The 60,948-nt window shown below is 50.9% G+C and overlaps 1 protein-coding gene and 4 long non-coding RNA genes across 17 annotated transcripts; all 5 read left to right on the plus strand.

Annotated features, from left to right (window-relative positions):
- Window positions 1-6,814: 6,814 nt before the first annotated feature.
- Window positions 6,815-8,281, plus strand: LOC126037012 (uncharacterized). Its single transcript, XR_007505442.1, has 3 exons — window positions 6,815-7,182; window positions 7,839-7,937; window positions 8,236-8,281. It is a non-coding gene; the product is annotated as an uncharacterized LOC126037012 (long non-coding RNA).
- Window positions 8,282-11,355: 3,074 nt separating this feature from the next.
- LOC126037007 (uncharacterized) lies at window positions 11,356-31,859 on the plus strand. Of its 12 annotated transcripts, none has more exons than XR_007505433.1 (8): window positions 11,356-11,538; window positions 11,868-11,980; window positions 12,310-12,422; window positions 14,960-15,072; window positions 15,844-15,956; window positions 16,286-16,398; window positions 19,380-19,492; window positions 31,606-31,859. It is a non-coding gene; the product is annotated as an uncharacterized LOC126037007 (long non-coding RNA). The 12 variants fall into 12 exon arrangements; XR_007505428.1 differs by lacking the exon at window positions 31,606-31,859 and adding an exon at window positions 24,243-24,350; XR_007505435.1 differs by lacking the exon at window positions 31,606-31,859 and adding an exon at window positions 22,031-22,074.
- LOC126037013 (uncharacterized) lies at window positions 26,765-30,932 on the plus strand. Of its 2 annotated transcripts, none has more exons than XR_007505444.1 (3): window positions 26,765-27,005; window positions 29,542-29,654; window positions 30,868-30,932. It is a non-coding gene; the product is annotated as an uncharacterized LOC126037013 (long non-coding RNA). The 2 variants fall into 2 exon arrangements; XR_007505443.1 differs by lacking the exon at window positions 30,868-30,932 and adding an exon at window positions 29,984-30,048.
- Window positions 31,860-39,707: 7,848 nt separating the features above from the next.
- Window positions 39,708-45,556, plus strand: LOC126037009 (uncharacterized). Its single transcript, XR_007505439.1, has 4 exons — window positions 39,708-39,817; window positions 44,565-44,677; window positions 45,008-45,120; window positions 45,449-45,556. It is a non-coding gene; the product is annotated as an uncharacterized LOC126037009 (long non-coding RNA).
- A 5,018-nt stretch (window positions 45,557-50,574) lies between these two features.
- On the plus strand, window positions 50,575-60,492 carry LOC126037005 (electroneutral sodium bicarbonate exchanger 1-like). Its single transcript, XM_049797219.1, has 10 exons — window positions 50,575-50,783; window positions 55,076-55,189; window positions 55,528-55,689; window positions 56,303-56,554; window positions 57,362-57,430; window positions 57,974-58,147; window positions 58,247-58,384; window positions 58,860-58,960; window positions 59,481-59,585; window positions 59,856-60,492. Exons 2-6 carry the CDS (start codon window positions 55,124-55,126, stop codon window positions 58,031-58,033), a joined length of 609 nt encoding a protein of 202 aa, XP_049653176.1. The 5' UTR covers window positions 50,575-50,783; window positions 55,076-55,123; the 3' UTR covers window positions 58,034-58,147; window positions 58,247-58,384; window positions 58,860-58,960; window positions 59,481-59,585; window positions 59,856-60,492.
- The last annotated feature ends 456 nt before the right edge of the window (window positions 60,493-60,948 follow it).

Here is a 60,948-nt window from a genome sequence, read left to right on the forward strand (position 1 = left end):
AAATACTCTTATCTAATATGTTATAGACAAAAGTGACCAAGGTCACAGGAGAATCTGTACTTTCCCACTGATTACAAGGAACGGGCCAGCTGCTTTGTGCCTCCTATGCAGCTGGAGCATGCAGTTGCCTGGTAACTTGTTCCGACCTATTGCATCTTAATCACATATACATGGAGGAATACCAAGCTGACCGCTTAGGTTTATCAGCCAAAACAGTTTACAGCAACGCAATAGTTTAGAGCAATTCAGGAAGTTTAACACTGAATTTAGGTATGCGCTTATATGGTTTGACGAACAGAACTTTTATAAATGAAAGGGAAACAACAGGTGACTTTAGAGCATACAAAAGGTATAGTCTACAAACCAAATATCAATTATTAGCAATGTTTCCCTGTTCAAAGGGCATCACTTAATGTCTCAGACTCAACAAGCATGAACTGACAGACTGTTATGATTTGAAAATTTTAAAAAAGTTCTAATAGTGGGCCCAAAACAGAGCTGTTTCAGTGTTCAGGCTAGACTCGTCGTCTCCAGTAAATACATATCTTAATTCTAACACAGGATAAAAACCGATTTATAAATTTCCTCTTGTAAAAATGAAACTGTTCCAATCACCCTGTTCACTCCTATTTAAGATATTAAATAGGGCAAATCAGAAGTAACTTGAACCAATCCCTCCCACCCAGCTATAAACCAGGACCATATACAGCCCTTGCAGACTACACAAGACCCTGTCTCATTCCAGCCATATCATTAGCACAAGCTGTGCAAACCCATGCAGATCAACAGGTTTTCCAGGCATAAAAGCAGACTCCAACAGCAGTTAAGCCACTTCTTACAACTGACAATGTCATACTTCCATCACTGATTATAGCACAAGAACAAGAGAGAATGGGTCTTTATTGTCCTTCATGAACTTGAGGGGCTGCAAGAAACCAGTGAAGTTACAAGCCTGGATTCTGTAATGTCGCTATCAGCATAATTTTCAGATCAAAGATCCGGCCTCCTGTTACGATCATCAAACATAATTTTGAGTTCAGGGGACAGGTCATCACAACACTATGTTAGGTAGAGTATAAAACCTTATCATCAGATTCTCAGCTAGTTTAAGTCAATGTATTCTGTGTGTTCCGCTGAAGTCAACGAAACTAAACACACTATCATAGGAAAAAGATATTTCAGCACGCCTCAGACCTGGAAAACTATCTTGAAAAATGCCTGTAACTTTTAACACAAATTCTCTGCACTTCCCACGATCTCTCAACAGCGAGCAGTAGTAAGACCCTAACAGTTACTTGCAACCTATTTCTTGCATAGCATTCATTTTTATTTTAATTTTAAAAGGGGCAACTAATAAATAAGATTTTTGCAGCTACTCACAAAAATCAATAAGCAAAGACATTTGTTCCAAGACTTAAATTTCTTGTATAATTTAAAAAACTAGCAAAGCTCTGTAAAGTAAAATAGATACATTTACCTACTAATGTAGGAAACTACAGACAAACTTCAGGAAATGACCAAAGGTGCAGAGGATAGGCTAATGCCTATTAGCATTAGGTAGAAAAACAAGGTAGAAAAGGTAGAAATGCCTATTAGCATTAGGGTAGAAGAAGAAGAACAACAACAACAACAAAAACCCCCCAGAAGTTCTACAGAAAAATGAGTGAGCAGCCCACAGCACTGGCAGACAACAGATTTTTTTATCGCCGCTTCCTCCACCCCTTCTTCTTACCCCCCCACCCCCGTTTTTTTTTAAAGGAAATAATTATTCTATTCTGAAACATATTGCCAGTGATGCAGTTGAAGCCAAAAGTTTAAATGAGTTCAGGAGAGAATTAACCGAATTCTAACACATGTGCCAACACAACTGCTATAAAAAGCATCTGCATCATGGTGAAATGCAAACAGCTACTCTGAGAACGACACATTATTATTCACTAAATTTGCCTTTTACCCTGTTGTATAGTTACTAATGTTGAAAAGAGTCACTGCTGTGCAAGAAACTAAAACTTACAGCGCTTTATGCTCGGAGAGAACTGTGGCCCATCAGCTCGTGGCTGTGAAGTCTTACAACTTAACACGTTGCAGTTGCACACCAGCAAGTTCTGAGGTGGACTGCCGACTGTATTCAATAGTCACAGCTTATGTAGGAGGATATGATAAACTTTACTTATTTGCCTTTAACCGATGCTCCAAATATTTTAAAGTCGTTCTTAAAGCAGGTTACTGGTTTGATTACCCTTCATACAAAATCCTCCTTCAAATGGAGGTTTCTCTTCTCTTCTTTTCAGATTTAAGGCATGAACAGAAACCACACCTGCATCATCACTGAAATCAGTGCCTATTTTTCAATCAACTTTAGCAGCAGCATCAGAATTCGTCCTCAAGTACCGTTCATAAAGCAAATGCTTCATTCTTCAAAACTTTTTTTAGCAAAGGTTAGTAATGCTGTACCACAGACTCTCACGCCCAGCCACACATGTTCTTCCCGAGACTGTTACGCAGCTTAGTATTTTAAAAATCGCCATCCTAACTGCGTACCTGATACTACTGGTTCTCCCCTTTTTAAAGTCTGATGTTAAGGAAAAGCTGCAAGTCCTACAAAACCAGGCAGACTTGCTTGTTCATGCCAAAGAGAAAAAGGTTAAGCATTATTAAAAAATAAGACTATTGCCTACCTTTAAGTATCCATAAAGCTATCAACATGAACCGTATGGTGGCCTGTTAGCATCGCTATTTGAACACGGGCATGCAAAATGTCCTTCAGTTAAATTCCAAACTCTATGAAGTAATTGGTGGGCAATTCCCCAAGGATAAAACGTCTATCAAAAGCCAACAGTAAGCCAGAAATCTCTTTCCGTTTCATAGGGTAAAAAAAAATAAATACAGTGAATCCTGAAAAAAGAAATAGATATTAGACAGGGAACGCCTATATACTTATAGGGCAAGTAATAAAACATTTAGTGTTTTGATTTTATTTTTTTTTATGTCATCACAATAGTTAGACAAACATGGAAACATTTGCAACAGCAATACTTGGGTCACTTTAAAATCTTGGTAACACTGAAATACAGGGCAGCGAAAGCTAATGATGTGGGGAGGGGACTTTAGGTCTTCTTATTTTCATACACATTCACACACACATATATCTATATACACACACGCACTCCACAACTCCAAAGAGCTATCTTAACTATGTCTGCCAGTAAACGGAAATAGTAGGCAGAAAGGAACCATATCCATACTAAGACAGTTAGCTGTGTCGTAAAACTGAAGATCACTGCAACCAGTGCCATCTTAAAGAAGAAAAAACAACCACCACCAACAACAACCAAAAAACCTGAAAGGAACCATCACTGTGCATGTCATAAGCATGAAGTTATTTTAACCTGATGACTACTCTGCTCTATACTTTAAGCATCATGAAGTTTTTATGTATTTTTAAAGTCTAAGGTTATTATTTTAAATGGCCTACTTGTAGTGGCAGCCCAAGTAGCATTCTGGAGAACACCACAGTGCCCACAACTTCTACAGGTCAGTGCAGTCTGATCAAGCACTACATTTCTAGGGGAGGAAAACAAAAAACCACTACCGCTCATTTATTCAATTGAAAAGCTTATTACCTGCACCTTCCAAAGCAACAGGCTACAGGAACACTGAATGCAAAGTAAACCAGACCCATCTGGAATACTCTGACTCAGTCTCAGCTCCAAGTTACACATCTTTCATTTCGTATTTTAAGGGATTAACAGCATTTGGATGCACAGAAACTGTCTTTACAGTGAAGTCTGCAGACCTCCGAGTCAAAAGTTAAAAATGTCTTCCTAAATTATAACAGTATTAGCACTTCCTCTGAAAGGAGTGAAAAAAACACAACCAGGGAAGGAGGAAAGTGACACACCACCAAGGTTTTTTTTCCCAGAGATAACAAAATCCTGAGAGAACAAGATGCTTGTGCTATCAGAATAAAAATCCCCAAAGAAACAAAAGAGTTTACCTTTCCCTTGGAAAAGTTACTTCTGAGTCAAGATCTGCTCTTTTTCTCTCCCAAGCATGAAATCTCTCTTCAGCTTAAGACTCTCTTCTACTGCAGTAGAAATTTAGTGCACATGCTGGAACCTGGACAGAATCTTATTTAAAAAAACAAACAATACAATAGTACTACAGTGGCTAGAAATCTTTTACATATTCTGATGAAAAGACTCAACTTATTTCTAGGAAATAAAGTGTTTGGGGCCAAAGCCAACAGATGATGTTCATGTAAGGTTAAATTTTTATTAATTTTTTTTTTTTTTTAAATTGATATATTGAAAAAAGCTGGAGAAGGAAGCGGGGACAGAAATGAAAAACCACTCAGGGAGTCAGTGGTATAGACTGTCACCATGCAATCTCAATATTGTAATTGCAGATCACATAGTCAGAACAAGCCAGTCAAAAGTAGCACACTCCCTGGGAGAGGGGCGGGAGTCTCTTCCCCCTTGTCTTTCAAGCCAAGACCCAACTAGCAGAAGGCAGCTTTTCTGTCAGATAAAGCAAGGCAAAAGGATCATGTACAGCAACTTCCTTGCAGCCTCTTGCTCCTGAGCACCCTTCTTCACCTCTTTCTTTCTTTCTCTCTTTCTTCTGGTGATGGGAAGGCAAAGCATGTTCTGTTCCTGTGAGCCCATACTGCTTGTCCCTATAGTCACGGCAGGCACCTGTGATTCCTCTCCGAAGACATTTACGCACAGAAATCAGTTGAGTGGTGTGTTACGGAAGCATAAGCTGCAGTGGACGTGATTTTGAATCAGTTATTGTTTTGCTCATCATGACAAAATAAAACCGGCAATTTCTTACTTTATAGAAATCCTCCTAAAGTAGTAGTTGCCCCCAACAGCTGTCAAGTTTTTGTATCACAGGAGAACAAATGCAGCCAAAAGAACATCTTCTCTAAAATGACCACTCCGAACTGCACAAGCAGGCAGGCGCAGGCAGCTCCCGATTTAATAAAGCGTATGTACACAGCACCACTTAGTGGTGCAAGCGGAGTCACCGCTGACAGGAATGAGAAGCTTGAACACCAACCTTCCCTCCCCGGCCCCCTGGACACTGCAGCCTGATCTTGACAAATTGACCGCCTGGATAAAGAAAGCTATCGGGCAACTAAAAAGATCCATTGTACTTTTCTGCTCAGTACACCTAAAGATACAGATTCACCCTCGAAATCTCGGCAATTTCTTGAATACCACCAACACTCAGAACAGGTTTCAAATGGCAACGTGGCAGGACAAAGTAATAAATGCTTATCCTTAAGTCTGCTAACTTTCTAAACCTTTGCCTAGACCTTAAGGAAATGTAAAAACAAACAAACTACTGCAAAGTTCAATACGCAAGCCACGCAAAGTTAAGGCTATCAAGTAGGAACCGGATTACAAGTATAAATCATGCAACAGCTACTCTATGACATGGATGTCCTGAACAGATCATCCTCTACAGTGTAAGTCCAAGGTACAAACCCATCAGCACCTTCTTCCCTCTCTGTATCGCTGTGGTTACCTGCTCTGTGCCCAGAGCCAAAAAGAGTCCCGACATTCGAGTTACTGTTCCTTTTATGCCCACCCCCATACTTCTTTCCCGACAGAGAGGTGACGCACCTGATTTGAGGTGGAGTGCAGACAACCTTCTCATCTAGTGCTGGGCAGTTTATTTGTCCCATAAACAAACCCCAGGAAAGAGAATGCACGGTTGGACGGGTGCACTTGAGGTTTTGAACACGCGGTAGCACCGTTAACTGCTGAAAGAGCAGGACTCTCTGCCGCTCCGTGTCCATGTCACGACTGCCCTCACGTCCCCAGTCTGCACCCAGCTCCTCCAGGGTGTGCAGAGGGGCTTCCAGCCCTGGCTCAGCAGGCGTCCACATAAGATCCCCCAGCCAAGAGGGGGGTGTATGCTCACCTGCCACATCGATACCGTGGGTACATTAAAAGCCACCCCCCAACTCTTTCCCCAGAAGTGACTGGGGGAGGCTTTTCAGTCATCTGGCTGTAAACCCCCTCCCCCTCAGGGAGACCAACATCCAGGCATGCCTTGCTCTAACTCCCCAAATCCACTGCCCTCCGAGGAATAAAAGGCGTCTGGGCCACTCCCCCGGCTCTAATCTGCAGATATGCCTGGCTTCCCAGAAGTAGGCTGAGAAAGCCAGCATTAAGGCACTCCTTCCCACGCCCAGATCCACAAAATCCTCAGAGAAAAGAAGAAAAATAGCCACTTCACTGCAGCAGGAAGTAAATAAACTTGGGGGACACAGGAGGCCAGTTCTCCCGGGGTCAATGGAAAGGAGGGCTAGATGCAACGTATCTGAGGATTTTCCATGTGCACAGCTGAAACAGCCATGCCTCAAGCAGGGATGCGTCCCATTTATGGCAGTTCCTCCCCACTTCTCATCCCCAAAAGACAAACTCGGGCCTCTGCCTTCTCCGTGTGTAGCTCCCCACTCCCTTCAGCATGGAGCTGCGAGGCTCTGGGTTTGTGGAGAACCACAGGTGGGAAACCGAGGCTACTAATGGTGACCACAGAGAACAGACCAGCTCGGAGGGGGCGAGGAGGGCCGATGCACAATTTCTACGTTTGAATTTGTTGGGAACTTGGTGGGAGTCACAAGCTTGCAAGCCACAACCCCAGCTATCCAGGACATGGGCTTCCCAAGATCACAAACCTCCGGGGACGGGGACAGGGACGGCGCCTGCGCCGGCGAGCGAACGCCGGGCTGCCCCAACGCGAAGCACGGCGCATGCGCCCAGGAGGCGCATCCGCACGGCTGGTCGGGGAGCGGGCGCAGCGGGAAGCCCGCGGAAAACCACGCGAAACCGGCAACGCTCCTGAGTCTGACCTGGTCGGACTACGCCGCGCCCGAGAGCCGCGCTGCTGCCCGGCCGCCGAGTCCGCGAAAACTACAGCTCCCGGCATGCCCCGGGAGGCATCCTGCCCTGCTGCCTGACCCCGAGGGGACGCCGCTTCCGTTCCCCCCCACCTCCCCACGCCGGCGCAGCGGCAGTTCCCGCGGAGCCCCCAGCGCCGCTCCGGGTAGCTCCGGCACGGCGCGGCCCCGCTGCCGCTCCGTGCGTGCAACATGGACCCCGCCGTCCTCCTCGGGGCTTTCCCCGGGACCCGCCGGCCGACTGCGCAGCCCCGCCACGGGGCCCGGTGAGCCCCCCCCGCGCGCCCGTTCTCTCAGCCGCCCTGTCAGCGCCCCCCCCACCCCCACCCCCGCGCGCACGTTCTCTCAGCCGCCCTGTCAGCGCCCCCACCCCCACCCCCGCGCGCACGTTCTCTCAGCCGCCCTGTCAGCGCCCCCACCCCCACCCCCCGCGCGCACGTTCTCTCAGCCGCCCTGTGAGCCCCCAGGGCTCCCCCTCGGCCTCGGCACCCCCACCGCCCCCGGGCCACCCCCGCCTCCGACGTTCGCGCTCCGAGGGGCGCCCGGCCCCGCTCACCTTCTCCCTCGGGGCAGCCGCAGCCCGGTCACTGCTCAGCTCCGCTCCTGCCTGGGCTCCCGGCGGCCCCTCCCCCGGCAGCCCCTCCCCTTGCCAGGGAGGGGGCGTCGCCATCAGCCTCTCACTGCCCGCACCTGCGGCTCCTCCAGCCCCGGCCCGCAGCTGTGGTACCGAAACCCGGAACCAAACCCCTCACCACCAAGGTGAAGTGAAGCAGCAGGCACTGCCTTGACTGAGTGACAGATGTCAAGAGTCGTCTGATGTGGAAGAGGTGTTAACTGGGGTCAAAATACAGATTTTAATACCCATCTTATTTTAGTTCTAAGACTTGGCAATTGCCAGGTATCATCTTTTCGATTTCCCCAGGTCCACCCGCGAGCGAGGCCACAAGGGAGATTTCTTCCAGAGAGAGGATAGAGTTATTAAGTCTCAAGACCACGATTTGCTTTTCTCCTTCATGAAGAGGTGAGTGGATCATATAGCATCACTAGTCACCCAAGCAGTTAAGCCTGAACTTTTCACCTGTCCTTTAATGCCGTCAACTCCAAGCTAAATTTTTCCCGTTATTAAGAGGGGACCAAAGATCATGTGAAGTATTATTATCCTTTCTACAAATACACCCCCATCTTAGAGCTTTAGCTACTAGAGAAGGTCTTGGGAGTTTGGGGTCAGAGGAGCTAGCTGCAAGTACAAACTTTCATACAGCTCTGTTTAGGATGTGTGATGTTTCTCTGGTTGTCTAAACCGGTCTAAATTTCCACAGATGGTCCCGACTCTGGGTGGCTCTAACAAGGATCCTGGAACTCCAGTAAGTTCTAAACATCGTTTTATATTTTAAACATGATCCCAAGTTCCTTTTTGCACTTGTCTCTACGGTTTTGGCAGCTGACAGCCCCGAGGGGTGCTTGTACAAGTTTCTCCCGAAGGGCGAGTAAATTAATTCTTTTGTCCGTGAGGTGGATGGTTTGGTAACGTTATAATTCACAACGCTATAATTCCTTCTTTCAAATTTTAAAAAAAATAATTGCCTTTTAAATCCATCCAATTTAATCTGCTAAAATGATTCTCGTTGTTCTACCTCTTTTCTCAAGTTTTGGTTAAATTCAATGTCAGTATTCTCCACGGAACTAGATTTTCATCTGACTTTGGAATCGGAAAGGCAGGCTGTTACCGAGGTTAAATTCTGTGTCTTTACAAAACTTTGAATCAGTTACAAAACTAGATTATTTTTTTTAATTCAAATTACAAAACCGGTTAATATCAAGATGAATAGCTCAAACAATAATTGTTTCATTTTGTTTATCTCATGTTTAGAACCCCTCAAAAAAACCCACATACACCCTCTAAACACACAAAAAGATTATTGCCCTCGACAATATTCCTAATAGCAACCCCAACATTATAAACTTTACACAACTGTTTTCCCAAATAGATAACGTGAAACTTACTTATAGATTTTCCGTTTTAAAGGGACAGTTTCTTTAGACTTCCAGTTTCTTGTTGGGTGCTTTCTTTATTCTCGAATAATGAAGCCAAGGTTCTTCTCCCAGACCTTTACTGCTACAAGTGTTGTTAAAATGACTCGATACGGTCCTTTCCACTTCTCGGTGATTTTATATATATTCAGTCTCCTGGTCGGAAGGGATGCGCTGCTACGTCCAGTTCTAAGGGTCCAGCTGTGGAGACATACTGACAAAGTTCTTGAAAAGAATTGCTTAAAGAAATCATAACACCTTTTAAAAACATATCTCCAAAGGCACTCAAGATACTCAGAACACAGGACTCTTGATATGGTCTTTCATACATTTCCTAAAGACTTGGCTTTTCTTTCTCTTCTGGCTATACTCCGATTCTTAATAGAGCCACGGGTAACGCTTTAACCCATGTGAGGAGTGAGGTTTCCTGACAAATTTTACTCGACTGTTGCTTAAGGATATAGTTCATTCTCTCTCTCTCTCTCTCTCCCCCCACACACTTGCCTGTGGTCTATGTGGGGTGTGATAGTCTCAATCCATAGATAATACTTGGCTCAACTTGTCTCATAATCTTTGCTATAAAATGAGGGCCATTGTCAGATGACATTCTTACAGGCACCCCATATTTTGGTATTATCTCTTTGAGCAACACTTTGACTACTTCCCTTGCTTTGTTGGTGCGACAAGGGAAAGCCTTGGGCCACCCAGTAAAGATATCAACTAAAACTAGGACATATCCTTATTTTCAAGGCAATTCTATAAAATCAATTTGCTAATATTCTTCTAAAAAATTTCCTTATTTAATAATCCCAAAGATGATCTTATTACTGGTTCGGGGATAAATTTACATATACATTTCACGTCCGCTTATAATTGTTTAAACAATCTTTGTCATATTTCGCTTTCTGTTTCCCAGTATACTCTGTGATGTTCAATGGGGCAATTTCTCTTATTATTGTGGGTGGGACTATTATTCGACCTGTCGGTGTTACAGCCTATCCTGTTTCATTTTGTTAGCCTGCAATCTAATAATTAATTCTTCATCTTTTTCATTATAATTTGGAGTTTCTTTAGGCAATTTTATACCTTTCTCTGGAACTAGTGCTAGGATGCCTTTTTCTGCAGCCTCTTCAGCAGCTTTATCAGCCAGTCGGTTACCTGCGTTAGGACCGGTCTTACCTAACGGATGTGCTTTACAGTGCATCATCGTGACTGCTGTTGGTTTTTGAATGCTTTCTAACAATTTCAGTATTTGTTCTGCGTGCTGAACGGCGGTTCCTGGTGCAGATAACAGTCCTCTTTCTCCCCGTATCGCTCCATGCGCACGTACCACTCCAAAAGCATACTTTGAGTCTGTCCAAGTGTTGACTCGCTTTCCTTGACTTAGTTCCAGAGCTCGAGTAAGAGTTATCAATTCAGCCTTTTGGGCAGAGATCATCGAAGGCAAAGTTGGCAACGCAAGTACCTCCTCAGTAATTATTGTCTATCTCGATAAAACGTTTTCCTTCACAGATGGAACCGCTTCCGTCGGCATATAGTTCCCAATCTGTTTCTTCTAGTGGCACATCTCAGAGATCCAGTCAGCTGGAGTAAACTCTTTCGATTGCCTGCAAGCAGTCACGTTCTAGTTCTCCTTTAACTCGGTCAGTTGTTGAAAACCCAACAGGGTTAACGGCGGTAGTAGTTTTTAGGTAAACATCATCTTGTTCCAGGAACAACACCACTTGGTATTTCAGCATTCTGCTAGAGGATAACCAGTGCCCCCCTTTCCGTTTTAGCACAACAGTTATCATGTGGGAAACGTACAGTAATCCTTTCTCCTCAGGCGAACTTACGAGCTTCCTGGATCAGTAGCACAGTTGCACCGTTGACGTTTTTTCTTTTTTGGAGGAACCTCTGTCCTCCGGGATCCCCTGTGACTCCTTCCGGACGTCTCCTAGCGTCTTTTGGGCTTTTCTTATAAGGGCCGGAGATCCCAGGTAGCAGCCCCAGACTTGTCTAATGAGGCTACCCTAGATGATTCTTTTCTTTTGCAGGAAGTTCTCTTCTCTAGGATCGACCCAAGAGTCCTCCCAGGCGTCATCCCAGAATGTTTTGACCTCTGCGTTCAGGACCGGAGATCCCATCTACCTGCCCCAGACTCCTCCAAGTAAGTAGCTCGAGACATTTTTGTTCTCCTGTAGAGAAATCTCTCAACTCCGACAGGCACCTGAGACTCCTCCCAGGCACCTCCCACAGTCTTCTGTCCTCTGCTTTACCTACCTAAGGGGTCAGGTAGAAGCCCCAGACTCCTCCAAGGAAGCTACCGTTGAGGCTTTGTTCTTTCTTGGAGGACCCTGTGCCCTCCGGGATCCCCTGTGATTCCTTCCAGACGTCTCCTAGAGTCTTTTGGCCTTTTCTTATAAGGACCGGAGATCGCAGGTAGCAGCCCCAGACTTGTCTAATGAGGCTACCCTAGATGATTCTTCTCTTTTGCAGGAAGCTCTCTTCTCCGGGATCGACCCAAGACTCCTCCCAGGTGTCATCCCAGAACATTTTTACCTCTGCGTTCGGGACCGGATATCTCAGCTACCTGCCCCAGACTCCTCCAGGTAAGTAGCTCGAGACATTTTTGTTCTCCTGTAGAGAAATCTCTCAACTCCGACAGGCACCTGAGACTCCTCCCAGGCATCTCCCACAGTCTTCTGTCCTCTACTTTACCTACCTAAGGGGTCAGGTAGAAGCCCCAGACTCTTCCAAGGAAGCTACCGTTGAGGTTTTTTTCTTTTTTGGAGGAACCTCTGCCTTCCGGGATTCCCTGTGATTCCTTCCAGACATCTCCTAGAGTCTTTTGGCCTTTTCTTATAAGGACCGGAGATCCCAGGTAGCAGCCCCAGACTTGTCTAATGAGGCTACCCTAGATGATTCTTTTCTTTTGCAGGAAGTTCTCTTCTCTAGGATCGACCCAAGAGTCCTCCCAGGCGTCATCCCAGAATGTTTTGACCTCTGCGTTCAGGACCGGAGATCCCATCTACCTGCCCCAGACTCCTCCAAGTAAGTAGCTCGAGACATTTTTGTTCTCCTGTAGAGAAATCTCTCAACTCCGACAGGCACCTGAGACTCCTCCCAGGCACCTCCCACAGTCTTCTGTCCTCTGCTTTACCTACCTAAGGGGTCAGGTAGAAGCCCCAGACTCCTCCAAGGAAGCTACCGTTGAGGCTTTTTTCTTTTTTGGAGGAAACACTGCCCTCCGGGATCCCCTTTGATTCCTTCCAGACGTCTCCTAGAGTCTTTTGGGCTTTTCTTATAAGGACCGGAGATCCCAGGTAGCAGCCCCAGAGTTGTTTAATGAGGCTACCCTAGATGATTCTTCTCTTTTGCAGGAAGCTCTCTTCTCCGGAATCGACCCAAGACTCCTCCCAGGCGTCATCCCAGAACATTTTGACCTCTGCGTTCGGGACCGGAGATCCCAGCTACCTGCCCCAGACTCCTCCAAGTAAGTAGCTCGAGACATTTTTGTTCTCCTGTAGAGAAATCTCTCAACTCCGACAGGCACCTGAGACTCCTCCCAGGCATCTCCCACAGTCTTCTGTCCTCTGCTTTACCTACCTAAGGGGTCAGGTAGAAGCCCCAGACTCCTCTTAGGAAGCTACCATTGAGGTTTTTTCTGTTTTGGAGGAGCCTGTGCCCTCTGGGATCCCCTGTGATTCCTTCCAGACGTCTCCTAGAGTCTTTTGGCCTTTTCTTATAAGGACCGGAGATCCCAGGTAGCAGCCCCAGAATTGTTTAATGAGGCTACCCTAGATGATTCTTCTCTTTTGCAGGAAGCTCTCTTCTCTGGGATCGACCCAAGAGTCCTCCCAGGCGTCATCCCAGAATGTTTTAACCTCTGCGTTCGGGACCGGTGATCCCAGCTACCTGGCCCAGACTCCTCCAAGTGAGTAGCTCGAGACATTTTTTTTCTCCTGTAGAGAAATCTCTCAACTCCGACAGCCACCTGAGACTCCTCCCAGGCATTTCCCACAGTCTTCTGTCTTCTTCTTTACCTACCTAAGGGGTCAGGTAGAAGCCCCAGACTCCTCCAAGGAATCTACTGTTGAGGTTTTTTTCTTTTTTGGAGGAACCTCTGCCCTCCGGGATCCCCTGTGATTCCTTGCAGACGTCTCCTAGAGTCTTTTGGCCTTTTCTTATAAGGACCGGAGATCCCAGGTAGCAGCCCCAGACTTGTTTAATGAGGCTACCCTAGATGATTCTTCTGTTTTGCAGGAAGCTCTCTTCTCCGGGATCGACCCAAGAGTCCTCCCAGGCGTCATCCCAGAATGTTTTGACCTCTGCGTTCGGGACCGGCGATCCCAGCTACCTGCCCCAGACTTCTCCAAGTAAGTAGCTCGAGACATTTTTGTTCTCCTGTAGAGAAATCTCTCAACTCCGACAGCCACCTGAGACTCCTCCCAGGCATCTCCCACAGTCTTCTGTCTTCTGCTTTACCTACCTAAGGGGTCAGGTAGAAGCCCCAGACTCCTCCAAGGAAGCTACCGTTGAGGTTTTTTCTTTTTTGAAGGAGCTTGTGCCCTCCGTGATCCCCTGTGATTCCTTCCAGACGTCTCCTAGAGTCTTTTGGCCTTTTCTTATAAGGACCGGAGATCCCAGGTAGCAGCCCCAGACTTGTCTAATGAGGCTACCCTAGATGATTCTTCTCTTTTGCAGGAAGCTCTCTTCTCCGGGATCGACCCAAGACTCCTCCCAGGCGTCATCCCAGAAAGTTTTGACCTCTGCGTTCGAGACCGGAGATCCCAGCTACCTGCCCCAGACTCCTCCAAGTAAGCAGCTCGAGACATTTTTGTTCTCCTGTAGAGAAATCTCTCAACTCCGACAGCCACCTGAGACTCCTCCCAGGCATCTCCCACAGTCTTCTGTCCTCTGCTTTACCTACCTAAGGGGTCAGGTAGAAGCCCCAGACTCCTCCTAGAAAGCTACCGTTGAGGTTTTTTTCTTTTTTTCGAGGAGCCTCTGACCTCCGGGATTCCCTGTGATTCCTTCCAGACGTCTCCTAGCGTCTTTTGGCCTTTTCTTATAAGGACCGGAGATCCCAGGTAGCAGCCCCAGACTTGTCTAATGAGGCTACCCTAGATGATTCTTCTCTTTTGCAGGAAGCTCTCTTCTCCGGGATGGACCCAAGACTCCTCCCAGGCGTCATCCCAGAACGTTTTGACATCTGTGTTCGGTACCGGAGATCCCATCTACCTGCCCCAGACTCCTCCAAGTAAGTAGCTCGAGACATTTTTGTTCTCCTGTAGAGAAATCTCTCAACTCCGACAGCCACCTGAGACTCCTCAAAGGCATCTCCCACAGTCTTCTGTCCTCTGCTTTACCTACCTAAGGGGTCAGGTAGAAGCCCCAGACTCCTCCAAGGAAGCTACCGTTGAGGTTTTTTCTTTTTTGGAGGAGCCTGTGCCCTCTGGGATCCCCTGTGATTCCTTCCAGACGTCTCCTAGAGTCTTTTGGCCTTTTCTTATAAGGACCGGAGATCCCAGGTAGCAGCCCCAGACTTGTCTAATGAGGCTACCCTAGATGATTCTTTTCTTTTGCAGGAAGTTCTCTTCTCTGGGATCGACCCAAGAGTCCTCCCAGGCGTCATCCCAGAATGTTTTGACCTCTGCGTTCAGGATCGGAGATCCCAGCTACCTGCCCCAGACTCCTCCAAGTAAGTAGATCGAGACATTTTTGTTCTCCTGTAGAGAAATCTCTCAACTCCGACAGGCACCTGAGACTCCTCCCAGGCACCTCCCACAGTCTTCTGTCCTCTGCTTTACCTACCTAAGGGGTCAGGTAGAAGCCCCAGACTCCTCCAAGGAAGCTACCGTTGAGGTTTTTTTCTTTTTTGGAGGAACCTCTGCCCTCCGGGATTCCCTGTGATTCCTTCCAGACGTCTCCTAGCGTCTTTTGGCCTTCTCTTATAAGGACCGGAGATCCCAGGTAGCAGCCCCAGACTTGTCTAATGAGGCTACCCTACATGATTCTTCTCTTTTGCAGGAAGCTCTCTTCTCTGGGATCGACCCAAGACTCCTCCCAGGCGTCATCCCAGAATGTTTTGACCTCTGCGTTCGGGACCGGAGATCCCATCTACCTGCCCCAGACTCCTCCAAGTAAGTAGCTCGAGACATTTTTGTTCTCCTGTAGAGAAATCTCTCAACTCCGACAGCCACCTGAGACTCCTCCCAGGCATCTCCCACAGTCTTCTGTCCTCTGCTTTACCTACCTAAGGGGTCAGGTAGAAGCCCCAGACTCCTCCAAGGAAGCTACCGTTGAGGTTTTTTTCTTTTTTGGAGGAGCCTGTGCCCTCTGGGATCCCCTGTGATTCCTTCCAGACGTCTCCTAGAGTCTTTTGGCCTTTTCTTATAAGGACCGGAGATCCCAGGTAGCAGCCCCAGACTTGTCTAATGAGGCTACCCTAGATAATTCTTCTCTTTTGCAGGAAGTTCTCTTCTCTGGGATCGACCCAAGAGTCCTCCCAGGCGTCATCCCAGAATGTTTTGACCTCTGCGTTCAGGACCGGAGATCCCAGCTACCTGCCCCAGACTCCTCCAAGTAAGTAGCTCGAGACATTTTTGTTCTCCTGTAGAGAAATCTCTCAACTCCGACAGCCACCTGAGACTCCTCCCAGGCACCTCCCACAGTCTTCTGTCCTCTGCTTTACCTACCTAAGGGGTCAGGTAGAAGCCCCAGACTCCTCCAAGGAAGCTACCGTTGAGGTTTTTTTCTTTTTTGGAGGAACCTCTGCCCTCCGGGATTCCCTGTGATTCCTTCCAGACGTCTCCTAGCGTCTTTTGGCCTTCTCTTATAAGGACCGGAGATCCCAGGTAGCAGCCCCAGACTTGTCTAATGAGGCTACCCTAGATGATTCTTCTCTTTTGCAGGAAGCTCTCTTCTCTGGGATCGACCCAAGAGTCCTCCCAGGCGTCATCCCAGAATGTTTTAACCTCTGCGTTCGGGACCGGTGATCCCAGCTACCTGGCCCAGACTCCTCCAAGTGAGTAGCTCGAGACATTTTTGTTCTCCTGTAGAGAAATCTCTCAACTCCGACAGCCACCTGAGACTCCTCCCAGGCATTTCCCACAGTCTTCTGTCTTCTTCTTTACCTACCTAAGGGGTCAGGTAGAAGCCCCAGACTCCTCCAAGGAATCTACTGTTGAGGTTTTTTTCTTTTTTGGAGGAACCTCTGCCCTCCGGGATCCCCTGTGATTCCTTGCAGACGTCTCCTAGAGTCTTTTGGCCTTTTCTTATAAGGACCGGAGATCCCAGGTAGCAGCCCCAGACTTGTTTAATGAGGCTACCCTAGATGATTCTTCTCTTTTGCAGGAAGCTCTCTTCTCCGGGATCGACCCAAGAGTCCTCCCAGGCGTCATCCCAGAATGTTTTGACCTCTGCGTTCGGGACCGGCGATCCCATCTACCTGCCCCAGACTCCTCCAAGTAAGTAGCTCGAGACATTTTTGTTCTCCTGTAGAGAAATCTCTCAACTCCGACAGCCACCTGAGACTCCTCCCAGGCATCTCCCACAGTCTTCTGTCTTCTGCTTTACCTACCTAAGGGGTCAGGTAGAAGCCCCAGACTCCTCCAAGGAAGCTACCGTTGAGGTTTTTTCTTTTTTGAAGGAGCCTGTGCCCTCCGTGATCCCCTGTGATTCCTTCCAGACGTCTCCTAGAGTCTTTTGGCCTTTTCTTATAAGGACCGGAGATCCCAGGTAGCAGCCCCAGACTTGTCTAATGAGGCTACCCTAGATGATTCTTCTCTTTTGCAGGAAGCTCTCTTCTCCGGGATCGACCCAAGAGTCCTCCCAGGCGTCATCCCAGAAAGTTTTGACCTCTGCGTTCGAGACCGGAGATCCCAGCTACCTGCCCCAGACTCCTCCAAGTAAGCAGCTCGAGACATTTTTGTTCTCCTGTAGAGAAATCTCTCAACTCCGACAGCCACCTGAGACTCCTCCCAGGCATCTCCCACAGTCTTCTGTCCTCTGCTTTACCTACCTAAGGGGTCAGGTAGAAGCCCCAGACTCCTCCTAGAAAGCTACCGTTGAGGTTTTTTTCTTTTTTTCGAGGAGCCTCTGACCTCCGGGATTCCCTGTGATTCCTTCCAGACGTCTCCTAGCGTCTTTTGGCCTTTTCTTATAAGGACCGGAGATCCCAGGTAGCAGCCCCAGACTTGTCTAATGAGGCTACCCTAGATGATTCTTCTCTTTTGCAGGAAGCTCTCTTCTCCGGGATGGACCCAAGACTCCTCCCAGGCGTCATCCCAGAACGTTTTGACATCTGTGTTCGGTACCGGAGATCCCATCTACCTGCCCCAGACTCCTCCAAGTAAGTAGCTCGAGACATTTTTTTTCTCCTGTAGAGAAATCTCTCAACTCCGACAGCCACCTGAGACTCCTCAAAGGCATCTCCCACAGTCTTCTGTCCTCTGCTTTACCTACCTAAGGGGTCAGGTAGAAGCCCCAGACTCCTCCAAGGAAGCTACCGTTGAGGTTTTTTCTTTTTTGGAGGAGCCTGTGCCCTCTGGGATCCCCTGTGATTCCTTCCAGACGTCTCCTAGAGTCTTTTGGCCTTTTCTTATAAGGACCGGAGATCCCAGGTAGCAGCCCCAGACTTGTCTAATGAGGCTACCCTAGATGATTCTTTTCTTTTGCAGGAAGTTCTCTTCTCCGGGATCGACCCAAGAGTCCTCCCAGGCGTCATCCCAGAATGTTTTGACCTCTGCGTTCAGGATCGGAGATCCCAGCTACCTGCCCCAGACTCCTCCAAGTAAGTAGATCGAGACATTTTTGTTCTCCTGTAGAGAAATCTCTCAACTCCGACAGGCACCTGAGACTCCTCCCAGGCACCTCCCACAGTCTTCTGTCCTCTGCTTTACCTACCTAAGGGGTCAGGTAGAAGCCCCAGACTCCTCCAAGGAAGCTACCGTTGAGGTTTTTTTCTTTTTTGGAGGAACCTCTGCCCTCCGGGATTCCCTGTGATTCCTTCCAGACGTCTCCTAGCGTCTTTTGGCCTTCTCTTATAAGGACCGGAGATCCCAGGTAGCAGCCCCAGACTTGTCTAATGAGGCTACCCTACATGATTCTTCTCTTTTGCAGGAAGCTCTCTTCTCTGGGATCGACCCAAGACTCCTCCCAGGCGTCATCCCAGAATGTTTTGACCTCTGCGTTCGGGACCGGAGATCCCATCTACCTGCCCCAGACTCCTCCAAGTAAGTAGCTCGAGACATTTTTGTTCTCCTGTAGAGAAATCTCTCAACTCCGACAGCCACCTGAGACTCCTCCCAGGCATCTCCCACAGTCTTCTGTCCTCTGCTTTACCTACCTAAGGGGTCAGGTAGAAGCCCCAGACTCCTCCAAGGAAGCTACCGTTGAGGTTTTTTTCTTTTTTGGAGGAGCCTGTGCCCTCTGGGATCCCCTGTGATTCCTTCCAGACGTCTCCTAGAGTCTTTTGGCCTTTTCTTATAAGGACCGGAGATCCCAGGTAGCAGCCCCAGACTTGTCTAATGAGGCTACCCTAGATAATTCTTCTCTTTTGCAGGAAGTTCTCTTCTCTGGGATCGACCCAAGAGTCCTCCCAGGCGTCATCCCAGAATGTTTTGACCTCTGCGTTCAGGACCGGAGATCCCAGCTACCTGCCCCAGACTCCTCCAAGTAAGTAGCTCGAGACATTTTTGTTCTCCTGTAGAGAAATCTCTCAACTCCGACAGGCACCTGAGACTCCTCCCAGGCACCTCCCACAGTCTTCTGTCCTCTGCTTTACCTACCTAAGGGGTCAGGTAGAAGCCCCAGACTCCTCCAAGGAAGCTACCGTTGAGGTTTTTTTCTTTTTTGGAGGAACCTCTGCCCTCCGGGATTCCCTGTGATTCCTTCCAGACGTCTCCTAGCGTCTTTTGGCCTTCTCTTATAAGGACCGGAGATCCCAGGTAGCAGCCCCAGACTTGTCTAATGAGGCTACCCTAGATGATTCTTCTCTTTTGCAGGAAGCTCTCTTCTCTGGGATCGACCCAAGACTCCTCCCAGGCGTCATCCCAGAATGTTTTGACCTCTGCGTTCAGGACCGGAGATCCCATCTACCTGCCCCAGACTCCTCCAAGTAAGTAGCTCGAGACATTTTTGTTCTCCTGTAGAGAAATCTCTCAACTCCGACAGCCACCTGAGACTCCTCCCAGGCATCTCCCACAGTCTTCTGTCCTCTGCTTTACCTACCTAAGGGGTCAGGTAGAAGCCCCAGACTCCTCCAAGGAAGCTACCGTTGAGGTTTTTTTCTTTTTTTGGAGTAGCCTCTGACCTCCGGGATCCCCTGTGATTCCTTCCAGACGTCTCCTAGAGTCTTTTGGCCTTTTCTTATAAGGACCGGAGATCCCAGTTAGCAGCCCCAGACTTGTCTAATGAGGCTACCCTAGATGATTCTTCTCTTTTGCAGGAAGCTCTCTTCTCCGGGATCGACCCAAGACTCCTCCCAGGCGTCATCCCAGAATGTTTTGACCTCTGCGTTCGGGACCGGAGATCCCAGCTACCTGCCCCAGACTCCTCCAAGTAAGTAGCTCGAGACATTTTTGTTCTCCTGTAGAGAAATCTCTCAACTCCGACAGCCACCTGAGACTCCTCCCAGGCATCTCCCACAGTCTTCTGTCTTCTGCTTTACCTACCTAAGGGGTCAGGTAGAAGCCCCAGACTCCTCCAAGGAAGCTACCGTTGAGGTTTTTTCTTTTTTGAAGGAGCCTGTGCCCTCCGTGATCCCCTGTGATTCCTTCCAGACGTCTCCTAGAGTCTTTTGGCCTTTTCTTATAAGGACCGGAGATCGCAGGTAGCAGCCCCAGACTTGTCTAATGAGGCTACCCTAGATGATTCTTCTCTTTTGCAGGAAGCTCTCTTCTCCGGGATCGACCCAAGACTCCTCCCAGGCGTCATCCCAGAATGTTTTGACCTCTGCGTTCGAGACCGGAGATCCCAGCTACCTGCCCCAGACTTCTCCAAGTAAGCAGCTCGAGACATTTTTGTTCTCCTGTAGAGAAATCTCTCAACTCTGACAGCCACCTGAGACTCCTCCCAGGCATCTCCCACAGTCTTCTGTCCTCTGCTTTACCTACCTAAGGGGTCAGGTAGAAGCCCCAGACTCCTCCAAGGAAGCTACCGTTGAGGTTTTTTCTTTTTTGGAGGAGCCTGTGCCCTCTGGGATCCCCTGTGATTCCTTCCAGACGTCTCCTAGAGTCTTTTGGCCTTTTCTTATAAGGACCGGAGATCCCAGGTAGCAGCCCCAGACTTGTCTAATGAGGCTACCCTAGATAATTCTTCTCTTTTGCAGGAAGTTCTCTTCTCTGGGATCGACCCAAGAGTCCTCCCAGGCGTCATCCCAGAATGTTTTGACCTCTGCGTTCAGGACCGGAGATCCCAGCTACCTGCCCCAGACTCCTCCAAGTAAGTAGCTCGAGACATTTTTGTTCTCCTGTAGAGAAATCTCTCAACTCCGACAGGCACCTGAGACTCCTCCCAGGCACCTCCCACAGTCTTCTGTCCTCTGCTTTACCTACCTAAGGGGTCAGGTAGAAGCCCCAGACTCCTCCAAGGAAGCTACCGTTGAGGTTTTTTTCTTTTTTGGAGGAACCTCTGCCCTCCGGGATTCCCTGTGATTTCTTCCAGACGTCTCCTAGCGTCTTTTGGCCTTCTCTTATAAGGACCGGAGATCCCAGGTAGCAGCCCCAGACTTGTCTAATGAGGCTACCCTAGATGATTCTTCTCTTTTGCAGGAAGCTCTCTTCTCTGGGATCGACCCAAGACTCCTCCCAGGCGTCATCCCAGAATGTTTTGACCTCTGCGTTCGGGACCGGAGATCCCATCTACCTGCCCCAGACTCCTCCAAGTAAGTAGCTCGAGACATTTTTGTTCTCCTGTAGAGAAATCTCTCAACTCCGACAGCCACCTGAGACTCCTCCCAGGCATCTCCCACAGTCTTCTGTCCTCTGCTTTACCTACCTAAGGGGTCAGGTAGAAGCCCCAGACTCCTCCAAGGAAGCTACCGTTGAGGTTTTTTTCTTTTTTTGGAGTAGCCTCTGACCTCCGGGATCCCCTGTGATTCCTTCCAGACGTCTCCTAGAGTCTTTTGGCCTTTTCTTATAAGGACCGGAGATCCCAGGTAGCAGCCCCAGACTTGTCTAATGAGGCTACCCTAGATGATTCTTCTCTTTTGCAGGAAGCTCTCTTCTCCGGGATCGACCCAAGACTCCTCCCAGGCGTCATCCCAGAATGTTTTGACCTCTGCGTTCGGGACCGGAGATCCCATCTACCTGCCCCAGACTCCTCCAAGTAAGTAGCTCGAGACATTTTTGTTCTCCTGTAGAGAAATATCTCGACTCCGACAGCAACCTGAGAATCCTCTCAGGCATCTCCCACAGTCTTCTGTCCTCTGCTTTACCTACCTAAGGGGTCAGGTAGAAGCCCCAGACTCCTCCTAGAAAGCTACCGTTGAGGTTTTTTTCTTTTTTTCGAGGAGCCTCTGACCTCCGGGATTCCCTGTGATTCCTTCCAGACGTCTCCTAGCGTCTTTTGGCCTTTTCTTATAAGGACCGGAGATCCCAGGTAGCAGCCCCAGACTTGTCTAATGAGGCTACCCTAGATGATTCTTCTCTTTTGCAGGAAGCTCTCTTCTCCGGGATGGACCCAAGACTCCTCCCAGGCGTCATCCCAGAACGTTTTGACATCTGTGTTCGGTACCGGAGATCCCAGCTACCTGCCCCAGACTCCTCCAAGTAAGTAGCTCGAGACATTTTTTTTCTCCTGTAGAGAAATCTCTCAACTCCGACAGCCACCTGAGACTCCTCAAAGGCATCTCCCACAGTCTTCTGTCCTCTGCTTTACCTACCTAAGGGGTCAGGTAGAAGCCCCAGACTCCTCCAAGGAAGCTACCGTTGAGGTTTTTTCTTTTTTGGAGGAGCCTGTGCCCTCTGGGATCCCCTGTGATTCCTTCCAGACGTCTCCTAGAGTCTTTTGGCCTTTTCTTATAAGGACCGGAGATCCCAGGTAGCAGCCCCAGACTTGTCTAATGAGGCTACCCTAGATGATTCTTTTCTTTTGCAGGAAGTTCTCTTCTCTGAGATCGACCCAAGAGTCCTCCCAGGCGTCATCCCAGAATGTTTTGACCTCTGCGTTCAGGATCGGAGATCCCAGCTACCTGCCCCAGACTCCTCCAAGTAAGTAGATCGAGACATTTTTGTTCTCCTGTAGAGAAATCTCTCAACTCCGACAGGCACCTGAGACTCCTCCCAGGCACCTCCCACAGTCTTCTGTCCTCTGCTTTACCTACCTAAGGGGTCAGGTAGAAGCCCCAGACTCCTCCAAGGAAGCTACCGTTGAGGTTTTTTTCTTTTTTGGAGGAACCTCTGCCCTCCGGGATTCCCTGTGATTCCTTCCAGACGTCTCCTAGCGTCTTTTGGCCTTCTCTTATAAGGACCGGAGATCCCAGGTAGCAGCCCCAGACTTGTCTAATGAGGCTACCCTACATGATTCTTCTCTTTTGCAGGAAGCTCTCTTCTCTGGGATCGACCCAAGACTCCTCCCAGGCGTCATCCCAGAATGTTTTGACCTCTGCGTTCGGGACCGGAGATCCCATCTACCTGCCCCAGACTCCTCCAAGTAAGTAGCTCGAGACATTTTTGTTCTCCTGTAGAGAAATCTCTCAACTCCGACAGCCACCTGAGACTCCTCCCAGGCATCTCCCACAGTCTTCTGTCCTCTGCTTTACCTACCTAAGGGGTCAGGTAGAAGCCCCAGACTCCTCCAAGGAAGCTACCGTTGAGGTTTTTTTCTTTTTTGGAGGTGCCTGTGCCCTCTGGGATCCCCTGTGATTCCTTCCAGACGTCTCCTAGAGTCTTTTGGCCTTTTCTTATAAGGACCGGAGATCCCAGGTAGCAGCCCCAGACTTGTCTAATGAGGCTACCCTAGATAATTCTTCTCTTTTGCAGGAAGTTCTCTTCTCTGGGATCGACCCAAGAGTCCTCCCAGGCGTCATCCCAGAATGTTTTGACCTCTGCGTTCAGGACCGGAGATCCCAGCTACCTGCCCCAGACTCCTCCAAGTAAGTAGCTCGAGACATTTTTGTTCTCCTGTAGAGAAATCTCTCAACTCCGACAGGCACCTGAGACTCCTCCCAGGCACCTCCCACAGTCTTCTGTCCTCTGCTTTACCTACCTAAGGGGTCAGGTAGAAGCCCCAGACTCCTCCAAGGAAGCTACCGTTGAGGTTTTTTTCTTTTTTGGAGGAACCTCTGCCCTCCGGGATTCCCTGTGATTTCTTCCAGACGTCTCCTAGCGTCTTTTGGCCTTCTCTTATAAGGACCGGAGATCCCAGGTAGCAGCCCCAGACTTGTCTAATGAGGCTACCCTAGATGATTCTTCTCTTTTGCAGGAAGCTCTCTTCTCTGGGATCGACCCAAGACTCCTCCCAGGCGTCATCCCAGAATGTTTTGACCTCTGCGTTCGGGACCGGAGATCCCATCTACCTGCCCCAGACTCCTCCAAGTAAGTAGCTCGAGACATTTTTGTTCTCCTGTAGAGAAATCTCTCAACTCCGACAGCCACCTGAGACTCCTCCCAGGCATCTCCCACAGTCTTCTGTCCTCTGCTTTACCTACCTAAGGGGTCAGGTAGAAGCCCCAGACTCCTCCAAGGAAGCTACCGTTGAGGTTTTTTTCTTTTTTTGGAGTAGCCTCTGACCTCCGGGATCCCCTGTGATTCCTTCCAGACGTCTCCTAGAGTCTTTTGGCCTTTTCTTATAAGGACCGGAGATCCCAGGTAGCAGCCCCAGACTTGTCTAATGAGGCTACCCTAGATGATTCTTCTCTTTTGCAGGAAGCTCTCTTCTCCGGGATCGACCCAAGACTCCTCCCAGGCGTCATCCCAGAATGTTTTGACCTCTGCGTTCGGGACCGGAGATCCCATCTACCTGCCCCAGACTCCTCCAAGTAAGTAGCTCGAGACATTTTTGTTCTCCTGTAGAGAAATATCTCGACTCCGACAGCAACCTGAGAATCCTCTCAGGCATCTCCCACAGTCTTCTGTCCTCTGCTTTACCTACCTAAGGGGTCAGGTAGAAGCCCCAGACTCCTCCTAGAAAGCTACCGTTGAGGTTTTTTTCTTTTTTTCGAGGAGCCTCTGACCTCCGGGATTCCCTGTGATTCCTTCCAGACGTCTCCTAGCGTCTTTTGGCCTTTTCTTATAAGGACCGGAGATCCCAGGTAGCAGCCCCAGACTTGTCTAATGAGGCTACCCTAGATGATTCTTCTCTTTTGCAGGAAGCTCTCTTCTCCGGGATGGACCCAAGACTCCTCCCAGGCGTCATCCCAGAACGTTTTGACATCTGTGTTCGGTACCGGAGATCCCAGCTACCTGCCCCAGACTCCTCCAAGTAAGTAGCTCGAGACATTTTTTTTCTCCTGTAGAGAAATCTCTCAACTCCGACAGCCACCTGAGACTCCTCAAAGGCATCTCCCACAGTCTTCTGTCCTCTGCTTTACCTACCTAAGGGGTCAGGTAGAAGCCCCAGACTCCTCCAAGGAAGCTACCGTTGAGGTTTTTTCTTTTTTGGAGGAGCCTGTGCCCTCTGGGATCCCCTGTGATTCCTTCCAGACGTCTCCTAGAGTCTTTTGGCCTTTTCTTATAAGGACCGGAGATCCCAGGTAGCAGCCCCAGACTTGTCTAATGAGGCTACCCTAGATGATTCTTTTCTTTTGCAGGAAGTTCTCTTCTCTGGGATCGACCCAAGAGTCCTCCCAGGCGTCATCCCAGAATGTTTTGACCTCTGCGTTCAGGATCGGAGATCCCAGCTACCTGCCCCAGACTCCTCCAAGTAAGTAGATCGAGACATTTTTGTTCTCCTGTAGAGAAATCTCTCAACTCCGACAGGCACCTGAGACTCCTCCCAGGCACCTCCCACAGTCTTCTGTCCTCTGCTTTACCTACCTAAGGGGTCAGGTAGAAGCCCCAGACTCCTCCAAGGAAGCTACCGTTGAGGTTTTTTTCTTTTTTGGAGGAACCTCTGCCCTCCGGGATTCCCTGTGATTCCTTCCAGACGTCTCCTAGCGTCTTTTGGCCTTCTCTTATAAGGACCGGAGATCCCAGGTAGCAGCCCCAGACTTGTCTAATGAGGCTACCCTACATGATTCTTCTCTTTTGCAGGAAGCTCTCTTCTCTGGGATCGACCCAAGACTCCTCCCAGGCGTCATCCCAGAATGTTTTGACCTCTGCGTTCGGGACCGGAGATCCCATCTACCTGCCCCAGACTCCTCCAAGTAAGTAGCTCGAGACATTTTTGTTCTCCTGTAGAGAAATCTCTCAACTCCGACAGCCACCTGAGACTCCTCCCAGGCATCTCCCACAGTCTTCTGTCCTCTGCTTTACCTACCTAAGGGGTCAGGTAGAAGCCCCAGACTCCTCCAAGGAAGCTACCGTTGAGGTTTTTTCTTTTTTGGAGGAGCCTGTGCCCTCTGGGATCCCCTGTGATTCCTTCCAGACGTCTCCTAGAGTCTTTTGGCCTTTTCTTATAAGGACCGGAGATCCCAGGTAGCAGCCCCAGACTTGTCTAATGAGGCTACCCTAGATAATTCTTCTCTTTTGCAGGAAGTTCTCTTCTCTGGGATCGACCCAAGAGTCCTCCCAGGCGTCATCCCAGAATGTTTTGACCTCTGCGTTCAGGACCGGAGATCCCAGCTACCTGCCCCAGACTCCTCCAAGTAAGTAGCTCGAGACATTTTTGTTCTCCTGTAGAGAAATCTCTCAACTCCGACAGGCACCTGAGACTCCTCCCAGGCACCTCCCACAGTCTTCTGTCCTCTGCTTTACCTACCTAAGGGGTCAGGTAGAAGCCCCAGACTCCTCCAAGGAAGCTACCGTTGAGGTTTTTTTCTTTTTTGGAGGAACCTCTGCCCTCCGGGATTCCCTGTGATTCCTTCCAGACGTCTCCTAGCGTCTTTTGGCCTTCTCTTATAAGGACCGGAGATCCCAGGTAGCAGCCCCAGACTTGTCTAATGAGGCTAACCTAGATGATTCTTCTCTTTTGCAGGAAGCTCTCTTCTCTGGGATCGACCCAAGACTCCTCCCAGGCGTCATCCCAGAATGTTTTGACCTCTGCGTTCGGGACCGGAGATCCCATCTACCTGCCCCAGACTCCTCCAAGTAAGTAGCTCGAGACATTTTTGTTCTCCTGTAGAGAAATCTCTCAACTCCGACAGCCACCTGAGACTCCTCCCAGGCATCTCCCACAGTCTTCTGTCCTCTGCTTTACCTACCTAAGGGGTCAGGTAGAAGCCCCAGACTCCTCCAAGGAAGCTACCGTTGAGGTTTTTTTCTTTTTTTGGAGTAGCCTCTGACCTCCGGGATCCCCTGTGATTCCTTCCAGACGTCTCCTAGAGTCTTTTGGCCTTTTCTTATAAGGACCGGAGATCCCAGTTAGCAGCCCCAGACTTGTCTAATGAGGCTACCCTAGATGATTCTTCTCTTTTGCAGGAAGCTCTCTTCTCCGGGATCGACCCAAGACTCCTCCCAGGCGTCATCCCAGAATGTTTTGACCTCTGCGTTCGGGACCGGAGATCCCAGCTACCTGCCCCAGACTCCTCCAAGTAAGTAGCTCGAGACATTTTTGTTCTCCTGTAGAGAAATCTCTCAACTCCGACAGCCACCTGAGACTCCTCCCAGGCATCTCCCACAGTCTTCTGTCTTCTGCTTTACCTACCTAAGGGGTCAGGTAGAAGCCCCAGACTCCTCCAAGGAAGCTACCGTTGAGGTTTTTTCTTTTTTGAAGGAACCTCTGCCCTCCGGGATCCCCTGTGATTCCTTCCAGACGTCTCCTAGAGTCTTTTGGCCTTTTCTTATAAGGACCGGAGATCGCAGGTAGCAGCCCCAGACTTGTCTAATGAGGCTACCCTAGATGATTCTTCTCTTTTGCAGGAAGCTCTCTTCTCCGGGATCGACCCAAGACTCCTCCCAGGCGTCATCCCAGAATGTTTTGACCTCTGCGTTCGAGACCGGAGATCCCAGCTACCTGCCCCAGACTCCTCCAAGTAAGCAGCTCGAGACATTTTTGTTCTCCTGTAGAGAAATCTCTCAACTCCGACAGCCACCTGAGACTCCTCCCAGGCATCTCCCACAGTCTTCTGTCCTCTGCTTTACCTACCTAAGGGGTCAGGTAGAAGCCCCAGACTCCTCCAAGGAAGCTACCGTTGAGGTTTTTTCTTTTTTGGAGGAGCCTGTGCCCTCTGGGATCCCCTGTGATTCCTTCCAGACGTCTCCTAGAGTCTTTTGGCCTTTTCTTATAAGGACCGGAGATCCCAGGTAGCAGCCCCAGACTTGTCTAATGAGGCTACCCTAGATAATTCTTCTCTTTTGCAGGAAGTTCTCTTCTCTGGGATCGACCCAAGAGTCCTCCCAGGCGTCATCCCAGAATGTTTTGACCTCTGCGTTCAGGACCGGAGATCCCAGCTACCTGCCCCAGACTCCTCCAAGTAAGTAGCTCGAGACATTTTTGTTCTCCTGTAGAGAAATCTCTCAACTCCGACAGGCACCTGAGACTCCTCCCAGGCACCTCCCACAGTCTTCTGTCCTCTGCTTTACCTACCTAAGGGGTCAGGTAGAAGCCCCAGACTCCTCCAAGGAAGCTACCGTTGAGGTTTTTTTCTTTTTTGGAGGAACCTCTGCCCTCCGGGATTCCCTGTGATTTCTTCCAGACGTCTCCTAGCGTCTTTTGGCCTTCTCTTATAAGGACCGGAGATCCCAGGTAGCAGCCCCAGACTTGTCTAATGAGGCTACCCTACATGATTCTTCTCTTTTGCAGGAAGCTCTCTTCTCTGGGATCGACCCAAGACTCCTCCCAGGCGTCATCCCAGAATGTTTTGACCTCTGCGTTCGGGACCGGAGATCCCATCTACCTGCCCCAGACTCCTCCAAGTAAGTAGCTCGAGACATTTTTGTTCTCCTGTAGAGAAATCTCTCAACTCCGACAGCCAGCTGAGACTCCTCCCAGGCATCTCCCACAGTCTTCTGTCCTCTGCTTTACCTACCTAAGGGGTCAGGTAGAAGCCCCAGACTCCTCCAAGGAAGCTACCGTTGAGGTTTTTTTCTTTTTTTGGAGTAGCCTCTGACCTCCGGGATCCCCTGTGATTCCTTCCAGACGTCTCCTAGAGTCTTTTGGCCTTTTCTTATAAGGACCGGAGATCCCAGTTAGCAGTCCCAGACTTGTCTAATGAGGCTACCCTAGATGATTCTTCTCTTTTGCAGGAAGCTCTCTTCTCCGGGATCGACCCAAGACTCCTCCCAGGCGTCATCCCAGAATGTTTTGACCTCTGCGTTCGGGACCGGAGATCCCATCTACCTGCCCCAGACTCCTCCAAGTAAGTAGCTCGAGACATTTTTGTTCTCCTGTAGAGAAATCTCTCGACTCCGACAGCAACCTGAGAATCCTCTCAGGCATCTCCCACAGTCTTCTGTCCTCTGCTTTACCTACCTAAGGGGTCAGGTAGAAGCCCCAGACTCCTCCTAGGAAGCTACCGTTGAGGTTTTTTCTTTTTTGGAGGAGCCTGTGCCCTCCGGGATCCCCTGTGATTCCTTGCAGACGTCTCCTAGAGTCTTTTGGCCTTTTCTTATAAGGACCGGAGATCCCAGGTAGCAGCCCCAGACTTGTTTAATGAGGCTACCCTAGATGATTCTTCTCTTTTGCAGGAAGCTCTCTTCTCCGGGATCGACCCAAGACTCCTCCCAGGCGTCATCCCAGAATGTTTTGACCTCTGCGTTCGGGACCGGAGATCCCAGCTACCTGCCCCAGACTCCTCCAAGTAAGTAGCTCGAGACATTTTTGTTCTCCTGTAGAGAAATCTCTCAACTCCGACAGCCACCTGAGACTCCTCCCAGGCATCTCCCACAGTCTTCTGTCTTCTGCTTTACCTACCTAAGGGGTCAGGTAGAAGCCCCAGACTCCTCCAAGGAAGCTACCGTTGAGGTTTTTTCTTTTTTGGAGGAGCCTGTGCCCTCTGGGATCCCCTGTGATTCCTTCCAGACGTCTCCTAGAGTCTTTTGGCCTTTTCTTATAAGGACCGGAGATCCCAGGTAGCAGCCCCAGACTTGTCTAATGAGGCTACCCTAGATGATTCTTCTCTTTTGCAGGAAGCTCTCTTCTCCGGGATCGACCCAAGACTCCTCCCAGGCGTCATCCCAGAACGTTTTGACCTCTGCGTTCGAGACCGGAGATCCCAGCTACCTGCCCCAGACTCCTCCAAGTAAGCAGCTCGAGACATTTTTTTTCTCCTGTAGAGAAATCTCTCAACTCCGACAGCCACCTGAGACTCCTCAAAGGCATCTCCCACAGTCTTCTGTCCTCTGCTTTACCTACCTAAGGGGTCAGGTAGAAGCCCCAGACTCCTCCAAGGAAGCTACCGTTGAGGTTTTTTCTTTTTTGGAGGAGCCTGTGCCCTCTGGGATCCCCTGTGATTCCTTCCAGACGTCTCCTAGAGTCTTTTGGCCTTTTCTTATAAGGACCGGAGATCCCAGGTAGCAGCCCCAGACTTGTCTAATGAGGCTACCCTAGATGATTCTTTTCTTTTGCAGGAAGTTCTCTTCTCCGGGATCGACCCAAGAGTCCTCCCAGGCGTCATCCCAGAATGTTTTGACCTCTGCGTTCAGGATCGGAGATCCCAGCTACCTGCCCCAGACTCCTCCAAGTAAGTAGATCGAGACATTTTTGTTCTCCTGTAGAGAAATCTCTCAACTCCGACAGGCACCTGAGACTCCTCCCAGGCACCTCCCACAGTCTTCTGTCCTCTGCTTTACCTACCTAAGGGGTCAGGTAGAAGCCCCAGACTCCTCCAAGGAAGCTACCGTTGAGGTTTTTTTCTTTTTTGGAGGAACCTCTGCCCTCCGGGATTCCCTGTGATTCCTTCCAGACGTCTCCTAGCGTCTTTTGGCCTTCTCTTATAAGGACCGGAGATCCCAGGTAGCAGCCCCAGACTTGTCTAATGAGGCTACCCTAGATGATTCTTCTCTTTTGCAGGAAGCTCTCTTCTCTGGGATCGACCCAAGACTCCTCCCAGGCGTCATCCCAGAATGTTTTGACCTCTGCGTTCGGGACCGGAGATCCCATCTACCTGCCCCAGACTCCTCCAAGTAAGTAGCTCGAGACATTTTTGTTCTCCTGTAGAGAAATCTCTCAACTCCGACAGCCACCTGAGACTCCTCCCAGGCATCTCCCACAGTCTTCTGTCCTCTGCTTTACCTACCTAAGGGGTCAGGTAGAAGCCCCAGACTCCTCCAAGGAAGCTACCGTTGAGGTTTTTTTCTTTTTTGGAGGAGCCTGTGCCCTCTGGGATCCCCTGTGATTCCTTCCAGACGTCTCCTAGAGTCTTTTGGCCTTTTCTTATAAGGACCGGAGATCCCAGGTAGCAGCCCCAGACTTGTCTAATGAGGCTACCCTAGATAATTCTTCTCTTTTGCAGGAAGTTCTCTTCTCTGGGATCGACCCAAGAGTCCTCCCAGGCGTCATCCCAGAATGTTTTGACCTCTGCGTTCAGGACCGGAGATCCCAGCTACCTGCCCCAGACTCCTCCAAGTAAGTAGCTCGAGACATTTTTGTTCTCCTGTAGAGAAATCTCTCAACTCCGACAGGCACCTGAGACTCCTCCCAGGCACCTCCCACAGTCTTCTGTCCTCTGCTTTACCTACCTAAGGGGTCAGGTAGAAGCCCCAGACTCCTCCAAGGAAGCTACCGTTGAGGTTTTTTTCTTTTTTGGAGGAACCTCTGCCCTCCGGGATTCCCTGTGATTCCTTCCAGACGTCTCCTAGCGTCTTTTGGCCTTCTCTTATAAGGACCGGAGATCCCAGGTAGCAGCCCCAGACTTGTCTAATGAGGCTACCCTAGATGATTCTTCTCTTTTGCAGGAAGCTCTCTTCTCTGGGATCGACCCAAGACTCCTCCCAGGCGTCATCCCAGAATGTTTTGACCTCTGCGTTCGGGACCGGAGATCCCATCTACCTGCCCCAGACTCCTCCAAGTAAGTAGCTCGAGACATTTTTGTTCTCCTGTAGAGAAATCTCTCAACTCCGACAGCCAGCTGAGACTCCTCCCAGGCATCTCCCACAGTCTTCTGTCCTCTGCTTTACCTACCTAAGGGGTCAGGTAGAAGCCCCAGACTCCTCCAAGGAAGCTACCGTAGAGGTTTTTTTCTTTTTTTGGAGTTGCCTCTGACCTCCGGGATCCCCTGTGATTCCTTCCAGACGTCTCCTAGAGTCTTTTGGCCTTTTCTTATAAGGACCGGAGATCCCAGTTAGCAGCCCCAGACTTGTCTAATGAGGCTACCCTAGATGATTCTTCTCTTTTGCAGGAAGCTCTCTTCTCCGGGATCGACCCAAGACTCCTCCCAGGCGTCATCCCAGAATGTTTTGACCTCTGCGTTCGGGACCGGAGATCCCAGCTACCTGCCCCAGACTCCTCCAAGTAAGTAGCTCGAGACATTTTTGTTCTCCTGTAGAGAAATCTCTCAACTCCGACAGCCACCTGAGACTCCTCCCAGGCATCTCCCACAGTCTTCTGTCTTCTGCTTTACCTACCTAAGGGGTCAGGTAGAAGCCCCAGACTCCTCCAAGGAAGCTACCGTTGAGGTTTTTTCTTTTTTGAAGGAGCCTGTGCCCTCCGTGATCCCCTGTGATTCCTTCCAGACGTCTCCTAGAGTCTTTTGGCCTTTTCTTATAAGGACCGGAGATCGCAGGTAGCAGCCCCAGACTTGTCTAATGAGGCTACCCTAGATGATTCTTCTCTTTTGCAGGAAGCTCTCTTCTCCGGGATCGACCCAAGACTCCTCCCAGGCGTCATCCCAGAATGTTTTGACCTCTGCGTTCGAGACCGGAGATCCCAGCTACCTGCCCCAGACTCCTCCAAGTAAGCAGCTCGAGACATTTTTGTTCTCCTGTAGAGAAATCTCTCAACTCCGACAGCCACCTGAGACTCCTCCCAGGCATCTCCCACAGTCTTCTGTCCTCTGCTTTACCTACCTAAGGGGTCAGGTAGAAGCCCCAGACTCCTCCAAGGAAGCTACCGTTGAGGTTTTTTCTTTTTTGGAGGAGCCTGTGCCCTCTGGGATCCCCTGTGATTCCTTCCAGACGTCTCCTAGAGTCTTTTGGCCTTTTCTTATAAGGACCGGAGATCCCAGGTAGCAGCCCCAGACTTGTCTAATGAGGCTACCCTAGATAATTCTTCTCTTTTGCAGGAAGTTCTCTTCTCTGGGATCGACCCAAGAGTCCTCCCAGGCGTCATCCCAGAATGTTTTGACCTCTGCGTTCAGGACCGGAGATCCCAGCTACCTGCCCCAGACTCCTCCAAGTAAGTAGCTCGAGACATTTTTGTTCTCCTGTAGAGAAATCTCTCAACTCCGACAGGCACCTGAGACTCCTCCCAGGCACCTCCCACAGTCTTCTGTCCTCTGCTTTACCTACCTAAGGGGTCAGGTAGAAGCCCCAGACTCCTCCAAGGAAGCTACCGTTGAGTTTTTTTTCTTTTTTGGAGGAACCTCTGCCCTCCGGGATTCCCTGTGATTTCTTCCAGACGTCTCCTAGCGTCTTTTGGCCTTCTCTTATAAGGACCGGAGATCCCAGGTAGCAGCCCCAGACTTGTCTAATGAGGCTACCCTAGATGATTCTTCTCTTTTGCAGGAAGCTCTCTTCTCTGGGATCGACCCAAGACTCCTCCCAGGCGTCATCCCAGAATGTTTTGACCTCTGCGTTCGGGACCGGAGATCCCATCTACCTGCCCCAGACTCCTCCAAGTAAGTAGCTCGAGACATTTTTGTTCTCCTGTAGAGAAATCTCTCAACTCCGACAGCCACCTGAGACTCCTCCCAGGCATCTCCCACAGTCTTCTGTCCTCTGCTTTACCTACCTAAGGGGTCAGGTAGAAGCCCCAGACTCCTCCAAGGAAGCTACCGTTGAGGTTTTTTCTTTTTTGAAGGAGCTTGTGCCCTCCGTGATCCCCTGTGATTCCTTCCAGACGTCTCCTAGAGTCTTTTGGCCTTTTCTTATAAGGACCGGAGATCGCAGGTAGCAGCCCCAGACTTGTCTAATGAGGCTACCCTAGATGATTCTTCTCTTTTGCAGGAAGCTCTCTTCTCCGGGATCGACCCAAGACTCCTCCCAGGCGTCATCCCAGAATGTTTTGACCTCTGCGTTCGAGACCGGAGATCCCAGCTACCTGCCCCAGACTCCTCCAAGTAAGCAGCTCGAGACATTTTTGTTCTCCTGTAGAGAAATCTCTCAACTCCGACAGCCACCTGAGACTCCTCCCAGGCATCTCCCACAGTCTTCTGTCCTCTGCTTTACCTACCTAAGGGGTCAGGTAGAAGCCCCAGACTCCTCCAAGGAAGCTACCGTTGAGGTTTTTTTCTTTTTTTGGAGTAGCCTCTGACCTCCGGGATCCCCTGTGATTCCTTCCAGACGTCTCCTAGAGTCTTTTGGCCTTTTCTTATAAGGACCGGAGATCCCAGTTAGCAGCCCCAGACTTGTCTAATGAGGCTACCCTAGATGATTCTTCTCTTTTGCAGGAAGCTCTCTTCTCCGGGATCGACCCAAGACTCCTCCCAGGCGTCATCCCAGAATGTTTTGACCTCTGCGTTCGGGACCGGAGATCCCAGCTACCTGCCCCAGACTCCTCCAAGTAAGTAGCTCGAGACATTTTTGTTCTCCTGTAGAGAAATCTCTCAACTCCGACAGCCACCTGAGACTCCTCCCAGGCATCTCCCACAGTCTTCTGTCTTCTGCTTTACCTACCTAAGGGGTCAGGTAGAAGCCCCAGACTCCTCCAAGGAAGCTACCGTTGAGGTTTTTTCTTTTTTGGAGGAGCCTGTGCCCTCTGGGATCCCCTGTGATTCCTTCCAGACGTCTCCTAGAGTCTTTTGGCCTTTTCTTATAAGGACCGGAGATCCCAGGTAGCAGCCCCAGACTTGTCTAATGAGGCTACCCTAGATAATTCTTCTCTTTTGCAGGAAGTTCTCTTCTCTGGGATCGACCCAAGAGTCCTCCCAGGCGTCATCCCAGAATGTTTTGACCTCTGCGTTCAGGACCGGAGATCCCAGCTACCTGCCCCAGACTCCTCCAAGTAAGTAGCTCGAGACATTTTTGTTCTCCTGTAGAGAAATCTCTCAACTCCGACAGGCACCTGAGACTCCTCCCAGGCACCTCCCACAGTCTTCTGTCCTCTGCTTTACCTACCTAAGGGGTCAGGTAGAAGCCCCAGACTCCTCCAAGGAAGCTACCGTTGAGGTTTTTTTCTTTTTTGGAGGAACCTCTGCCCTCCGGGATTCCCTGTGATTTCTTCCAGACGTCTCCTAGCGTCTTTTGGCCTTCTCTTATAAGGACCGGAGATCCCAGGTAGCAGCCCCAGACTTGTCTAATGAGGCTACCCTAGATGATTCTTCTCTTTTGCAGGAAGCTCTCTTCTCTGGGATCGACCCAAGACTCCTCCCAGGCGTCATCCCAGAATGTTTTGACCTCTGCGTTCGGGACCGGAGATCCCATCTACCTGCCCCAGACTCCTCCAAGTAAGTAGCTCGAGACATTTTTGTTCTCCTGTAGAGAAATCTCTCAACTCCGACAGCCACCTGAGACTCCTCCCAGGCATCTCCCACAGTCTTCTGTCCTCTGCTTTACCTACCTAAGGGGTCAGGTAGAAGCCCCAGACTCCTCCAAGGAAGCTACCGTTGAGGTTTTTTTCTTTTTTTGGAGTAGCCTGTGCCCTCCGTGATCCCCTGTGATTCCTTCCAGACGTCTCCTAGAGTCTTTTGGCCTTTTCTTATAAGGACCGGAGATCGCAGGTAGCAGCCCCAGACTTGTCTAATGAGGCTACCCTAGATGATTCTTCTCTTTTGCAGGAAGCTCTCTTCTCCGGGATCGACCCAAGACTCCTCCCAGGCGTCATCCCAGAATGTTTTGACCTCTGCGTTCGGGACCGGAGATCCCATCTACCTGCCCCAGACTCCTCCAAGTAAGTAGCTCGAGACATTTTTGTTCTCCTGTAGAGAAATCTCTCGACTCCGACAGCAACCTGAGAATCCTCTCAGGCATCTCCCACAGTCTTCTGTCCTCTGCTTTACCTACCTAAGGGGTCAGGTAGAAGCCCCAGACTCCTCCTAGGAAGCTACCGTTGAGGTTTTTTCTTTTTTGGAGGAGCCTGTGCCCTCCGGGATCCCCTGTGATTCCTTGCAGACGTCTCCTAGAGTCTTTTGGCCTTTTCTTATAAGGACCGGAGATCCCAGGTAGCAGCCCCAGACTTGTTTAATGAGGCTACCCTAGATGATTCTTCTCTTTTGCAGGAAGCTCTCTTCTCCGGGATCGACCCAAGACTCCTCCCAGGCGTCATCCCAGAATGTTTTGACCTCTGCGTTCGGGACCGGAGATCCCAGCTACCTGCCCCAGACTCCTCCAAGTAAGTAGCTCGAGACATTTTTGTTCTCCTGTAGAGAAATCTCTCAACTCCGACAGCCACCTGAGACTCCTCCCAGGCATCTCCCACAGTCTTCTGTCTTCTGCTTTACCTACCTAAGGGGTCAGGTAGAAGCCCCAGACTCCTCCAAGGAAGCTACCGTTGAGGTTTTTTCTTTTTTGGAGGAGCCTGTGCCCTCTGGGATCCCCTGTGATTCCTTCCAGACGTCTCCTAGAGTCTTTTGGCCTTTTCTTATAAGGACCGGAGATCCCAGGTAGCAGCCCCAGACTTGTCTAATGAGGCTACCCTAGATAATTCTTCTCTTTTGCAGGAAGTTCTCTTCTCTGGGATCGACCCAAGAGTCCTCCCAGGCGTCATCCCAGAATGTTTTGACCTCTGCGTTCAGGATCGGAGATCCCAGCTACCTGCCCCAGACTCCTCCAAGTAAGTAGATCGAGACATTTTTGTTCTCCTGTAGAGAAATCTCTCAACTCCGACAGGCACCTGAGACTCCTCCCAGGCACCTCCCACAGTCTTCTGTCCTCTGCTTTACCTACCTAAGGGGTCAGGTAGAAGCCCCAGACTCCTCCAAGGAAGCTACCGTTGAGGTTTTTTTCTTTTTTGGAGGAACCTCTGCCCTCCGGGATTCCCTGTGATTCCTTCCAGACGTCTCCTAGCGTCTTTTGGCCTTCTCTTATAAGGACCGGAGATCCCAGGTAGCAGCCCCAGACTTGTCTAATGAGGCTACCCTAGATGATTCTTCTCTTTTGCAGGAAGCTCTCTTCTCTGGGATCGACCCAAGACTCCTCCCAGGCGTCATCCCAGAATGTTTTGACCTCTGCGTTCGGGACCGGAGATCCCATCTACCTGCCCCAGACTCCTCCAAGTAAGTAGCTCGAGACATTTTTGTTCTCCTGTAGAGAAATCTCTCAACTCCGACAGCCACCTGAGACTCCTCCCAGGCATCTCCCACAGTCTTCTGTCCTCTGCTTTACCTACCTAAGGGGTCAGGTAGAAGCCCCAGACTCCTCCAAGGAAGCTACCGTTGAGGTTTTTTTCTTTTTTTGGAGTAGCCTCTGACCTCCGGGATCCCCTGTGATTCCTTCCAGACGTCTCCTAGAGTCTTTTGGCCTTTTCTTATAAGGACCGGAGATCCCAGTTAGCAGCCCCAGACTTGTCTAATGAGGCTACCCTAGATGATTCTTCTCTTTTGCAGGAAGCTCTCTTCTCCGGGATCGACCCAAGACTCCTCCCAGGCGTCATCCCAGAATGTTTTGACCTCTGCGTTCGGGACCGGAGATCCCATCTACCTGCCCCAGACTCCTCCAAGTAAGTAGCTCGAGACATTTTTGTTCTCCTGTAGAGAAATCTCTCAACTCCGACAGCCAGCTGAGACTCCTCCCAGGCATCTCCCACAGTCTTCTGTCCTCTGCTTTACCTACCTAAGGGGTCAGGTAGAAGCCCCAGACTCCTCCAAGGAAGCTACCGTTGAGGTTTTTTTCTTTTTTTGGAGTAGCCTCTGACCTCCGGGATCCCCTGTGATTCCTTCCAGACGTCTCCTAGAGTCTTTTGGCCTTTTCTTATAAGGACCGGAGATCCCAGTTAGCAGCCCCAGACTTGTCTAATGAGGCTACCCTAGATGATTCTTCTCTTTTGCAGGAAGCTCTCTTCTCCGGGATCGACCCAAGACTCCTCCCAGGCGTCATCCCAGAATGTTTTGACCTCTGCGTTCGGGACCGGAGATCCCATCTACCTGCCCCAGACTCCTCCAAGTAAGTAGCTCGAGACATTTTTGTTCTCCTGTAGAGAAATCTCTCGACTCCGACAGCAACCTGAGAATCCTCTCAGGCATCTCCCACAGTCTTCTGTCCTCTGCTTTACCTACCTAAGGGGTCAGGTAGAAGCCCCAGACTCCTCCTAGGAAGCTACCGTTGAGGTTTTTTCTTTTTTGGAGGAGCCTGTGCCCTCCGGGATCCCCTGTGATTCCTTGCAGACGTCTCCTAGAGTCTTTTGGCCTTTTCTTATAAGGACCGGAGATCCCAGGTAGCAGCCCCAGACTTGTTTAATGAGGCTACCCTAGATGATTCTTCTCTTTTGCAGGAAGCTCTCTTCTCCGGGATCGACCCAAGACTCCTCCCAGGCGTCATCCCAGAATGTTTTGACCTCTGCGTTCGGGACCGGAGATCCCAGCTACCTGCCCCAGACTCCTCCAAGTAAGTAGCTCGAGACATTTTTGTTCTCCTGTAGAGAAATCTCTCAACTCCGACAGCCACCTGAGACTCCTCCCAGGCATCTCCCACAGTCTTCTGTCTTCTGCTTTACCTACCTAAGGGGTCAGGTAGAAGCCCCAGACTCCTCCAAGGAAGCTACCGTTGAGGTTTTTTCTTTTTTGGAGGAGCCTGTGCCCTCTGGGATCCCCTGTGATTCCTTCCAGACGTCTCCTAGAGTCTTTTGGCCTTCTCTTATAAGGACCGGAGATCCCAGGTAGCAGCCCCAGACTTGTCTAATGAGGCTACCCTAGATGATTCTTCTCTTTTGCAGGAAGCTCTCTTCTCCGGGATCGACCCAAGACTCCTCCCAGGCGTCATCCCAGAACGTTTTGACCTCTGCGTTCGAGACCGGAGATCCCAGCTACCTGCCCCAGACTCCTCCAAGTAAGCAGCTCGAGACATTTTTGTTCTCCTGTAGAGAAACCTCTCAACTCCGACAGCCACCTGAGACTCCTCCCAGGCATCTCCCACAGTCTTCTGTCCTCTGCTTTACCTACCTAAGGGGTCAGGTAGAAGCCCCAGACTCCTCCTAGGAAGCTACCGTTGAGGTTTTTTTCTTTATTTCGAGGAGCCTCTGACCTCCGGGATTCCCTGTGATTCCTTCCAGACGTCTCCTAGAGTCTTTTGGCCTTTTCTTATAAGGACCGGAGATCCCAGGTAGCAGCCCCAGACTTGTCTAATGAGGCTACCCTAGATGATTCTTTTCTTTTGCAGGAAGTTCTCTTCTCTGGGATCGACCCAAGAGTCCTCCCAGGCGTCATCCCAGAATGTTTTGACCTCTGCGTTCAGGATCGGAGATCCCAGCTACCTGCCCCAGACTCCTCCAAGTAAGTAGATCGAGACATTTTTGTTCTCCTGTAGAGAAATCTCTCAACTCCGACAGCCAGCTGAGACTCCTCCCAGGCATCTCCCACAGTCTTCTGTCCTCTGCTTTACCTACCTAAGGGGTCAGGTAGAAGCCCCAGACTCCTCCAAGGAAGCTACCGTTGAGGTTTTTTTCTTTTTTGGAGGAACCTCTGCCCTCCGGGATTCCCTGTGATTCCTTCCAGACGTCTCCTAGCGTCTTTTGGCCTTCTCTTATAAGGACCGGAGATCCCAGGTAGCAGCCCCAGACTTGTCTAATGAGGCTACCCTAGATGATTCTTCTCTTTTGCAGGAAGCTCTCTTCTCCGGGATCGACCCAAGACTCCTCCCAGGCGTCATCCCAGAATGTTTTGACCTCTGCGTTCGGGACCGGAGATCCCAGCTACCTGCCCCAGACTCCTCCAAGTAAGTAGCTCGAGACATTTTTGTTCTCCTGTAGAGAAATCTCTCAACTCCGACAGCCACCTGAGACTCCTCCCAGGCATCTCCCACAGTCTTCTGTCCTCTGCTTTACCTACCTAAGGGGTCAGGTAGAAGCCCCAGACTCCTCCTAGGAAGCTACCGTTGAGGTTTTTTCTTTTTTGGAGGAGCCTGTGCCCTCCGGGATCCCCTGTGATTCCTTCCAGACGTCTCCTAGAGTCTTTTGGGCTTTTCTTATAAGGACTGGCAATCCCAGGTAGCAGCCCCAGACTTGACTAATGAGGCTTCCCTAGATGATTCTTCTCTTTTGCAGGAAGCTGTCTTCTCCGGGATCGACCCAAGACTCCTCCCAGGCGTCATCCCAGAATGTTTTGACCTCTGCGTTCGGGACCGGAGATCCCAGCTACCTGCCCCAGACTCCTCCAAGTAAGTAGCTCGAGACATTTTTTTTCTCCTGTAGAGAAATCTCTCAACTCCGACAGCCACCTGAGACTCCTCCCAGGCATCTCCCACAGCCTTCTGTCCTCTGCTTTACCTACCTAAGGGGTCAGGTAGAAGCCCCAGACTCCTCCAAGGAAGATACCGTTGAGGTTTTTTTCTTTTTTGGAGGAACCTCTGCCCTCCGGGATCCCCTGTGATTCCTTCCAGACGTCTCCTAGCGTCTTTTGGCCTTTTCTTATAAGGACCGGAGATCCCAGGTAGCAGCCCCAGACTTGTCTAATGAGGCTACCCTAGATGATTCTTTTCTTTTGCAGGAAGCTCTCTTCTCCGGGATCGACCCAAGACTCCTCCCAGGCGTCATCCCAGAATGTTTTGACCTCTGCTTTCGGGACCGGAGATCCCAGCTACCTGCCCCAGACTCCTCCAAGTAAGTAGCTCGAGACATTTTTGTTCTCCTGTAGAGAAATCTCTCAACTCCGACAGCCACCTGAGACTCCTCCCAGGCATCTCCCACAGTCTTCTGTCCTCTGCTTTACCTACCTAAGGGGTCAGGTAGAAGCCCCAGACTCCTCCTAGGAAGCTACCGTTGAGGTTTTTTCTTTTTTGGAGGAGCCTGTGCCCTCCGGGATCCCCTGTGATTCCTTGCAGACGTCTCCTAGAGTCTTTTGGCCTTTTCTTATAAGGACCGGAGATCCCAGGTAGCAGCCCCAGACTTGTTTAATGAGGCTACCCTAGATGATTCTTCTCTTTTGCAGGAAGCTCTCTTCTCCGGGATCGACCCAAGACTCCTCCCAGGCGTCATCCCAGAATGTTTTGACCTCTGCGTTCGGGACCGGAGATCCCAGCTACCTGCCCCAGACTCCTCCAAGTAAGTAGCTCGAGACATTTTTGTTCTCCTGTAGAGAAATCTCTCAACTCCGACAGCCACCTGAGACTCCTCCCAGGCATCTCCCACAGTCTTCTGTCTTCTGCTTTACCTACCTAAGGGGTCAGGTAGAAGCCCCAGACTCCTCCAAGGAAGCTACCGTTGAGGTTTTTTCTTTTTTGGAGGAGCCTGTGCCCTCTGGGATCCCCTGTGATTCCTTCCAGACGTCTCCTAGAGTCTTTTGGCCTTTTCTTATAAGGACCGGAGATCCCAGGTAGCAGCCCCAGACTTGTCTAATGAGGCTACCCTAGATAATTCTTCTCTTTTGCAGGAAGTTCTCTTCTCCGGGATCGACCCAAGACTCCTCCCAGGCGTCATCCCAGAATGTTTTGACCTCTGCGTTCAGGATCGGAGATCCCAGCTACCTGCCCCAGACTCCTCCAAGTAAGTAGATCGAGACATTTTTGTTCTCCTGTAGAGAAATCTCTCAACTCCGACAGGCACCTGAGACTCCTCCCAGGCACCTCCCACAGTCTTCTGTCCTCTGCTTTACCTACCTAAGGGGTCAGGTAGAAGCCCCAGACTCCTCCAAGGAAGCTACCGTTGAGGTTTTTTTCTTTTTTGGAGGAACCTCTGCCCTCCGGGATTCCCTGTGATTCCTTCCAGACGTCTCCTAGCGTCTTTTGGCCTTCTCTTATAAGGACCGGAGATCCCAGGTAGCAGCCCCAGACTTGTCTAATGAGGCTACCCTAGATGATTCTTCTCTTTTGCAGGAAGCTCTCTTCTCTGGGATCGACCCAAGACTCCTCCCAGGCGTCATCCCAGAATGTTTTGACCTCTGCGTTCGGGACCGGAGATCCCATCTACCTGCCCCAGACTCCTCCAAGTAAGTAGCTCGAGACATTTTTGTTCTCCTGTAGAGAAATCTCTCAACTCCGACAGCCACCTGAGACTCCTCCCAGGCATCTCCCACAGTCTTCTGTCCTCTGCTTTACCTACCTAAGGGGTCAGGTAGAAGCCCCAGACTCCTCCAAGGAAGCTACCGTTGAGGTTTTTTTCTTTTTTTGGAGTAGCCTCTGACCTCCGGGATCCCCTGTGATTCCTTCCAGACGTCTCCTAGAGTCTTTTGGCCTTTTCTTATAAGGACCGGAGATCCCAGTTAGCAGCCCCAGACTTGTCTAATGAGGCTACCCTAGATGATTCTTCTCTTTTGCAGGAAGCTCTCTTCTCCGGGATCGACCCAAGACTCCTCCCAGGCGTCATCCCAGAATGTTTTGACCTCTGCGTTCGGGACCGGAGATCCCATCTACCTGCCCCAGACTCCTCCAAGTAAGTAGCTCGAGACATTTTTGTTCTCCTGTAGAGAAATCTCTCAACTCCGACAGCCAGCTGAGACTCCTCCCAGGCATCTCCCACAGTCTTCTGTCCTCTGCTTTACCTACCTAAGGGGTCAGGTAGAAGCCCCAGACTCCTCCAAGGAAGCTACCGTTGAGGTTTTTTTCTTTTTTTGGAGTAGCCTCTGACCTCCGGGATCCCCTGTGATTCCTTCCAGACGTCTCCTAGAGTCTTTTGGCCTTTTCTTATAAGGACCGGAGATCCCAGTTAGCAGCCCCAGACTTGTCTAATGAGGCTACCCTAGATGATTCTTCTCTTTTGCAGGAAGCTCTCTTCTCCGGGATCGACCCAAGACTCCTCCCAGGCGTCATCCCAGAATGTTTTGACCTCTGCGTTCGGGACCGGAGATCCCATCTACCTGCCCCAGACTCCTCCAAGTAAGTAGCTCGAGACATTTTTGTTCTCCTGTAGAGAAATCTCTCGACTCCGACAGCAACCTGAGAATCCTCTCAGGCATCTCCCACAGTCTTCTGTCCTCTGCTTTACCTACCTAAGGGGTCAGGTAGAAGCCCCAGACTCCTCCAAGGAAGCTACCGTTGAGGTTTTTTCTTTTTTGGAGGAGCCTGTGCCCTCCGGGATCCCCTGTGATTCCTTGCAGACGTCTCCTAGAGTCTTTTGGCCTTTTCTTATAAGGACCGGAGATCCCAGGTAGCAGCCCCAGACTTGTTTAATGAGGCTACCCTAGATGATTCTTCTCTTTTGCAGGAAGCTCTCTTCTCCGGGATCGACCCAAGACTCCTCCCAGGCGTCATCCCAGAATGTTTTGACCTCTGCGTTCGGGACCGGAGATCCCAGCTACCTGCCCCAGACTCCTCCAAGTAAGTAGCTCGAGACATTTTTGTTCTCCTGTAGAGAAATCTCTCAACTCCGACAGCCACCTGAGACTCCTCCCAGGCATCTCCCACAGTCTTCTGTCTTCTGCTTTACCTACCTAAGGGGTCAGGTAGAAGCCCCAGACTCCTCCAAGGAAGCTACCGTTGAGGTTTTTTCTTTTTTGGAGGAGCCTGTGCCCTCTGGGATCCCCTGTGATTCCTTCCAGACGTCTCCTAGAGTCTTTTGGCCTTCTCTTATAAGGACCGGAGATCCCAGGTAGCAGCCCCAGACTTGTCTAATGAGGCTACCCTAGATGATTCTTCTCTTTTGCAGGAAGCTCTCTTCTCCGGGATCGACCCAAGACTCCTCCCAGGCGTCATCCCAGAACGTTTTGACCTCTGCGTTCGAGACCGGAGATCCCAGCTACCTGCCCCAGACTCCTCCAAGTAAGCAGCTCGAGACATTTTTGTTCTCCTGTAGAGAAATCTCTCAACTCCGACAGCCACCTGAGACTCCTCCCAGGCATCTCCCACAGTCTTCTGTCCTCTGCTTTACCTACCTAAGGGGTCAGGTAGAAGCCCCAGACTCCTCCTAGGAAGCTACCGTTGAGGTTTTTTTCTTTATTTCGAGGAGCCTCTGACCTCCGGGATTCCCTGTGATTCCTTCCAGACGTCTCCTAGAGTCTTTTGGCCTTTTCTTATAAGGACCGGAGATCCCAGGTAGCAGCCCCAGACTTGTCTAATGAGGCTACCCTAGATGATTCTTTTCTTTTGCAGGAAGTTCTCTTCTCTGGGATCGACCCAAGAGTCCTCCCAGGCGTCATCCCAGAATGTTTTGACCTCTGCGTTCAGGATCGGAGATCCAAGCTACCTGCCCCAGACTCCTCCAAGTAAGTAGATCGAGACATTTTTGTTCTCCTGTAGAGAAATCTCTCAACTCCGACAGCCAGCTGAGACTCCTCCCAGGCATCTCCCACAGTCTTCTGTCCTCTGCTTTACCTACCTAAGGGGTCAGGTAGAAGCCCCAGACTCCTCCAAGGAAGCTACCGTTGAGGTTTTTTTCTTTTTTGGAGGAACCTCTGCCCTCCGGGATTCCCTGTGATTCCTTCCAGACGTCTCCTAGCGTCTTTTGGCCTTCTCTTATAAGGACCGGAGATCCCAGGTAGCAGCCCCAGACTTGTCTAATGAGGCTACCCTAGATGATTCTTCTCTTTTGCAGGAAGCTCTCTTCTCCGGGATCGACCCAAGACTCCTCCCAGGCGTCATCCCAGAATGTTTTGACCTCTGCGTTCGGGACCGGAGATCCCAGCTACCTGCCCCAGACTCCTCCAAGTAAGTAGCTCGAGACATTTTTGTTCTCCTGTAGAGAAATCTCTCAACTCCGACAGCCACCTGAGACTCCTCCCAGGCATCTCCCACAGTCTTCTGTCCTCTGCTTTACCTACCTAAGGGGTCAGGTAGAAGCCCCAGACTCCTCCTAGGAAGCTACCGTTGAGGTTTTTTCTTTTTTGGAGGAGCCTGTGCCCTCCGGGATCCCCTGTGATTCCTTCCAGACGTCTCCTAGAGTCTTTTGGGCTTTTCTTATAAGGACTGGCAATCCCAGGTAGCAGCCCCAGACTTGACTAATGAGGCTTCCCTAGATGATTCTTCTCTTTTGCAGGAAGCTGTCTTCTCCGGGATCGACCCAAGACTCCTCCCAGGCGTCATCCCAGAATGTTTTGACCTCTGCGTTCGGGACCGGAGATCCCAGCTACCTGCCCCAGACTCCTCCAAGTAAGTAGCTCGAGACATTTTTTTTCTCCTGTAGAGAAATCTCTCAACTCCGACAGCCACCTGAGACTCCTCCCAGGCATCTCCCACAGCCTTCTGTCCTCTGCTTTACCTACCTAAGGGGTCAGGTAGAAGCCCCAGACTCCTCCAAGGAAGCTACCGTTGAGGTTTTTTTCTTTTTTGGAGGAACCTCTGCCCTCCGGGATCCCCTGTGATTCCTTCCAGACGTCTCCTAGCGTCTTTTGGCCTTTTCTTATAAGGACCGGAGATCCCAGGTAGCAGCCCCAGACTTGTCTAATGAGGCTACCCTAGATGATTCTTTTCTTTTGCAGGAAGCTCTCTTCTCCGGGATCGACCCAAGACTCCTCCCAGGCGTCATCCCAGAATGTTTTGACCTCTGCTTTCGGGACCGGAGATCCCAGCTACCTGCCCCAGACTCCTCCAAGTAAGTAGCTCGAGACATTTTTGTTCTCCTGTAGAGAAATCTCTCAACTCCGACAGCCACCTGAGACTCCTCCCAGGCATCTCCCACAGTCTTCTGTCCTCTGCTTTACCTACCTAAGGGGTCAGGTAGAAGCCCCAGACTCCTCCAAGGAAGCTACCGTTGAGGTTTTTTTCTTTTTTTCGAGGAGCCTCTGACCTCCGGGATCCCCTGTGATTCCTTCCAGACGTCTCCTAGAGTCTTTTGGCCTTTTCTTATAAGGACCGGAGATCCCAGTTAGCAGCCCCAGACTTGTCTAATGAGGCTACCCTAGATGATTCTTCTCTTTTGCAGGAAGCTCTCTTCTCCGGGATCGACCCAAGACTCCTCCCAGGCGTCATCCCAGAATGTTTTGACCTCTGCGTTCGGGACCGGAGATCCCATCTACCTGCCCCAGACTCCTCCAAGTAAGTAGCTCGAAACATTTTTGTTCTCCTGTAGAGAAATCTCTCAACTCCGACAGCCACCTGAGACTCCTCCCAGGCATCTCCCACAGTCTTCTGTCCTCTGCTTTACCTACCTAAGGGGTCAGGTAGAAGCCCCAGACTCCTCCAAGGAAGCTACCGTTGAGGTTTTTTCTTTTTTGGAGGAGCCTGTGCCCTCCGGGATCCCCTGTGATTCCTTCCAGACGTCTCCTAGCGTCTTTTGGCCTTTTCTTATAAGGACCAGAGATCCCAGGTAGCAGCCCCAGTCTTGTCTAATGAGGCTACCCTAGATGATTCTTCTCTTTTGCAGGAAGCTCTCTTCTCCAGGATCGACCCAAGACTCCTCCCAGGCGTCATCCCAGAACGTTTTGACCTCTGCTTTTGGGACCGGAGATCCCAGCTACCTGCCCCAGACTCCTCCAAGTAAGCAGCTCGAGACATTTTTGTTTTCCTGTAGAGAAATCTCTCAACTCCGACAGGCACCTGAGACTCCTCCCAGGCATCTCCCACAGTCTTCTGTCCTCTGCTTTACCTACCTAAGGGGTCAGGTAGAAGCCCCAGACTCCTCCAAGGAAGCTACCGTTGAGGTTTTTTTCTTTTTTGGAGGAACCTCTGCCCTCCGGGATCCCCTGTGATTCCTTCCAGACGTCTCCTAGAGTCTTTTGGCCTTTTCTTATGAGGACCGGAGATCCCAGGTAGCAGCCCCAGACTTGTCTAACGAGGCTACCCTGGATCATTCTTCTCTTTTGCAGGAAGCTCTCCTCCAGGATCGACCTGAGAGTCCTCCCAGGCATCTCCCAGAATCTTTTCGCGTCTGCTTTTCAGACCTTAGATCCTAAGAAAAGATACCTATGAAGAGGCCAAAAGGCTCTGGAGATGCCTGGGAGGAGACACAGGTGGATCCCAAAGGGGCAAGCTTGCTCCAAAAAAGAAAAATCTCAAGGGTAGTTTCCTTTTAGGAGTCTGGGGCTGCTACCTGAGATCTTGCACGAGCAGCAGGCAGTAACCTAGCCAAAATGGAGCGGAGGAGGCCTGACAAGTGGTCCTGCTCAGTGCTGCAGAGGAAGGCAAAAACTCCTGGGGCCCAGTGCCAATCTGCGCCAGGGTAAAATTCCTTCCTGACCCCAGAGCTGGCAATCGGCTATTCCCTGAGCACGTGTGAGCAAGACCTGCCTCCTGGTCCCGCAGGCCGGTCAGGCCCCCCAGAGGATGCCCAAGCCCTGTTCTCCCTGAACCTGGAGCCATCTTGGGGCTTCCAAGAGTGGCCAAGTGCCCCCGGCCTGATTGACCTTGGGGGCAAGAATCCTTCCCGCGCCTTTGGGCCACCAGCGGGTGCTCCAAAGCACTGGGAGCCCTGGCAACATCTCTGCATCCCACTTCTTACGGCTGCTGCCACTGGTTCCGCAGGGAGTGAGGACGGCGAGCTCTGCAGTGCTCCTCAAGAAGACATTCCCTTGGTCTTGCCACAGCTCTCCATGCAAACAAGCCTGATGGCCTCGGGCACCTCCAGGGCTTGGTGGTTCTTCATGTCTCTAGCAGCCTGGTCCAGCCTCTGGTCTTCCTCCCTCAGCACTGGGCAAGGAATTCCAGCGGCTCCTCACGGACTTCCTCTGGGATGTGTCTGGGCCGCCTGCCAGGCAGACTGGCAGTGGGACAGGGGAGGCTGCCCCTTTTATAGTGCCCCGGGGCATTGTGACTGCTGCGTTGCCGGGTGGTGGCATTGTGACATGGGGTGGGGGTGAGGGGGCCCCCTGTGCGCAGCGCTGCCTGCCGCCCCTCGGCCCAGCATCCTTGGGAGGAAGGCCTTTGGGCTGTGTGGCGTTACTGAGTCCAGAAGTTTGGCAGAAAATAAACTGCCTTGCATTCCAGCTTATCCTCAGATGTCAGAGGGGCTGGGGACGGCTAGGTTTAATTTCTTTCTGAGCGATGTCCAATTCGATGCTCTAAGGGCGGTCGCGTTCAATATGCTGAGCTATCACAATGAGGGATGCCCTTAATAGCGCACTGTACTCTCGGCTTAGCTGTCTTCAATGCACGAGAATGACCAGACTTAGGGAGTTTGGTTGCACGAACGAACTATCACGACTAGATTAATGAGCAGCGCACTTTATTAAAGCAACGGTACAGGTGCTTTTGGATTGCCTGTGATAAATAGACTGTCTGCAAAGCACGTGCAGGTGGCATTACAGTCGCTTATAAGCGCATGAAATGATGAAAGAAAAGAGCTCTGAAGAATTCTAAGTTAGAATTATAATTCTAATTAGAATTCTAATTCATTTCTGTTGTAGGTACCCGTTGCTTTGGCTCCAACCACCCCTGAGAGCGCGGCAGAGCCCCTGGTGCGCCCAGAAGAGCTGGCAAACCTGTCAGAGGAAAGATGGTAAAACGAGCTCGCTTTGGTTAAAATCAGAACCGACTCCAGTGGGTCGTGCCTTTCCCTACCTCATACTGCTGTGGGATGAAAAGGTTTGCAGGCTCTCCCCAGGACAAGGAGAAAAAGAAAAAACGAAAGAGAAAACAGGTCTGGGGAGAGAAGAGTGACAGACACGCAGAAAAGAGGAGGAGGAAGAGAGAAAACGTTTTTGGGGACGGACCGGTGAAAAGATGCAGGAAGGTCCAGCAGTTCAGGAAGCCCAGGTGTGTACCAGGCTCTGCTGCCCATCTTTCCCAACTCTCAGCGCTGCTGCAAGTCAGTCCGACCTGCTGGCAAGGGACGGTGCTGCGCGGGGCTTGGAAATAACTCCATGGCCGCTCCCCAGGGGCTCCCCATCGAGCCCTGCTGCGTGGCACAGGGGCCCTGTGCATCTGTGCATGCATGCAGGTCTCTAAGGGCATTTCCCGTGGGCATAAGGCGCCAGAGCCGTGCCCTGGTTGATGCCAGCCATAGCTCTCTCTTCTGGGCTATGAACAATTCCTCGTCAGCGGTGTTCCCTAAAGAAAGGGGAAGCGAGTCATGCCTATTCCTGCCTTCATGGGTTTATCAGTGCTCTCTGACTCTGTCGTTGTAGGTGCCGTTTCCCTGTTACTGGCTGAAGCCCTGTGACTCCCAGGCCCGCCCCCCGCCGCAGTTGATGTTTGCAATAAAAGGATCTTTTCTCTCTTCTGAGTGTGTCTGCCATACGATATTCTGGAGTAGGTAGATGGGTTTTTGTGATGAGTCCTCGGGGAGGAGTCTGGGATCTTGCCTTGTCCCAGCATCCTTTCCCGCAGGCATCAGGGCTGAGTTCAGGTGCTTTAGGAGTGAAACCAAAGCACGGACTCACACAGGAGGGTGGAGGTTGGAAGGGACCTGTAGAGTTCCTCTGGTCCAACCTGCCTGCTCAAGCAGGCTCACCTAGAGCAGGTTGCCCGGGACAATGTGCCCTTGGGTTTTGAACATCGCCAAGGACGGAGACTCCGCAAACTCCCTGGGCAACCTGTGCCAGTGTTTGACCACGTTGACAGGAAAAAGTTGTTTTCTCATGTGCAGCTGGAGCATATCATGTGTTTTAATTTGTGCCTGTTGCCGCTGGTGCTCTCACTGGGCACTCTTGAGAAGAGCCTGGCTCCCTCATCTTCATTCCCTCCCAGCAGGGATAGATAGATGATAGATTGATAGATAGATAGATAGATAAGAAACCCCCCGGCTTTCTCTTCTCCCCACGGCAGTGTGCCAGCTTAAAAGCACCAGGGCAAAGTTGGCTTTCTTGAGGCTCCTTGTTTTGCAGGTGACTTGGAGACGTGGAGGTGCGTGAGGTTCCCCTGCCAAGAGAGGCAGAGGGCTGGAGGGCACAGCTGGACTCCTGCTCCTGCAACAGCAGGGACTCGCTGGCCAGAAATGGCCCCGAGGACCCCGGCAAGGGGCTGTGCTCAGTGCTGCAGAGGAAGGGGAAACTCCCCCCGGGAGCTGTGCCAATCTGCCCGGGGGAAAAAAACTCCTTCCTGAGCCCAGCCCTGGTGCCCCGAGCAGGGTCCGGGGAGCTCCTGCGGGGGAGCGTGTTTGGGGTCGGCAGCCAGGGACCTTTTCCAGCCTGTTTGGTGCAAAGGCACGGGTGGGCATGGGGCATCAGTCCCGGGAGAGCCGTGGCTGACTCCTCTTTCCCGGGAAGGGCAGGTCGCTCTCGCCGTGTCTCTGTCCTGCTCCCACCTGGGTTTCTTTGTCCTGCCAGCTGCTGCCCAGCGAGGAGGATTCGGCTGAGCTCAGCAGGGATGTCCCGGGACCCACTGAAGGAGAGCTCCTGCTTGGTCAGCATCCTGACCGCTAGCCCCGCTCTCGGGACGGCACGTCCCGTCCCACGCGTGAAGCGGTGCCTGGGCTTGCCCTGGGAGCGGCACGACTCGGGAGCGTTCTCCGGCTGCTGCGGCTCCCGTCCGTGCGATGGACGGAGGCGGCGGTTTCCCTGGCGGCTCTCCGCTGGTCTCGGCCCGCGACCCCTCGGGCTCCCTTTGGGCAGCCCTGCCCCGCACCCTGGGGATGGAAAGCGGCGCGATCCTGCTGCAGCTGCAGCTGCAGCTGCTGCGGGGACAAAGCCACGGGGGAGTGAGCGAGCGAGCAGCCTCGTGGTGCTTGGTCGCCAGCTGGGCTGAAACCACCACAGTCCTTTTTTGCTGACATCATCGCAACTGGGGAGAGAAAGGGCTGAGCTACCAGGGCCACTGCCAGCAGACTGTCATTAGGCACCAGAGTCAACGTTGACTCGAGAGGCCTGGGCAGAGCCCAGACCCCCCTGAAAGCAGCTGCAAGACCTGCCACGAGGTACAGGCCAGCTCCTCTGATGCTTCGGGCTCACGCTGGAACCCCAAGCGCTCCAAGCCCCAAAATGCAGCTGCCTCTGCAGCGCAGCAGCAGCAGCAGCCAGTGCCGAGCAGCGTGGGGAGATGGAGCAGAGAGGGGGGGCGCCCGGGCCGGGCTCGGCTCCGTTCGGCTCATCTCGTTTCTGTTCGGCTCCCTTCGGCTGGGCTCGGCTCCTCTCGGCTGGGCTCGGCTCGGTTCGGCTCCTCTCGTTTGCGCTCGGCTGCCCTCGGCTCCGCCCCGGCCGCAGCCCCGGCCCGGCCCCGCCTGAGGCAAGGGCGGGCGGCGGGCGCGGCGGGGCCAGTGGCCGTGGCGGGGGCTCCTCCCCGTCCGTGGAGCGGTGGGCTGCCCGGCGGTCGCCAGCGCCGGGGCTGCCCGGGGGCCTCGCAGGCCGGCAGCGGGGCTGAGGCGGCGGCGGCGGCGGTGGCGGCATCTCCCGTCGCGGCAGGCCGGGGCGCCGGGTCCCGGCCTTCCCCCCGCAGGCCCGGCCGGTCCCGGCCCCTCCCTGCCGCCCCCGGGGCTGCGGGGGCAGCAGGGGACTGCCTGCCGCTGGTGGCTGTCCGGCGGAGGCCGGCGGGCACCGCGGAGACGTGCGGCTGTGTGTGGAGAGAAAGGAGTTTCTGCCGGCTGTCCCCGCAGGGAAGGGACCCGCAGCCGCCGGGGGTCTCCCTCCCTCCCTCCCTCCCTCCCAGCCTGGCGTGGGTGGCGGGCTGCGACACAGTCCTGCCCGGGCGTTCTTGGCAGCCCCCGGGGCAAGAGGCCCTGGAGGGAGCTTCAGGGAGGTCGGCAGTGGCGTTTCCAGAGCAGTCGCGTCCCGTTGGCTCTGCTGCTTCCTTCCCTCGGCTGGGAGAACGGAGGACGTCCTCGACAGCAGGTACCTACCTGTCGGTTGCCTGAAACCAGGAGGTTCCTAGGTTCCTAGGAGACCCTCAATTCGGACGGGACTGGGGGGGCTGCTCTTTTCCTGCCCTCTTTCACTGACCGTGAAAGCGGTCGCTTCCGAGGGGCTACTGCACTTGCACGGGAGTGTAATGGGAGTAATGGGAGCTGTAAAAAGCGCTCCTGTTCCAGTGCCGTGCGTGGGTTTCGTGCTTCAGTGGGAAAAGAGGCTGGTTTTACTGACGGTGTTTTGAAATGTTGTTTAAAGCGTTCAGCTGAGAAGCTCTCGAGCCTCTGTAGTGGTTTAACCCCAGCCGGCAGCTAAGCCCTGCACGGCCGCTCGCTCGCTGCCCCGCAGTGGGAGGAGGGAGAGGATCGGAAGGGTGAATCAACTCGCGTGTTGGGATAAAGATGGTTTAACAAGTAAAAGCTGTGCACGCGAGCAAAGCCAAGTCAGGAATTCAGTCACTGCTTCCCATTGTCTGGCAGGTGTTTAGTTTGCAGGAAAGCAGGGTTCCATCACGCCTAACAGTTACTTGGGCATGTCCCCCCTTCCTCCTTCTTCCCCCAGTTATATTGCTGAGCGTGACATCCTGTGGTCTGGAATATCCCTTGGGTCAGTTGGGGTCAGCTGTCCCAGTTTTGTGCCCCCCCCAGCTTCTTGTGCACCCGCAGCCGACTCCCTGGTGGGGTGGGGTGAGGGGCAGAAAAGGCCTTGATGCTGTGTAAGCACTGCTTTCAGCACAAATCCAAAACGTAGCCCCGTGCAAGCTACTGTGGGGAAAATTAACTCTCTGCCAGTCAAAACCAGCACAGCCGTGGAGCTCTGTACGCAAAGTACGTCCTTCTTTCTTGGGCTGTCTGCTGGTAGCAATGTGCCTTTTGCTGGCCTGGCAATCTGGCGCTCAAGTGTGGATGTGGAAAGAGTCTTTGGAAACTCTCAGTGGCAGCAGTTGTTTGTTGTGCTCTTGGGATTTTTTCTTTCACGAGGTTCCCCTTGCGCTGCCACTCCTCTTTCCGACGTCTTTGTGACAAACCTGTCCTGTTGTTTGGAAAGAAGAGCGTGCCTCTGCTGCAGGCAGAGGGGCTGAGCAGGCCTTTTAGGATAACTGCTGCTCTCAGTTTCTAGAAGGCACTGTAGTGTCAAGCCTGAGAAAGGAGAGTGAAGGGAGAGTGTTTTAGTCTGTGGTACTGCTGGCATGCAAGGCAGAGAAAGGAAAGCGGCCTTTGGGTGTGCAGGGGACAATGAATAGGAAGGTTGTGGGAGGTAACAGTTGTGTGGTAAGGCTGCAATGGGAAGTTTGAGTTAGCAGCCAGCAAAGTAACTAAAGCACAGGGTGCTGAGCAGCCTGGTCAGCTGGGGAAGATGTAAAACAAGTGAGGAGGATGGTCCTTTAGAAGTGAAAAAGAGACTTTCCCTGAGGGTATTGCCCTGGAGGAATCTGCTTGTGTCTGCTAGTCAGGCAGGCAGACAGAGATGATGGGCAAGTGCTTCTGTGAGTGGGCAAAACCTTGACCAGCTCAGTCGAGGAGCTCTGGAGCTTTTAGTTTGAGAGGGGACTGGGAATTGCTGGAGGCTGCGATCTGTAATAATTCCAGAAGTTTGAGGTGCTCTGAAAAAGGAGCTGGAGCTGCTTAGGTTTAAGGGTTGTATTTTTAAGCAGGTGCCTCTAGATTGGGTCCTGCTGAAGGAGTGTTCTGTAGGGCTCAAACTTGGTCTGAAACTTTATGAGTTGTTGTTGGTGTCTCAGCCTCTGATAAAAAATGAATAATGATAGTATTCATGAGTATTAATAAAAAAGCCGTGGCTCAGCATAATCTGGCTCCCTGTGTATGTTGTTGCAAGGCTGTGATCATCATCGGACAGCAGTTCAAGGTTGATGCCCTCAGAGGCTTTTGGAAAATGTTCTGAACTGTTGAGGTTAAGTCTCTTTTCAGGTGGTGGCACCCGTGCAGAAACTAGGACTGAGATCCTTTTGAGCCAGGAAAGTATCCCTGCATCAGAGGAACAGAACAGTGTCGTGGCATCCCGAAAGGGCTGTTTTCATGCCAGTGAGGTTGCAGCAGGGCTAAAATGCCATAGGCAATGACTCAAGCCTCTGCCTAGAGAGTGGTTTTATGAGTGTGAGTGAATTTGCTTTGGCAATGAGATGTGCACAGGCATTGCCAGGGCCTGGCTTTACTCTGGAAGTGACTGTTGTTAGCTGCTGCAGAATTGAAGAGACTGTGCTATGAACACCACGCCAATTAGGCTGTCTCCAGACCTGAAGCTGCATTAAATCTCGTGCCACACTAGTCTCCTTTTTCCTTTGGAGAAGTAGGCCGAGTCTTTGAAATTCTGCTGCATGACTTTATTTTGGGATGAATTGAAACGCAGTTGTTTCTTTAGCTTTGCTTATTAGCATTCTGCTGGAATAGCGTCAGATCTAGGAGGATTAACCTTCCTCCTTGTTTTGTTCTCTGTGTTGATTTTGGAGAGGAAGGTGTGTTGTCTGTCTTGTGGTGTCGTGTGGTGTTCAGAAGATGCTTGAAATGTTGCTCTTGTCTGTGACCAAGCTCTTTCCCTCAGCGTAATCCCTTTGGACAGTGCTGCCAGTAGTGTGCGTACGTTTCTGAGCAGCCTGCAGGTGTTTGATCTCCTGATGGTACAGAGAGCACTGCATTTGTTTGAGTTTGGCAGCCTGTCATCGCCCCTTGCTTTCTTCCATTCTTTCCACCCTCTTCAGCGTCCCTTCCTGAATCGTACTTTTGTGTCCCTGGTGATTCATGAAGGCTTCATGACCACAGCGTGAGTCTTGGGTGGGTGATATCTGTCCTTCTGCTGTGGCGCGCTGTGTAACTCCTTTCATTAACTTGTTCCATATTAAGCGAGGAGAGGGCCTTTCTGAAGAGGAAGGAGAGTTCTCATCTCTGACCGAGTTCTGGCTGGGGCCCCTGAATGTGGAGGATATGAGAATGGCTGCCTGCCAGACCATATACCAGAGAACACTTGCATGCCGTAATTCCTTACACTCCACCCTATTTCCTTATTTCCAAGTGACACTTGTGCGACATTTGTTTACTTCTGAATGGGTTCAGCTTTCCTTTGAGACTTTCTCTCCCTGTGCATTTTATTGTTGGCCGATACCTGGCAGTGAACAACTTTGAGAAGCTGGCTTACAAAAGATGTAGTTAATAGTTGGGAAGCTGTGGAAGCCAGGGGACGTTCTTTTAATGACGCCATTACTTTGTGGCCAAGCTTGGTGACAGCTGATGAGTTCTGTTGTTGTCATCTTCTTCCTGAGACAGAAGAAAGCCCCTGCCGTTCCTGAGGAAATGAGACCAATATACTGCCTGTTTAAAAATGCTCCTGTTAGTTAAGTTGAAACAAATCTTCAGAGTACAGTAGTAGCATTGCAAATATTATTGAAGAAAATGTGCTGATCGTAACTGATACAGAAAATTATTGGTTAATTTCTTTTTCTTTTTCAATTTTGAAAATACTGAAAGGTATTCCTAGAAAAAGTTTCCCGTTTATAAAGCAGGAGTTTGTTGGGGCTGAATTACAGTTCCTTTGTAACTGAATTGGGTCAATATTCCGAAAAAGGGGAATATGTTTATTTTTGAAACAGGTCAATACTTGCATGTGTTGTGCTGGCAAGGAGGAGGCTTCTTAAATGTAGAACTTGTTAAATTTAAAAGCACACCTCCACTCTCCATAGTATTGCTTCTATGTTAATTCAGGGTTAAGATATTCGTTCACTTCAGTTTCTGTGAATCTGTTAGGGCAGCGTGCTCTAAGGTGATGGGAGGGAGCAGGGGGAAGAAGGGGAGGAGGAAAAGCAAAATATCTGCAACCTGCTCTTCCATGACTCCTGCAAACTGTAATGTTATTTTTTTTTGTTATTTTTTCCCCTACCTTCTGCGCATTATGTGCTTGAGCAGAAAGTAGATTCAAGTGAGGAACTTCCTTTTGAGGACTAAAGGATGCCTCAGTGCCTTGTTGCCATTGTAGCTGTGAGTGTAGCTGTAGTGGCAGACATGTGTTTTCTTATTTTTAATATTATTTTTAGGTTTTGACTTAAACCAACCCTTGTCGGCCTAGTTAAGCTTTTTTTATTGTCTGACCCCAGATCTCACAGGGACAAACACAGCAGCAGTATCTAAGCAAGGGATCAGGCTGCATGTGCTCAGAGGGGTGGTGGGATTTGGTTAAGCAGCCTTAATGTTGTGGATGTCTGCAACTCTTGCATCTCACCTTACGGCCCTGTTTGCCATGCCCCTCTCACCTCTGGTTTCTCGCCCCAGGTACGGTCCACAGTGAGCGACTTTGCTGTTTTCCTCACTATCGTCATCATGGTGCTCCTTGACTTTGTGGTTGGGATCCCATTGCCGAAGCTCCAGGTCCCCCATGCGTTCAAGGTAACGGGGTGTTTTGGCACGTGGGGGTGCCACAAGGTGATGCCGGGGCAGGGCAGGGCTGAGTCTGGAGGAGATGCTGGTGGTGTGACCATCTCCTCTTCCACCTCCAAGTGCCTTGCTTCCTCCTGGAAACGAGAAGATGGCCCCAAAACTAGATACCTACAGGGGAACTATCTAGAGCTGCTTGCAAGGAGGAGACTGGCACTGCTGAAGCCCATGGGAGAGGGGGACATGAAGCCAGGGCTGGGAGGTGCTCTGACGCAAGGAGGGAGGGGAAAATGAAAGCCAGTGGAGTGCCTGGGCTGGGAGACAATGCTGATGTGTGGGCTTTGTTGCAGCCTACCAGAGACGACCGCGGGTGGTTCATCAACCCCATAGGACCCAACCCTTGGTGGACGGTGTTGGCTGCGCTCGTCCCAGCTCTGCTCTGCACCATCTTGATATTCATGGACCATCAGATCAGTGCCGTTATTGTGAACAGGAAGGAGCACAAGCTGAAGGTAAGGGCCTGCGAGAGATGACCCCAGCCCCTTCTGGGCTGCAGGTCTGGGGGGAAGCTCTTATTCCCGATGCTTTCTGAAGGCATTGGTTTGGGACAAGGTCAGGCTGCGTGGCAGGATGCTCTCCTGGATTAACGATGAAGCAGGGAGCAAGTGACAGGGCAGTATAGATGAGCAACCTTTTGGAGGAGCAAATTAATCTTGGAGCAATAGAGAAGTGCGTTTTTGTTTTAAAATGGCAGCAGCAGCAGGTGTGGGGAATGAATTGTTTTGATGCGCTGCCAGGGATAACTCAGAGTCACACCTTCCTCGCAAGTGGCAGAATTTTCTTTGTGAGTGAAAAAAATGATTTGGTGCTTTTGGGTTGTGGGTTGGTTTTTTTTTGGAGAAGTATGTATCGCACAAGCTCTGCATATCCATTGTTTCTGAACTCCTGCCAGATTTTCATGCCAGGTGCTTGTGCAAAGTCTGCATACACCCTTGCTTGTTTCCATTTCTTGTTTTGAATTCTGAAGAAATTGACTTGTGCTCGAGCAGGGTTTGAGTCTGACTTGCGACGTTATCCTTGCTCTTGTGCTATGGGATGCTCTGTTTCTTGTTTTCCTGCCTGCAGAAAGGATGCGGGTACCACCTGGACCTTTTTGTGGTGGCCGTGATGCTCGGGGTGTGCTCTGTGATGGGGCTGCCCTGGTTTGTGGCTGCGACCGTCCTGTCCATCACCCACGTGAATAGCCTCAAAGTAGAGTCTGACTGCTCAGCTCCAGGAGAACAACCCAAGTTTCTGGGGATACGAGAGCAGAGAGTCACTGGCTTGCTGATCTTTGTGCTCATGGGCTGCTCTGTCTTCTTCACTTCTGTGTTAAAGGTGAGAGGAAAATGCAAACCACCCAACAACCGTGAGCTTGTTGGCGGTTACAGAAAAACAGTCCCCTCTCTGCAGGCCTGAGTAGTTAGTTGTGGAGCGGAGGAGGAGGAGGTGGTCCCAACCCTTGGGGCTTGACCCACGGTGGGAACCAGCCTCGGTTAGGCTTTGCAGCCCTTCAGGCCCCCGTTTGGTGTGCTCGAGATGAGCAAGCAACGCAACTGCTTGAATTTTTGGGTGTCTTTCAGGCCCGCCCATGTTTATGGGTTACAGTTGAGCATATTCAGACCAGCACATCTGCTGTCTTTCAAACAGGCAGCCCTTTAGTGGCTGCAATTTGCTCCCCAAATGCCCCGGAGCAGCCGTTCCCAGGAGCTAAACACACTGAGGTCATCCCCGTGGGCTTCCTTGCACGTTCCTCCCACAAAGTAATCTCGTCTCTAGGCTAGGAGGAGGCCTGTGGCCTTTGCCTGTTGCCCCAAGAATAGGCAGAAGTGTTTCTTCTACCGCCAGAGAATGCGGCATAGGGTAGCACGGGTGAAATCGCCTATTTTCCTCCAACCTTTCTGGAAAATAGGATTATTCTGAGGAGAGATAACTCCCAAGTTCAGCCTAAAGCAGAGCCTTAGCTCACTCGTGCGCACAAAATGGCAAAAAAATGGTTAAAATCTGACCCATCTCTAAGCCTGAATGGAAAAAGCTTCAAGCAATTTTAGGCAGTGCCTGTGGAAGAGGGTGGTAATACTGAAAATGCAATACAGAAAAAGAAACGATTGCATTCTTTCTTTTTTTTTTTCTTTCCCCCCCCAGTTTATACCAATGCCTGTGCTTTATGGCGTCTTTCTCTACATGGGTGTGTCGTCGCTCAGAGGAATTCAGGTACGGACTCTTTTACAGCGTGCAGCATGTCGGCTCCCTGGTATTTTGTCTCCGTAGCAGCAGGGAAAAAAGCAGTGGCATGGGAAAAACTTCTCGCAGAGCAAGCAATGAAACTCTTTTGTGTAAGAAAGAGATTGGTGGAGGCACAGGAGGTAGAGAGGGCTGGGAGGACCAGGCAAGTTCAGCGCTCTCTGTTGCAGGGTTTAGGGCAGGTCAGTGTTTGGTTACGTGAAAAGCGGGGGAATTTGGTGCAAAGGGAAGGCAGTTTCTACCACTGGTGGAAATCCTTGCGGGGGGATTCAGTGGGCTGAGAAATGCTAATAATGGAATGGCATGAAATAGTTGCCGTTTGGTGGGCAGCTCTCAGGGGCAAGCCGGTTGCTAGATGGAGCGAAGGGAAAATGGGTGCTGCTCCCAGGAGGAACGCGGTGGGATCCAGGATTTCTGACGGCAAGCGAGATGCTGCAAAGTGCCTCCACGTCTCGAGAGGGCCAGCAACTTGCCGCAGTCCCAAGGTGGCAACCTTTCCCTTTTATTTCGCAGTTCTTTGATCGCTTGAAGCTGTTTTGGATGCCGGCGAAACACCAGCCGGATTTCATCTAACTGCGGCACGTGCCCTTGCGAAAGGTGCATTTCTTCACGGCGATCCAGCTGACCTGCCTCGTCCTGCTCTGGACCATCAAGGTGTCCCGTGCCGCCATCATCTTTCCCATGATGGTAAGAGCTGCCACCGCTCGGCAGCGGGGTGTTTGCAGCGTTGGAGTGAGAGGTGGCATCGTCTCTGAGCTCACTGCATCTTCCCTCTTATTCGTGAAGGTTTTGGCTCTCGTCTTTGTCCGGAAAGCGATGGATTTCTGCTTCTCAAAGCGAGAGCTCAGCTCTCTGGATGACCTTATGCCAGAAAGGAAGAAGAAGTTGGACGATGCCAGAAATGAAGCCGGAGAAGAAGACGAGGTAAGGCTTGCTGTGTCCTCGGGGCTGGACATCTCCGTGTGTCTGTGAGATTGCCTGTTTCTCTTACAGCTTGTCTGGAAACGTTGGGGGAAGATCAGCACTCAATCGAAATAGATCCCAATAGCCTGTAACTTTTGTAACCTTTGTTTCCTCAAGTAGCAGTGAGCTGAGCGCTTGAATACAGGTGTAATTTTTAAAACGAGTCGTTTTTCACAAAGGTCATTATCATTATGATGATTATTATTAGATGCTGCTGCTGCTGCTGCTGGCAAGACTTGCTCATAATCGTGTTTTGAACACACAATCCCCCTGCCCCGAAATCTTTGGAGTGAACGGTTTCTCCCCTGCTGCACTAATACCTATAGCTGCCAAGGGGCAGAAGGGGAGGGCAGACTGCTAAGTTTGTGCTGGGCATTCAGCTTATCTCCACTTTGATCAAAGACAGAGAACGTGATTTGTCCCTTTTTTACATCAGGAGTCCAGGAGCGTGATGGAAGCTGCTGCTGCTGCAAGTTCAGTTCAGCTGAACGTGGGGAAGACCAGTGACATGGATATGCCAAAACAAAGCAGTGACAGGTAAAGCCCCACCAAGCGCCAGGAACCCCGGCAAGATTAGCTTGAAGGTGTTTGGCAGAGTTTTCTCCACTTGCCTCTTTGTGGGGCATCCCACAGAAACCAGCAGGCAGCTTGGTGGGAAAATCAAATTTGGGGGCAGGGCTGCAGGAGGCAATTGCAGGGCTCTGACCCCAAGCAGAGTGGCTGCAGCACTCACGTTTGACCCCCAAACCTTGCCTCATCAGTGCCTTTACGGTAGCTGGAGATCCTCATACTTACACATGAGGAGTTGCAGGCGTGATCTGTACCAGCAGTGGCTTAGGAACCCGGACCGGGGCTAAGCCCCAGCAAGAGCCTTTGCACAGAGCTGTTGCTCTGCAGCTCCCCGGCTTGCCTCCCAAAACTCCTCATCCAGCAAAACCTCCCACGCTTATGCGGAGCTTTGATTCTCAGGGCTCCGCTGTTCCTCTTGCTGATGCTAATGCCCTTGGTGGCATCAGTTCCCATAATCACGGATTGCTATGTAAAATATTTATTGCAGGACTGATCCTTCTGAGATTGTTATCCTGGATGAAATGTCACAAATGACCGTATGGAAGGCTCTCACTTTGAAGACAGAAACCCTTTGAATCCAGGGAGGAAAAAGGTAAAGGATTGCACGTGAACGTGACCGTGCTCCTCTGCAAGCGACGGCGCACGCCTACACTTTTCCCACGCTTTGGCCGGCAAGGCTGAGCAAATGGCCTGTCCCTGGGAACAGGCAGTGAGGACCGTGGCATGCAAACCAGCTCCTCTCTGCTGTGGTGGTGCCCCGAACAGGGCTGAATCAGCAGCAGCTGGCAGGTCTTCCACTGATGATGCTCTCCCTCTTTTTCTCTTCCCTTCGCCTTTCCCCACTCCCGCTTTTCACGTTTAGGAATCTTGACTTTGAAGGAGAGGAGTGAGAGCGTGACTCGGGGATGTGCCAACGCAGACAGAGGGAGAAGGCGCTTTGTTTCAGTTGGAGGATTCCCATTAAAGCCATGCAGATGTTTTCAGTTATCCTTGGTGTGCTTCAGGCATTCAGTATCTCTAGACCAGCAAGCTGAGGGGAACGTCACAGTCAAGGGGAGTTTGGTGGTGTACAGTCTGTGTGCGTACGTGCGTGTGGGGGTGTGGGTTTGTAGTGGTAGAGGGACTGCTACTGCTTTATCATTCAGTGCTCTTCTTTTAATACCTAATTCCTCCTCTTTGTTTTCCTTCTCTTTTTTCCAAATGTAAACTGGGAATGTCCAAAATAATTTTCTGTTATATTTGATGCATTCTCCACTTTCTTCTTGATCACGACTGGGTTTTTAGTCTGGTTTGGAGTTCTGGCTTTAATTCACTCTTATGTCTCTTACTGGTACAAGAGGGATGCCCTCTGCAGCAGGGCAGCATAGAGAGCGTCCGAGCAGTTGGCCTAAGGTGAAAGAAAAGCATTTGCTCCCTGCGCTCCAGTTTTACCTTTCTTGGTTGGTTTGGCAAGTATCACAATAATGTGTGATGAACTGACTGTAAACCCCATTAACCGTCTCCCCGTGCCACTGCGGGGGGTTGGTAGGGAATCCGGGAGTGAAGTTGTGCCGGGAAGAAGGGAGGGGTGGAGGGAAGGTGCTCTGAGATTTGGTTGTATTTCTCATTACCCTGCTCTGGTTGATTTGTAATAAATTGAGTTAATTTTCCCCAAGCGGAGTCTCTTTTGCCTGTGACGGTAATTGGTGAGTGATCTCTCCTGTCCTTATCTCGACCCACAAGCTCTTTGTTATATTTTCTCTCCCCTGTCCAGCTGAGGAGGGGGAGTGATAGAACGGCTTTGGTGGGCACCTGGCATCCAGCCAGGGTCAACCCACCACAGGGGGAAATGATGTACTTAAGAAATGATGTACTTAAGCCACACGAAAAAGGCCACAAAGCTCTTGTGAAACAAGATCCCCTTTGTATGATCAACGCATGCCTTGCTAACAACTGTGCCCCTGAAGAAGAACTAA

This window comes from Accipiter gentilis, unplaced genomic scaffold, assembly GCF_929443795.1.
Source record: "Accipiter gentilis unplaced genomic scaffold, bAccGen1.1, whole genome shotgun sequence".
NCBI lineage: Eukaryota > Metazoa > Chordata > Aves > Accipitriformes > Accipitridae > Astur > Astur gentilis.

Excerpts from the sequence above, each read along its gene's own strand:
- LOC126037005 (XM_049797219.1), top strand. The coding sequence starts at position 55,124 with ATGGTGCTCCTTGACTTTGTGGTTGGGATCCCATTGCCGAAGCTCCAG. Across the intron at positions 55,190-55,527 it reads AGGTCCCCCATGCGTTCAAG|CCTACCAGAGACGACCGCGG; the intron begins GTAACGGGGTGT and ends GCTTTGTTGCAG. Across the intron at positions 56,555-57,361 it reads TCTTCACTTCTGTGTTAAAG|TTTATACCAATGCCTGTGCT; the intron begins GTGAGAGGAAAA and ends TTCCCCCCCCAG.